This window comes from Girardinichthys multiradiatus, chromosome 13, assembly GCF_021462225.1.
Source record: "Girardinichthys multiradiatus isolate DD_20200921_A chromosome 13, DD_fGirMul_XY1, whole genome shotgun sequence".
Taxonomy (NCBI): domain Eukaryota; kingdom Metazoa; phylum Chordata; class Actinopteri; order Cyprinodontiformes; family Goodeidae; genus Girardinichthys; species Girardinichthys multiradiatus.
In genome coordinates, this window is record NC_061806.1 from 43,537,518 (window position 1) to 43,608,157 (window position 70,640).

Below are 70,640 nucleotides of genomic sequence, written 5' to 3' on the forward strand. Positions count from 1 at the left end.
ATTGCCAAGATAATTTTCTTCCACATCTTTGTGTGAAGATAGGATGTTGTTTTACTGTCAAAACCTGTCCACTGTGTTTTCTCAAGTTTCACAGACGGTGAAGGCTGCATTACCAGAAACAGCCACTTCCACCCTCCAGTCCTTTATTCCTGGCGACTGGATTCTGGTCAGAGAATTTAGGAGAAAACACAGGAAGTCCAGGCGCTGGAATGGCCCATATCAGATCCTACTAGACACCCAGGAAAGCTGCAGGAAAGCTGCAGGAAAGCTCCAGCTCCTCCAGCTTCATCTGGCTTCCAGGACACAAGTCATCTTCCAACTGGATCATCCACGGCCTGAAAGGTGTGAGGACAGCGGACCACCACAAGACAAAGAACTGTAAGCTGATCACTGGCGAGTGATTGAACAGGTGGTTGAAGAACACTGTTCTTACAAGGGCACAATAATCCCTTGGGCAGTGCAACGTTATTTCAGAATCTACTTAAGGCCATCGCATTGCCTGAAAGTTAAAAATCATAAGTTGGACTATGGAAGCCTAACTTCAAGCAGGTTAGAGTTCCTGTTTCTAAACATATTTCTAGAGGAGCTTCCTACGACCGCCCACCTGTACCAGACTGGTAACAGGGCAGCTTGAAGCGCAGAAGCCACTCAGGAGAGGCAGCAGGATTTTTTTTATTATTATTTTTTTTAAAGTTGTTTATAATTTGTTTTCTTTGAGAAAAAACTGTTTGCTTTCAGTACCAGAAGAAAGGACATTCCACTTCAAGGTCACGATGCAGTTAAATGGAAGATTGTCTGTTCTGATGCTAATGATTGGTATTTCAAGTATTTTTATAACTCTTGTGTTCATTTGGGAAAAGGTACAGCAAAGACAATGTAAGGCTAATTTGAGGAATTGTGTTAATAATACTCATCAGCTGATTTGAAGAGAGATCCATCACTTTTCTGACTACTATGATCATACTGATAATGTCTGGTGGCAACTGATGCATCAAACCGTGAGGAAGATAAGAAATGATAGTTGCTATGTTTGTTGTTTGATTCCACATGCTATTAATGATCAACCATTTTTGGTACCAGTTCCTATTGATACTGCTTATACTCTAGCTATTTTCTTTCCAGATAACCGGTTGGTGGAGGTCATTTTTCCTTGGGTGAGGAATTATGCTGTACGGACAAGCAGAAATGTTAGTAAATTTTCTAGTGAGACTAATTTAACGTGTGCGTCTACAGGAACTCTTTATAGATTTCGGGGTAATAGAAATCCAATTAAAGATCCAGATATTTGTATTGCTCAGGAGGAAAGCACACCTTATTTCCTTGGATTATAAGCTTTGGGTGATGCTTTTGTAGAATTTTCTTTTAGTTTTGTGATTATCTTGTAATCAGAAGAAAGGAGTGTAATGGAAAATTCTTTTAAAGTGCTCTGACATTCCCTTCACCTCTCACATTTGAGTCTGTGTTTTATCACCCACAGGTGATTTTCCATCTACCCCTCACCTCTGACCTAGGATGATGTCAGGAAGGGCAGTTAGGTCTGTTCCTAGATAACCTTGTCACCTTTGAACTCAAGAAGGGTTTGGGTCATAAAGCACAGACTCTTGGAAGTTGAGATAACACAGTCATGTTCTGGTATAAATACTGTGTGTAAATGTTGATCGGGGCTCTGTTTCACTGACTAACCTCAGTGTCAGGGTCTTCAAACGCTGAATGCCTTTGAATAAAACTTATAAGACAAAGTCCGGATTTTCTCTTGTTGTGAGTCAACTTCTACCCACTTTGATAAGAAAATTCCACAACACTTTCATAACAACTACAAGTTATTTTTCAGCATTTCATCCATTAATGGTTCTATTCAAATACATGTCATTTCTGACAGTTAAATAATAAAAACATTTTCTATTATTTAGGTCAGTCGGCATGTCATGGGTCCTGTGTTTGGTCAGACCTAAAGGGGACCTGAGGGCTTCCTAAAACTTCAAAACCAAAAATCTGTGAAAGAAGCAAACTGTACTCATTTAAATGATTTAGTCCAGGTTTGATCAGTCAAAGAAATGTGATTTTTTTTAGTATGTTTAATTCTACAGCCTTGAAAGAAATAATAAAAAATGTGTGTTTTCACGAACAGAATGAAAGTATTCTCAGACAACAATCTGTAATCTACAGCTCTTCAAAACAGTGAAATGGACCTTTATGACTGCATCGTTGTTGTATGAAAACTTAGAGGCAAGTTCTCGTTTTTAAATCTTACTCATCATGCAAGTAACAACAGCCGAAATGTCAGCCCTGACCACAACTTTCACATATGTAGAAGGTAGTTTTCTCAGATAAATGTGTGCTGGTAAATTAATGCTTTCAGTCAGAACAGAGCAGCAGGTTTATTATTCTGAGGAATTGACAGCAGATCTCTACGACACATTTTTAAATCAAACTTTGTGCCTTGTTTCGCTGTCTGTCTGCAAAATCTGGATATTAACGTGATGAGAGTAACAAAATGTGCATTTCGGCTTCATTTTTAAGCAACATATTTAAGAATAGAGAGCAGATAAAAAGCTAAACCAGGATAAAGCTCCTGTTGAGGAGCATCTTTGTTTAGCTAACATCTGCCTAAAGCGCCTCAGTTTTCTGCTCAAACAGAAACATTCTGTCTTACCTCCACAGACCGACTGGACAATCAGAGGCTAAAAGATCCAAATGTGTATAAAAAATATTAAAATAACGTGCTGGAGCAACGACGCGGACTGATTTTTTCATAATTCATTCTGCGGCTTCGAAATTTCTCCTTCCGGTTCCGGTGTCGTGCCAAGTCCGCATCCCCGACATCTCGGGAGCGCGCTTTGAGCAGGAAGAGCGGACCCAGTTGTTTCCGCCTCCGTTCTAACCAACCTGGAAGTTGAGAAGTTTTATTGTAGTTAAAGATGAGCTCGTTGGTTAATTGTTCAGTTAGTGGTTTACACCAGAAAATGACGCATTTATTGTTGTTCTTACGTGGCATTAGACGTGAACAAACCGAGAGCGTTGACCTAATAAGAGGATAATCACGTCAGGATAAACTCTATTCATAAAAACATTGACGCTTGATAAACCACATTCTCAACATGTAAACTGATCTGTGATCATTTCTAGATGTCTGCTGATAACAAAAATACACCTTCCTGAGTATCACTGAACACTTGTCTACTTTATTCTTTTAAAACACATTTTTGTTGCTAGAGCCATATGAATGGATCATATGAAACAGATAAGCCCAACATCAGAATCAGCTTTATTGCCAAGTTCGTACATACAAACAAGGAATTTGACTCCGGTACACTTTGCTCTCTGGTTTTTGTTTTTGCATTACAGAATATACATATTTACAATATACAATAAACACATATATAATAAAAAGGTGCATTTGCAACATCTGTATGCTGTTGTTCTGAACTCTATTGAATGTTCATCAGAGAAACAGCCTGGAGGAAGAAACTGTCTCTGTGGCGGCTGGTTTTAGTGAACAGTGCTCTGTAGCGCCACCTGAAGGTAAAACTCTGAACACTTTATGTGCAGGGTGTGTGGGGTCTGCAGAGATTTTAGCAGCTGTTTTCCTGACCCTTGACCTGTATAAGTCCTGGATGGAGGGAAGGTCAGCTCTGATGATTCTCTTTGCAGTCCTGATTATTCGTTGCAGTCTGGACCTGTCCTGTTTGGTGGATGATCCAAACCACACTGAGATGGATGAAGACAGGACAGACTGAATGATGGCAGTGTAGAAGATGACCAGCAGCTCCTGTGGAAGGTTGAACTTCTTGAGTTGCCTGAGGAAAATTTACTTTTCCTTCTCTTAGAAAGTACTCCTGGATCAGTGCTTCTTTGTTCTCTTTGTGTCTCTGCTCTGTTCTCTCAAAACTCCAGTGGGTCGTGGCAGATGGCCGCTCACACTGAGCCTGGTTCTGGTTCTGTTCGAGGTTTCTTTCTGTTAAAGGGAGTTTTTCTCTCCACTGTCTCTAGATACTTATCAATTCAATTCAGTTTATTTATATAGCTTCAATTCACAACACATGTCGTCTCAAGGTTCTTCACAACAGTCAGGTTCATACATTCCTATTAATCGTAACCATTGAACAGTTCAGTCAGATTCAGTTATTTATTCAAATTGGATAAAAAGTTTTTCTATCTAAGGAAACCCAGCAGATTCCATCCAGTCAGTGACTTGCAGCATTCACTCCTCCTGGATGAGCATGTAGAGACAGTGGACAGTCACTGGTGTTGACTTTGCAGCAATCCCTCATACTGAGCATGCATGTAGCGACAGTGGAGAGGAAAAACTCCCTTTTAACAGGAAGAAACCTCCAGCAGAACCAGAACCAGGCTCAGTGTGAGCGGCCATCTGCCACGACCGACTGGAGGTTTGAGAGAACAGAGCAGAGACACAAAGAGAACAAAGAAGCACTGATCCAGGAGTACTTTCTATGGGAAGGAAAAGTAAATGTTAATGGATGTAGCTCCTTTAGTCGTTTTATCTAGAAAGAAAGAACAGATAAACTCTGATCCAGTTTTCAAGGTTAGAGTCTGAAAGAGAGAACATAGAGTTAGTTACAGTAGAAGCTCAGTCAGTAGCCATGTCTAGGAGAGAGAAAGGGTTAAACACTAAAAGACAGGGCCTTGTGGATCATCTGTAGAAGGTGAGCATTAAGTTGTTGCCAGCAGAAGCTTGGAAGATGCCTCTCTCCAGAAAGGTGTCACAGGTAGACACAGAGTCAGGCCAGGTGTAGCTTCTAGGAAGAGAAAAGAGAGAACAAAGTTAAAAGCTGAAATAACAGCAAACAATGCAAAATTGGAGAGTAGTATGAGAATGTAGCGAAGAGAGTGAAAGTGGTCATTATGTCCTCCAGCAGCCTAAGTCTATTTATGGATAAGTAAAGCTGAGTATCATCAGCGTAACAGTGAAAATCTGTCGTATGCTGCCTGATAATTTGACCTATTGGAAGCATTCAGTGCCTTGTGAAAGTATTCGGCCTCCTTGAACTTTTCAACCTCTTGCAACATTTCAGGCTTCAAACATAAAGATATAAAATTCTAATTTTTTGTGAAGAATCAACAACAAGTGGGACACAATCTTGAAGAGGAGTGAAATTTATTCGATGTGTCAAACTTGTTTAACAAATAAAAAACTGAAATGTGGGGCGTGTAATATTATTCGGCCCGTTTACTTTCAGTGCAGCAAACTCACTCCAGAAGTTCAGTGAGGATCTCTGAATGATCCAATGTTGTCCCAAATGACTGATGATGATAAATAGAATCCACCTGTGTGTAATCAAGTCTCCGTATAAATGCACCTGCTCTGTGATAGTCTCAGGGTTCTGTTCAAAGCGCAGAGAGCATCATGAAGACCAAGGAACACACCAGGCAGGTCCAAGATACTGTTGTGGAGAAGTTTAAAGCCGGATTTGGATACAAAAAGATTTCCCAAGCTTTAAACATCCCAAGGAGCACTGTGCAAGCAATCATATTGACATGGAAGTAGTATCAGACCACTGCAAATCTACCAAGACCCGGCCGTTCCTCTAAACTTTCATCTCGAACAAGGAGAAGACTAATCAGAGATGCAGCCAAGAGGCCCATGATCACTCTGGATGAACTGCAGAGATCTACAGCTGAAGTGGGAGAGTCTGTCCATAGGACAACAATCAGTTGTACACTGCACAAATCTGGCCTTTATGGAAGAGTGGCAAGAAGAAAGCTATTTCTCAAAGATATCCATAAAAAGTCTTGTTTAAAGTTTGCCACAAGCCACCTGGGAGACACACCAAACATGTGGAAGAAGGTGCTCTGGTCAGATGAAACCAAAATCAAACTGTTTGTCCACAATGGAAAATGATATGTTTGGTGTAAAAGCAACACAGCTCATCACCCTGAACACACCATCCCCACTGTCAAACATGGTGGTGGCAGCATCATGGTTTGGGCCTGCTTTTCATCAGCAGGGACAGAGAAGATGGTAAAAATTGATGGGAAGATGAATGGGTCCAAATACAGGACCATTCTGGAAGAAAACCTGTTGGAGTCTGCAAGAGACCTGAGACTGGGACGGAGATTTATCTTCCAACAAGACAATGATAAAGCCAAATCTACAATGAAATGGTTCATAAATAAACATATCCAGGTGTTGGAATGGCCAAGTCAAAGTCCAGACCTGAATCCAATCCAGAATCTGTGGAAAGAGCTGAAGACTGATGTTCATGAACGCTCTCAATCCAACCTCACTGAGCTCCAGCTGTTTTTCAAGGAAGAATGGGCAAGAATTTCAGTCTCTCGATGTGAAAACTGGTAGAGACAAACCCCAAGAGACTTGCAGCTGTAATTGCAGCAAAGGGTGGAGCTACAAAGTATTAACGCAAGGGGTCGAATAATATTACACGCCCCACTTTTCAGTTTTTATTTGTTAAAAAAGTTTGACACATCCAATAAATTTCATTCCACTTCATGATTGTGTCGCACTTGTTGTTGATTCTTCACAAAAACTTAGAATTTTATATCTTTATGTTTGAAGCCTGAAATGTGGCAAGAGGTTGAAAAGTTCAAGGGGGCCAAATACTTTCGCAAGGCACTGTAAATATAGTAAAGAGAATTGGCCCAAGTACTGAACCCTGTGGTACTCCACAATTAACCCTGGAGTTTAAAGATGATTTATCATTTACATGAACAAACTGGAATCTGTCAGACAGATAAGATTTAAACCAGCCTAGCGCTGTTCCCCTGATCCCTACAGCATATTCCAGCCTTTCTAAGAGAATATTATGGTCGACTGGATCAAATGCAGCACTGAGATCTAACAGAACCAGAACAGACACAAGTCCATTATCTGAGGCCATAAGAATATCATTAGTGACTTTCAGCAGAGCTGTTTCAGTGCTATGATGAGCTCTGAAACCTGACTGAAACTCTTCAAACAGATCATTGCTGTGTAAATGTTCACACATTTGATTAGCAACTATTTTCTCAAGAATTTTAGATAAGAATGGAAGATTGGATATAGGTCTGTAATTTATTAAATCATCTCGATCAATCGAAGGTTTCTTAAGTAAAAGTTTAATTACAGCTAACTTAAAAGCCTGTGGTTCTGATCCATTTACTAAAGATAGATTAATCATATCTAAAATGGGGCTGGTAATCAGAGGGAACACTTCCTTAAATAATTTGGTTGGGATTGGGTCTAACATACAAGTTGAAGGTTTAGATGAAGCTAATATTTCTGATAACTCAGGAAGCTCCACAGGATCAAAACAGTCCAAACACAGATCAGGTTCTACAGTTATTTCCAATGTTGTCTCACTTGCTGAGGATGAAGTAATCATCTTCAGGAGTATGTCAAAGATTTTATTTTTAATAGAATCTATTTTATTGAAGAAGAATCCCATAAAATCATGGCTGCTAAGAGTTAAGGGAATGGATGGCTCAACAGAGCTATGACTCTGTGTAAGTTTAGCAACTGTACTAAAGAGAAACCTAGGATTATTCTTGTTACTAGCAGTCACATCCAGGAGGAGTCAATGCTGCAAGTCACTGACTAGATGTAATCTGCTGGGTTTCCTTAGATAGAAAAACCTTTTATTGAATTTGAATAAATAAACTGATCTGACTGTTTGATATTTACGATTTATTGGAATGTATGAACCTGACTTGAAATCTATATGATTCAGTTGAATTGACTTAGTCCATTTTAAAGTTACCCACCTTTCACACAATGTAACAGGAAACAACTCTCTCCAATTATTTTGACCTCTGCCTTCTTCCCTCCCTGTTGGTTGGAGTAAGGGGGAGTCAGGTTTAGCCTAAACCGGCTCAGTTATGGTTGAGGTGCAAACACACCCTCCATTTCTGCTACCTGTATGACCCCTTCTCTTTTCCAATGGTTATAATCAGTCTGACAGAGAGAGGTATCCCAATCATTGTGGTTTTTAGTAGAACAATGACCATCAGTGGGCTCTAGATGGATAAACTTTATCAGTTTATAATTTAACTTAGTGCCCCAACACATAGCCCATTCTAAAATGGCCAAACTAACAGTAGTTGAATCTAACCTCCTCAACAACCCACACCATTCAAACCCTTTGTGAAGTCCCCTGAGACGACGTGTTGTGAATTGGCGCTGTATAAATAAAACTGAATTGAATTGAGGAAGTACAGTCTCTGCTGGACCTCCTTCTGAATATTGTCTATGTGTGAGGACCATCTCAGGTTCTGAGAAATGGTGGTCCCTAGAAACCAGAAGTGGTCCACAGCAGAAACAGTGCTGTTGAGGATGAGGGTGGTGTTCTCCTGCAGAAACTGTTGACCATGACTGCAGAAGAACCACAGAGACACAAATGCTGTGATCAGTTCACCCATTTCATTTCTGAGGGCTCCTCTGTACAACTGAAGGCTCACTCCAAGGCAGAGAGACAGACCCTGCTTGCATGAAACGAGCAGCTCAAAATAACAGCATTTATATAAAAATCCCTGAAAGCACGACTGTGTCCACATGTAACAGGAACTGGACCGCTGCAAATGTAAACGTGAAGCAACAAATCCTCAAACAACAAAACGCACTCTGGAAAATGGATTCTGTACTATAAACTCCAGAAAAACAGGGATTTTCCAGAGGAACCCTCCACATAACATTAATTAAAGAGACACAATGCATGACTTCAGTGAGGAAATAAAGGCAGAAAATAAAAAACGAGGATACAGTTTTCAGGTCTATTTTACATGGGTTTTAATATTGTTTTTTACTTTGTTTATTAATTATCTCATTAATTCTTGACCAAATCCCCAGGTTAGGTTTAAAAATCACATCTTCAGTATACAAAACAAACCAGAAGCAGAAGAACCACAAGAGTCAGCAGAAGGCACAACAGAAGCTGATGAAGTGAAGAAATTCCTACCAAGCATCATTAAGAGCATCGATTCATCTGATCATCACACTCATCATCAGAGAAAACCGAAAGCAAGACAGAGAAAGATCCAGAGGAAAGTCATGCAAGAACCAAAAATCCAGAAAAAGCAGAGTCAGTGGTTGCTATGGTGACTCACTCCTTTACTGGGCACCAGGGGTGAGGGGGAGCCCACAGCATCACACATAAGTAGTATCAGAAACAGTACACGAGCCAGGAGAGTCAGAACCTTCTGGGTCCACACATGTACATGTTTCAGTGTCTGTAGGAGAGCTGAAGGCCAAAACAGAACCTTCAGGTCCAGTTTGGAAAGAAAAAAATATAATCCATGTTGGCTGAGCAGTAAGAATAAATGTTTTAGAGTCTTTGCATCAAAAAGCCCGACCATATGCATCGACGGCCTGCAGGGTGATAGCTTAAACTATGTTTGGATCAGGAAACGGAACCACACAGAATTCATCCTATGAAAACTGCTTCCTGGTGTTTATCACCTGCCACTGTTGCCTGGTTACTGTGGTCAAAATGTTCAAGAAATTTGCTAAATCTGGAGGAGAATGAGAGACGAAGAAGAGGAAGAAAACGAGTTTTATGAAGAAACCTTGAATCACACAGAGGGCCAAACAAAATCTGGATCACACGGTCCCATAAGAATAATGTTCTGATGAAGCAGATGACATTGAGCCAAGATGTGATTTCATTTCCTTTAATAGGCCATAAACTGAAAATCTAATTCTGATATATTTAACTCTGTTCACTTACAGGAGCCACACTGTGGGTGTCGTCTTTCCCTCCATGAACTGCTCAGTTTGAGCACCCTGGAGGCAGCATTTCATTTCTTTGTCACACTTTCTTGTAGTGTTCCAGATCAACAGTTCTTCGGGCTTTCTGGAGATCTTTTCTCTGCACTTTGGCTGCTTTTTCTTACATATTCAGTCCAGTTCGTAATCATATTCAGGTCTGGTTTTCTGTAAAGCCACTTAATTCTGACCTATAACTTTTGCCCAGTGTGATATCTGTGCAGGGAGTTCTGTTAGTGTTTGACTTCACAGTAACCACAGTCCTGACTGTGACAGACCCAAAGCTTCAAACAATCAGAACCGTTTGTGATCTCAGCTGAACTAAAGTGACATCTTTCTTCTTCCTCCATTTCTCACGAACACTAACAGAGTTATAAAGTTACAGTTCAGGGATTACAACACACCATCTTAGCCCTCATCACTGGGTCTTCTCCAGCGTTAACGCAACCAGTGCTACAAACTCAGCTGCAGCATCAGCAGAAAGGATTCAGGCGTCCAGAACCGTGGACTATGTCCAAACATCCTCTCAGCAGAGGTTCTACTGTCAGTACTGGAACGAGATGACCGAATTCACTTTGTAGACGTGGTACGAGCGGTTCCAGAACACCCGGGTGAAGTAGTTTGTGTAGGGCGAGTAGTTCATCTTGATCTCCTGACAGAAGCGCCCGGGTTTGGAGAAGGAGTCTATCTGTGATCTGTCGTGAACAACCTAAACGGGTCAGAACATGCAGCTTGTGAGCTTAAATGTGATGGTGTCTGTGTGCACTCTTGCATGACAGGAGCAAACACATCTCAGTGTGTTCCTCTGGGTTTAGTAGGAGACAATGTGGTTGGACTCACATGTCTGTTGGAGATGTCCAGCAGATCTTTGACTCTGCAGCCCTTTTTAAGCTGGACGTCGTTGCAGATCGACTCCTCAACGATCACGTAGTTCGTTTTCTGAGCCATCAGACGTTTGTAGACGTCCTCCGCAGACCTCATGGCGTAAACCTGGTAGGTCTATAAGGAGAGGAGAGTAAAGCTGATGCTGGTGGTTCCAGCTTCAAATGATCAGTGAAGATTTATTTTTGTGTTAGTTGCTTTTTTATTCTGTTTTATTGGCTGCAGCAGGTTTAGAATTTCCTTTTTTAAACCCAATGTTCAAAAGCCTTCAAATAAATAAATCATTTATTGCTGAAAAATCTAACCTTTCAATCCAACATGCAGGTCCATTTTCAAGATAGGAAAGACAAGAGAACATTCCATTCTAACAAGGCAGAAATGTGGTGAACTTCATAAAACAGAAAATGGCTACAACAAAACAGCCGCTTGCAGGACAAGGAACCAAGTTTATCCTCTACTGCAGGCAGGAAGCAGGTGGGAAGAAAGGCGAACATCTCCAAAGCTCTCTGTTAGAGAACGGCAGCAAAGAGTGGCATCATCAAGTTTCCATGACTACCAAAGGATGATATCTACAGACCAACAGAGAAATAAAAGCCTTTTCTGTCCTACCACTGCAAACAAACCTGGAATCTGTTCAACTCTGCTGGGGCTTTAACTGGACCTGTGAGCACTGGTTGGATCAGACACTGATCAAGCTTCTCAGCTACAAACACTCCAGGTGGATCTGCTGTGAAACTAAGGGTGAACATTTGCAAGAGCAACTCATGCCCACTGTTAAGTATGGTGGAGGACCTGTGATGCTGTGGGCCTGTTTCTGTGCCAAAGGCCCCAGGAACCTCGTTAGAAGGTAGTCATGGCTGTCCTGTTGGCAGAAGGGGCTCAATATTCATGGTGACTCAAATAAAAATTATGGTTTGTTAAAGTGGGATCGTTTCCCTCCTGAATAAATGTTCTCCAGGTAAAGTTGGATTTTTCTACATTTTACAGGGTGACATTTGATTCTTTCATTTTAAATTGTTCTTACGCCTCTTTACCAGCAGGACTCTATGTTTGGAGGAGGCTGTAAATTCCCTTTCTGTGTGACTGCTTCGTCCACAACAAATATCCTTATTTCTAGGAAGTCTGTCGGTTTACTACTAACTGGTAACTGGGTCAGAAGACGACAGATTTTGCACGGTGTGTAAAACGTTAATACAAACAGATTAAAGCAAGAAGGAATCTGAGAGACCAGTGAGAAAGGTTCATTTGTTAAATCAAGAATAAAGATTTTTAATCAACATAAAACCGAGTTTTTGGATCTGAATCATTTCTTTAAATAAATCTAAAACCTCACATCTTCGGTCCTCTTCAGCAGGGTGACGTCGGAGTAAATCGGTAAACTGGTGACGACCGAACCAGAACACAGTTTTATTGTTCCCAGCAGCAGAGGGCTGCCGGCGAACACGGCCGCCATCGGAACCTGGGACCTGCGCAGAAACAATGTTACCACACCAGAACTGAGACTAAATCAGTCCTGCTGATTCAGAAGACCAGAGGAGCCACCTGATCCAGCTGATCAGCTCCACCATGTCCGGGTCGTAGAACTCCTGCAGATCCGTCAGCTCCGCTAAGACACGGGGGTAAAACTGCAACAGGGAGACAGATGGGAGACATTTATCAGGTGGTTTTATCTGGAGTTGATCATCGGTGAGAAAAAACATCAGATTACTCAGGAACCAACAGTCCAGGAGAGACCTGCTGGAGATCTCAGGAGATGTTCTCTGGAGCCTCGCTCTGACAGCATCTGGTAGCTTTTTCCACCATTATGGAACATCAAAGGAGAACAATCTGGATTCAGAGCCTCCTGTTCCTATAGGATGCCAGAACCAGAAGATGTTCCTGAGAGGAGCACTGTGGTCCAGAACAGCTATTAGCATGTATGGCATGGTTCTGCAGAACTGGAAGTTCCTTTGTAGACAGCAATGCGGAGCCAGAGGAGGAACAGCAGAGACTACAATGTTTTGGACCATCTGAAGGGGTCCCACTGTAGATGCTGGGACAACTGCTAAATGAACATAGCAGTACCAGAGGTGACATGAACCTGAACCAAGGGTTGGAGGGAAACCAGTCAGATGGTCTTGGGGGATGTTCAACCAGTGCTCCGTTATAACCAGGAAGCTGCCACATGTGGACAGTTCCAATGGTTGAGGGCCTCACTTTTGCAGCAGAATCACAGAACCATCTAATGAAAAGACCTTCTGGTGCTGAGGTGAAATCCATGAAGCTCTGAGGACAATACCTTGAAGAACTGGAACCAGGTTCTGGATTACCCCCCACTTGCATGTCATTGGGGTAAAACCAGGAAATATTAATGTGCATCTAACATGTGTGAATGACGTTTCTCACCTCTCTCCACAAACTGAAGCCAATGATGGTCGGGACAGCTGTGCTCAGAATCAGAGACTGGAGAGAAAAAAAACAACAGCAAAGGTTCTTCAATAACTGGACCGGACCATTTTATTCCCTGAGCGATCTTTGGCTGGTCAGGAACTACACCGTACTGAGTTCTAACGGGTCATGATGACACCAGCACTGTTGGCTGTGGAACCTGTTGCTGACAGAAGGAGACAGAGGAACTAAAGGTGATGTCAGAAGAACCACAGAAGTTGTCAGAAGCCTCCAGAGAGGAATATCTGCTGTTCGTTCAGGCACCAAAACAGGAAGTCGGACTTCAGCAGATAATAGGAAGGCCGAACATCTCAAAGTAAAGCCACTCTGTTTCAATCCTTAGAACAGCCCGGTTCTGTCTGGGATGGGTCTCCCTGGATTAGGGAATATTGGAAATCTCCCACTTAAAGGCGAGGCTAACCCAGTCAGTAACGGTAACCATGCTAATTGGGCTAACCACTAATGAGATGAAGGAAATTGGAAATCTGGGATCAGCCAAAAACAGCTTTACAAAATTGGATGGAAACTGGCTACAGATTCTGTGCATCTTTCACCAGGAGGACCTTTTCTAGTCAACACCAGGTTCTGAATGATATTAGGAAAACATGTTAAATGCAATATTGGCAAATGTTGCCATAATGATATGACTAATTAAAAGGTGCTAATTGGCATTAATACAACATGGTTAAAGTTTTTTAAGAGCTTACCACCTCCTTTATTTTCTAAAATGTGTTATGCTGCATCAAAAGGTTTCACTAAACATATTAACAGCACAGAGAGCCTGAATGCATGTTAATTAAATGCATGTTTATTGTAGTTCAGACAGTTCATTGCAAAATGAACAGTAATACAATAATACTAAATTTGCTATATATTCTGCAGCTCTAGTCAATACTGACCAACACCACTGGATGGATCGACTTCAGTTTGAGCCATCTGAACACAGTCATCCAGAGGTCTGGAGAACACACGCCGAACGCAGTGAACATGCAGACGTATGGCGTCCATAAATACTTCATCCTGCAGGACAGAAACCAGACGGCCGATGTCATTCTGAGGCACCGACCAATCTGAAGGCTTCACCTTCAAACGCACAGGACAGCCATAAACGTACCCATCAAACAGCAGCGTCAGGAAACCAAAGAATAAGGTGTGAAAAACGTGATAGATGACCACAGGCTGCTCTCCGATTCGTCCACCCTCCAGTCTGACGCTGGTGTTCATTGGCTGACCACTGGGAAGGACAGACATCATCACCTTTAAGCTATTAGCCAAACGTTTCTGTAAACTCAACCAAACTCACTTCAGACATAACAGAACATCACAGCAGTCGGTATTTTTAGTTTGTTGTAAAACCAGATTTTAAATCTACCCTCCCAAAAACAAGATTCCCCTCACACATCTCTGATGACATCACATAAGGTACACAGCAATGGATCAGAGCTTCCTCTAAATACAAAATATTTGTATTTTTCTTATATTCTGTCCTTTTAAATTGCAGGTTTTTAATGAAATTCCCTCTGTTGCCCGCGTCCTCACTAGAACTAAGAAAGTGGAGCACATCGGCCCGGTTCTAAAGTCCTTACACTCGCTCCCTGTAGCTCAGAGAATAGACTTTAAAATACTTCTGTTAGTCTATAAATCACTGAATGGCTTAGCACCAAAATACATTACAGACTTGTTGTCAGTGGATCAACCACCCAGACCTCTCAGGTCTTCTGGCTCAAATCTACTCTGCAGAACCAGAACCAAACATGGAGAAGCAGCTTTTAGTTCTTATGCTCCACTAATCTGGAATAAACTGCCAGAAAACTGAAAAAGCGCCGAAACCCTAAGTTGCTTTAAATCAAGATTAAAAACTTATTTGTTTAGAGCGGCCTTTGACTAGGCCATCTAAACATTATTAGTTACATTTTCAGTCCAACTTTCCTTTCATTTTCTTGTCCATCATTCTATTCTCTTTATTTTATTTCATTACCTCTGTTTGATTTTCTGTAGCATCGTAATGTTTTTCCTCATATACAGCGCCTTAATGCCTTGTTGCTGAAAAGCGCTACATAAATAAACTTGACTTGACTTTTCATTGAGGTGTACTTACTTTTTGTCTGTGAGAAACCTGCAGGATCTCAGGGAACTCTGGCAACAGGAAAACACGTGGAAGTGGACCAGAAACTCAGATGTTTCAGAGTTTGTCTGTAAAAGCTGCTGATGTACCAACGTGACGCCAGCTGCTCTGCTGTGTTTCTGGGCCTCACATGATGCTTTTTAAGGAAAACCTGCTGAGGAAATCCACACTTTGTTGCCCAGCTGTGCGCTTACTCTCAGCCTATCTTTGTTAAAGAACATTAAAACATTAACAGAACTGCTTAAAAGTTCTGATCCAGCACTCATTTCTTCTAGCTTTCCTCCCTGTGATCCAGACTTTCCTGTAATGGTACAGGGTTCTCCAGGCTTTCCGTTTGGACTTTGGCTGCTATTTCACTTGCTGTAAATCAGCTTTCTTTGCGGCTCGTTAGAAGCGTCTCACCTGAGTCTCCTGAAGACAGTCTGCACGGTGGACAGCAGGCAGACGGTGAGGACCAGGACGTAGAAGGGAAGAACCGAGGTCTGCGTCAGCCGCAGGAATAAGTCCTGACCGGATGCTCGGAGGCCGTCCTGGCACAGCAGGAAGTTGGTGACAAAGTCTCTGAGGCAGAATAGCAGAAATGATGTTAAATGAGACGCTGCGTTTTTATCATCCAGACTGAGATCCGACAGCAACCTTCTCACTCACGTCGTCATGTTCAGCCCGAGTTTTACTTCCAGGAACTTCAGTGTGAAGTCGCCATTACTAACAGGAAAAAGTTTCTAAAGAAAACAAATATTATTAGAATATATCAGTGACGATGCAGAGCAGCAGCTGCTGTTTACTGAGTTTACCTTGATCAGATAACTGAAGGTGATCCCTGAGGTGAAAACCAGGTGGAAGTGCAGGAGCAGCTTCATCACTCTGGCTACAAGAGGACCCATCTTCATCTTCCTCTGCAGCAGAAACACCAATGTTACTTTCACAACCAATCAGGTTGGACAGAGGTGTGCTGTGAAGGGGGGGGGCTTGGGTGGCTAACCCTACCTGGAAGAACCGCGCGAGCACCGAGCCAATCAGGAGGCTGAGCAGAGGCGAGCTGAGCAGGGAGGAGTTCTGGAACTGGAACAGGTAGGTCAGGAACAGGGAGCTGAGGTACACCTTGTTGATGTCAGTCGTCTGCTCGGTTGAAAGGTGAGACGGGTCAGGTTGACCCGACGCAGTCAGAGCTGCTGTTTATGACACCTTATAGCTAAAAACATTTAATCGGATTCAAAACCAGATCAGAACCATCATCACACTCTAAGCTAAACAATCCTTGGGAAAATCAGAAAACGTATCCAACTTAAACTGATTGTGGACAAAAATCATAACTGGATCAGGAGAAGTCCAACGTTTTGAGATACGTTTACACTGAAAATGATGGTTCTGATGGAAAGGACGGCTGAGCAATAGAGGTCCAAACAGGACTGGGTTTATCACTGCATTCAACACAGTCACATTATTGTCAACTGGGGACAATTTTGTCAACAAAGTGACAAGAATCATCTGATGCTCATCAGGTTAAATGAGACACAACAACTGATCTCAAACGCTGATTTTCTTCAACATGTGACCCTCAGGTACCGTTCATCTGCTGGAGATTGGACCTGACACTCCTTTCATGCGATCCGGTGTTTACCTTGCGATGTGGCACCAGGTCGAACGAGTCGAGCAGGAACAAACAGAGGGCTTGGACGAACAGCACGTAGTGGCCGTGTTCCCAGAGCAGCAGGAAGGTGAAGGTGGTGGCGCTCATGGTTAGGTAGCAGAACATCTGCAGACAAATATGGATCAGCATGGATCCAAAACGGCACACGCTGCTGGATGAGTTAAGGATAAAGATTTGGGGTTTTTTGCCTTTCAGAACCAAAAGGGTCCTGACAACATTTACAGAAGCATCCAGCATGTTCTGGTCTGCAGCTACCAGGTCAGAACCTCAAATGTGTTTTCCATAAAATCTGAAGGAAACATGGCTGCTGAGCAGACCCACCTCAGAGGCAGAGCTGATGTTGTTGCTCAGGAACCCGGTCAGAGCTGCGACCTGACAGGAGAAATAAGGCAAAGCCCAGTTTTCCCTCAGAGGAATTCCCTGGTCCACTTTGGATGTGTCCTGTCTGCAGCAGAAGCACAGAGAACATTAAACGTTTTCCTGGTTTTCCAGGATGGACCCAGAGGGGAGTAACTCCGTGTGACGAGCTCTCCTCACCTGTTAATGACGAACCAGGACACGGCCAACATGCCGGCCACGCAGGTGCCACTCATCACCCAGCTGCACACAAACAGAGCCGTGACGCAGACCGCCTGCAGGCCGAACACCGTCCCGATGTAGAAGTAGATGGGCTCCACAGATTCCTGTTGTTCCAGGAGAAACAATTTTTTCTTTAAACCTTTGTTCTATTTAAACTTTACAAAATCTGTTGAATTTGGTCCAGATTTTATTCATTTATTTGATTTATCACATTTATTGCCTTGCTTTAATATCATTGATTTCTATTTGTGCAGTTTCATTACTATTTTAGATTTCATCATCAAAAAATGTAATATGCCATTTCCTCAGTTCTACATTTCAATAATAATTTACTCTGACTGTAATAATCAGGATGTGATTTATGTAGTTTAGTATTCGCTGGTTTTTAATCCTAGTTCCTTTGCTGTGACCTCATCATTCCGTATTTATCCGTTTGATGGAGATTTTAGGAACGCTGGAAGTAATCTGATCGGAGTGGGCCCTTCCAGGAACAGGAAGCTGCAGTGTCATGTATGCAGACTACCGACCGCAGCAGGAAAATCATTCCTCTCCGTTGTCCTCGGATGCATGCAGCAAATTAATATTCTGAAATGGATCTAGAGTTTATTGTTGTAAATCGACCTTTGTTCTCCTCAGAAAATGTTTGGCTTAAAACAAAAGAGTTGCTCCAGAGAGGTCGACTTCCCACCCCATTCTTATATTTCAACCTGATTGGACATTGACATTTTGAAGACTGTCCAATCAGGAGGCAGATTGTTTCATAGTCGAACCTCTGCTTCAGGAGGAGCAGTGTGGTTTTGGTCCCGGCCGTGGAACACTGGACCAGCTCTATACCCTCTACGGGGTACTCGAGGGTTCATGGGAGTTTGCCCAACCGGTCCACATGTGTTTTGTGGACCTGGAGAAGGCATTCGACTGTGTCCCTCGTGATGCCCTGTGGGGGGTGCTCCAGGAGTATGGAATCGGGGGCCCTTTATTAGGGGCCATCCGGTCTCTGTATGAGCGGAGCAGGAGTTTGGTCCACATTGCCGGCACTAAGTCGGACCTGTTCCCGGTGCATGTTGGACTCCGGCAGGGCTGCCCTTTGTCACCGGTCCTGTTCATAACTTTTATGGACAGGATTTCTAGACGCAGCCAAGGGCCGGAGGGGGTCTGGTTTGGGGACCAGAGGATTTCGTCTCTTCTTTTTGCAGATGACGTGGTCATGCTGGCCCCCTCTAGCCAAGACCTACAGCATGCACTGTGGCGGTTTGCAGCCGAGTGTGAAGCGGCTGGGATGAAGATCAGCTCCTCCAAGTCCGAGGTCATGGTTCTCGACCGGAAAAGGGTGGCTTGTCCTCTTCAGGTTGGAGGGAAGTTCCTGCCTCAAGTGGAGGAGTTTAAGTATCTCGGGGTCTTGTTCACGAGTGAGGGAAGAATGGAGCGGGAGATCGACAGACGGATCGGTGCGGCTGCCGCAGTAATGGGGGCGCCGTGCCGGTCCGTTGTGGTGAAGAGAGAGCTGAGCCGAAAAGCAAAGCTCTCAATTTACTGGTCGGTCTACGTTCCTACCCTCACCTATGGACATGAACTTTGGGTCATGACCGAAAGAACGAGATCCTGGATACAAGCGGCTAAAATGAGCTTCCTCCGTAGGGTGGCCGGGCTCTCCCTTAGAGATAGGGTGAGGAGCTCGGAGTAGAGCCGCTGCTCCTCCACATCGAGAGGAGCCAGTTGAGGTGGCTCGGGCATCTATACCGGATGCCTCCTGGACGCCTTCCTCTGGAGGTGTTCCAGGCACGTCCCACCTGGAGGAGGTCCAGGGGACGGCCCAGGACACGCTGGAGGGACTATGTCTCTCGGCTGGCCTGGGAACGCCTTGGGCTCCCCCTGGAGGAACTGGAGGAGGTGTCTGGAGAGAGGGACGTCTGGGCGTCTCTGCTGAGTCTGCTGCCCCCGCGACCCGGTCCCGGATAAAGCAGAAGATGACGAGTACGAGTACACAGAAAATCAAGGATCACTTATTCAAAGTTCCAAGATAATGATCAGCTGCAAGACTGAAAGAAACATCAGCTATATTATTTTAAAGTGGTACCAATAATTGCACCTTTAGAGATTTTATTAACAACCATCATTTCTTCCCCCTGACTGAATGTTTTGTGGTTACGGGAGGAATATTTCCAGATTGTTGAGAGTGAGATTATGCAACTAGAATAAAAGATAGATTTTTTTCACACGTATTTAGCAATGAACCAATGTTAGGGTTTTTAATACTTTTATATTGTTTATCACTCATGTCTGCTCTAAATGCTTTCTTCCCCCACATGTCATAGACAAAGAGATAAGAGAGAAGGTTGAGTTATGCTATTATCAGCAACATCTAGGGACTGGCACCAATCCTCACTCCTTTCTCTCTGCTTAAAATCAAGACACGTGAACCCTAACCTTTCACACACACACACACACACACCCTGAATGTTGTTTGAACTGTGTGTGAACCAGCATGTTATAAATAAAGAGTGGTGCTAATGCTTTGTAGATTTGCACTGCAAAGTGTGAGCTACCCAAGTACATCTGACTCTGTGTCGTTCCTTACCTCTGAGTTGATTAAATAATACCTAACAGCCAATCAGGGCGTTTTACTGGGTTTATGTGATGCTTTATTCTTGCTCAGTTTGCTCATTTTTAGTTGCAGATGATGATAAGGCAGTTTTCACTAAGAGTGAAGCAAAGACATACAGATGACCTCCTGACCTGACTGTTTGTGATCCTGTAGACGAAGCTGGTGATGAGCTCTGGATACAGAAACAAACGCTCCACTGCGTTGATGGTCTGACCTGAAATGGTCCGGTTGTCCACCATCAGCTCATAAAACCCTGAAAACACCAAACACACCAGGTAAACGCTCCTCCTAACAGATAGTCAGGTGTGCGATACTCAGCTTCACACGGAGCAGAGAGCAAACAGGTACCTCTGTCAAAGGACGGAGCTGCCAGCATCCGCTTGTAGTAGTGATAGTAGAGCCCACTGCCTCCCTGGAAGGAGATTTCCCGCTCAAGCTCCTGGAACACAAGCCACAGGAACCCTTACAGCTCATGCCCTTAGACGGAAAACAAAGAAAAATGGAGTCACCCACCTGTCTGGTTGAAAACCAGAACTTCCTGTCATGGTACCCTGACAGATGCCCGGCGTAAAGCATCCCACAGGCGACAGCTGCCAGAAAACCGAAGAACATCCTCAGCAGATACTGCAGGAAGCTCACTGAGGAACAGAGACACAGCTGTGAACACATCTTCACCACAACACCATGCATGGTCCATCATTCAGTAGATATTTACTCAGGGTTTAAAACAAAATGCCTCACAATTATGACAAAAAATTCTAAAATCAGAACCTGGACCAATATTCCTGCATACATTCAGTCTAACATGGATTTAATTTAATGACCAAAAGAGTTTAGAAGGAACGTCTGATTCAGATTAAATCCTCTACTAAAAATGCTTTTTATTTTCACTTAATGTATAAAATATGTCTGAAGCTTCACCTCCAGCATGACGAACATCAGTGAAATAAAGCCCTTATCATGTATGTTTCTATTAAATCACATTTATTTTGGTCTTGTAATGATTTATATGAACCGTTCCGTTCACAGCCTGGAATAAGTTTTGAAAACCACAGGTTTGAATTAATTGTGAATTTTTTTTCCTTAACTTTGTTAATATTTGTTCACTCTTTATTTCTGTTGCTCCTGAAATGTTCAAGTCCAGCCCTCGTCTCTTTCTGAGATCCAAATGTTCCTTTACTCTGGTGAACTTGTCCTGATCAACAGTTCTTCAGACTTTCAGCGTTCTTCTGTGGACTTTGGTTGGACTGCTGGAAACAAACCCAAGACTGGCTCATCCCTTGAGTTTATGGCTCTTTTTCTGTGAGAAGGCTTCACGGGTTGGAGTTCAGAGGCAGGAAATGAACAGATTCTGGACTGAAACTGTGTCAAAAGCAGCCAGAGTCCAAAGACAAACTCTGAAAGACCTTGAGTAAGCCTGGAGAACCGGGACAACCTGGATCAGGAGTTTGGGACAGGTCTGCACTTCATCAGTTTCTTCACCTGCAGCAGAATTCTGCTTGGATGGCTGGACTCTGTTTGTCTCTTCCTGATCGTCTTCATCACGTCTGGACCTTCTCATCTCCTCCTCCTCCTCGGAGGCTACACCTGCTCAGGTGACAGAGTCAGCACAGAAAACAGGAAATACGCTGAATGTTCTGCAGCTCTCACTAACTTACATCTGCTCTCTCCTTCTGGTTCTCCTTCCAGAACTTCAGGTTTCCTGCATCTGATCTCAGTCATAACGGGATCAAGTCAGTCCAGGAGGTTCCGAGGCAGCATTCCAGCAGGGAGCAAGATAAACCGGGATGAACCGGGATATCCCTGCTTAAAGCGGGATTCCAGACTGCTCAGGAAGCTGGTATCAAACTACCGGAGCGTCAACTAACTGCGGCTCTGCGTCTTTCTTTCGTTAGATCGCAGAGCTGAGACGGAGCTGTTAGCGCCCTCTGCAGGGTAGGAGGAACACTAGCAGGGCTGCTGTTTCTTTTTATTAACAAATCAAGAATATGCACAAACTGAAATGTTTCCAAAACAAATAATCGGATTTTTTTCTTGAAGTTGCACATTTTTCCAGTTTTAGTCCTAAATAAGTTGCATATCTGTCCAAAATACTATATGTCCAGTTAAAAAACAAATGACAAATATTTAAAATCAAGATAAAATCTTGAACAAAATAAACATAACTCAAACTAAAAAGAAAAATGAAACAATTAAATGTGGCTTACTGAATATAAGATCTCTCTCTTCAAAGTTTTTGCTAGTTAATGATTTGTGACAATCAGATTGATTTATTTGGCCTCACAGAAACCTGGCTGCAGCAAGAGGATTATGTTACTATAAATGAGTCAACTCCTACTAATTATTTAAATTTTCACATTCCTCGAAATACTGGGCGAGGAGGAAGAGTAGCAACCATCTTTCAGTCAAATTTATTGATTTGTCCCAGACCAATCAATAGCTATAACTCTTTTGAATATTTAATCCTTAGTTTTCCTCATCCAAATTGTAAAGCACTAAAACCACTTCTGTTTGTTGTTTTGTACCGTCCACCAGGCCTTTACTCTCAATTTTTAGATCAGTTTTCAGACCTTTTATCTGATTTAGTGTTAAATACAGATAAAGTTATTATAGTGGGGGATTTTAACATTCATGTTGACGCTGAAAGTGATAGCCTAAATATAGCCTTTAATGCTATCTTAGACTCAATTGGCTTTGCTCAAAACATTAACAAACCTACCCACCTTTGTCTTCATTCTCTGGACCTTGTGCTGACATATGGCATTGAGTGTAAAGACATAACCGAGAGAGTTTTCCTCGTTTATAATAATTGGCTCATATTGTCATTAGTTCAGTACAGACTTCCAAATTATCCATTTTTTCTTTTATTTTTCATATTATTGAAGTTTGTTATAACTGTCTACCTCAGTTTTCTAACATTTTAGAGGCATCTGTAAAGATGTTGATAAATTGTGACTAATTTAACCACCTCTTTACATCCTAGTTCCTGTACTTTCTCCAAGAATCCATAGTGGAACAATAAGAACAGGCTTCTGTTTTATACTCTATTTGTATTGTATATTTTTAGGAATAAAATGTGTAGTTGGTCTTTAATTTGATGTTCTTTTTAGTTCATGGTAACTTTTGTTCTTTAAAATGTACAAGTAATTTGTTAGCGGTTTGTTTTACACTGTTTGGTTTATATGTAGGCTTATTTTGATATGATTTATTATTTATATTTATTATTACGTATCTCGTTTTTTTATAGGGGTTGTTTTATTTATTTTATTTGGAAATGACTTTTTGTTAGAGTTGCCATATTAAAGATAGGAGAACCAACGGCCGGTTGACAGAGGGACATGACAACAGTTGTAATACAGGTGTTAAGAGCACAGCCAATCAATAAAAAACCTAACGTTTTTTGAAGCTCTTTAATCCAGTATTTGGTATTCTTTTTCATTTAAAATGTATTAAACTTACTTTTATTTATTACTATTATGTTGCGTTTTTATTTATTCTTCTGTGTATTATTTATGGATAGGTGTTGTTTTTATTTTTTACTTTAAATATTATTTATTTGTTTGTTGCTTTTTTAACCATTTTTATTTGTTTCTGTTCGTGTGATAAAATATTTTAGTCGCACCTGAATTATCCGTGAAGTGAAACCAAACTATAAGGCTTTCAACAACCTCTCGCTGCACCAATCATTTTTCACCTTTCTCCTTCCCCCCCCAGCCAATAAGAAGCGGCGGCTGCTCTCAGTGGTGCGTTCAATGTTGTGACGTTCAGCAGCATGCTGATCATGCGTGGACTTCTTCTTTAACGTATTTTTTCCTTTCGTGTTGATTCCGTCACGATGAGCGGTGTTTGCAGGGAAGTCGTTACTCTGCAGCTCGGACATTACTCCAACTTCGTGGGAACCCACTGGTGGAATTTACAGGTGAGGAAACATGGAGCGGCTAACAGGTTTAGCTGTTAGCTCAGGCTGGTTTCCAGCCTGTAGCTGGAGTTTAACTGGTTTCCATTAAGTTTTCAGTGTGTTTCCTATATTCTCCAAACTCATGGACCCTCTTGAGGAACATTGGTTCTGCTGTTAGAAACGTGAGTGCCGTTAAAAAACACCAACAGTGTGGGAGAACAAACTGCTGACGAGGTGAATGGACTTGGAGCTTCATGATCCTGTTCTTGTTCATCTTCCAGCAGCACCTCCATCATCAGTGAAGATCAGGGTTTCCTCACCTGGGGCAGACTCACAGGTCCCAAGTTGCTCGGTTTGGGATCTTGGTCTCTTCCTTCCAGTCTCCACACTCTCCTCTGATCCAGGTCCATTTTGGTCTCGTCCATCCAGAATCCTGCAGCTCTTGTTCAATCATCTTGTTTTCGTGGCTAACTGCATCGACTGTGCAGCCTCTGTGTTTCTGTTCAGGAAGAATTCTGGTGACAAAGACCCAGCTGTTGACTGGTTCTGATCTGATGGACAGGCGTTACCACGGTGATTGTTCATCTGTGATCCGCAGTGGAGCTTCAGCAGTTCGTTCTTCCTTCTTCATGATTTAGATGGCCGTGATGGTTCCGTTCTGGTTTTCCAGCTTCTTAACTTTAGCTTGTAGCACTTTTCTCCTCATGTTGAGCAAAGATGAACTCTGAAGAGAAGAAGCAAGCTGAGGAATCTTCTACCTGCAGCAATGAAACATTCCCGAGGAATCCCAAACCCCCAAAGCTAATCTTCCTGAACATGACGGAGAAGCGAAATGAGGAGAATCAGGAGACAAAGTGTTGAATGTGATGCTGCTCGGATCTGTTGGGAACGGTACAGGTCATAGAGTTCTGCTGGGAGGAAGCCAGATCACTGCTTTTTCTAACTGGGTCAGAGAGTGTTTTTAAAAGGGTTACAAATTTCAGACTCATTAAAAAACGTTTCTGTTTGACCAGAAATGGTCTACATATTTGTGTTATGACTCCAACATGGTTATAAATCTGTATTTATTATTTCTCTGTCTATTTATGTTGTTTGTTTCCCGACTGGTTTTAATGTTTTTAATGAACTTGGGCCGAAATCTGACGTTGGCAGGATGCATCTTTGTCCTATGACCCCGAGTCGCCCTCGGCTGAGATCCAGAGTGATGTGCTGTTCCGGGAAGGACAGACTCTGGGTGGACATGTTACCTACACTCCTCGACTCATCTCCATGGACCTCAAAGGTATGGAGTGCTCCAGTTTTTTCTGTTTAGCCGTTAACTGAAGCCCAGACTGGACCTGTCTGTCTGTCTGTCTACACAGGAAGTCTCCGGACTCTGCCACAGGAGGGAAGTCTGTACGACCCAGGAGCAGGAACCTCTGCTGTCACCTGGTAAACAACAGCACCTCCATGTGGCTGCATTCCAACACTGTTGTCCCATTTCTGAAGTTAAATGTGTCATTGTCAGGGAGGGAAGCATCAACATGCACAAACAAAGCCCCCCAGAGAAGAACTCATTCCTGGAGTATCTGGAGAAGCTAGATGTAAGTGTTGGAAGAGGGTCTGAAAGCAGGATAGATCCGGTTCGTTGGTGCAGGAACATCCTTATGTCTGTGTTTGTCTCCAGAAGGGGGAGATCCTCACTAAAGCAGATTTCTGCTCCTCCTCAAAGCTGCAGCACTCAGGTAAAAACAAACAGATGAATCGTCTTCAATCCCTGCAGTGAAACTCCTCAACCTCTTCCTCCTTTTTTCTTCCACCTGTTCCTCCTCTCCTCATCCTCAGCTCTGTCATATCTCCGTCTTCAGGAGCAGTGAGTGTGGATACCTTTAACAGTCACCTGGCCCGGGTCCAGAACTACAAGCTTGAGGGTAGTGTGAGAGTTTGGTCCGACTTCCTGCGAATCCACCTGCACCCTCGCACCATCTCTGTCATCCACCAGTACAACCATGACGGGTAAACCAGGTTATTAACTGCTTTTACTGGGATTCAGGACAGTTTCAGAACTTCTTTCATATCTATCTATCGTTCTATCTATCGTTCTATCGTTCTATCGTTCTATCTATCGTTCTATCTATTGTTCTATCTATCGTTCTATCGTTCTATCTATCGTTCTATCTATTGTTCTATCGTTCTATCTATTGTTCTATCGTTCTATCGTTCTATCGTTCTATCTATCGTTCTATCGTTCTATCTATCTATCTATCGTACTTTCTATCGTTCTATCGTTCTATCTATCGTTCTGTCGTTCTATCTATCGTTCTATCTATCGTTCTATCTATCGTTCTATCTATCCATCGTTCTATTGTTCTATCTATCGTTCTATCTATTGTTCTATCGTTCTATCTATCTATCTATCTATCGTTCTTTTGTTCTATCTATCTATCGTTCTTTCTATTGTTCTATCTATCGTTCTATCGTTCTATCTATTGTTCTATCGTTCTATCTATCGTTCTATCTATCGTTCTATCTATCGTTCTATCTATCGTTCTATCTATCGTTCTATCTATCGTTCTATCGTTCTATCTATCGTTCTATCGTTCTATCTATCGTTCTATCGTTCTATCTATCTATCGTTCTATCGTTCTATCTATCTATCGTTCTATCGTTCTATCTATCGTTCTATCTATCGTTCTATCTATCGTTCTATCGTTCTATCTATCGTTCTATCGTTCTATCTATCTATCTATCGTTCTATCTATCTATCGTTCTATCTATCTATCGTTCTATCTATCGTTCTATCGTTCTATCTATCGTTCTATCGTTCTATCTATCGTTCTATCTATTGTTCTATCTATTGTTCTATCGTTCTATCTATCTATCTATCGTTCTTTTGTTCTATCTATCTATCGTTCTTTCTATCGTTCTATCTATCGTTCTATCTATCGTTCTATCGTTCTATCTATCTATCTATCGTTCTATCTATCTATCGTTCTATCTATCGTTCTATCGTTCTATCTATCGTTCTATCGTTCTATCTATCGTTCTATCGTTCTATCTATCGTTCTATCGTTCTATCTATCGTTCTTTCTATCGTTCTATCTATCGTTCTATCTATCGTTCTATCGTTCTATCTATCTATCTATCGTTCTATCTATCTATCGTTCTATCTATCGTTCTATCGTTCTATCTATCGTTCTATCGTTCTATCTATCGTTCTATCGTTCTATCTATCGTTCTATCGTTCTATCTATCGTTCTATCGTTCTATCTATCTATCGTTCTATCGTTCTATCTATCGTTCTATCTATCGTTCTATCGTTCTATCTATCGTTCTATCTATCTATCTATCGTTCTATCGTTCTATCTATCTATCTATAGTTCTATCTATCTATCTATCTATCTATCTATCGTTCTATCTATCTATCTATCGTTCTATCGTTCTATCTATCGTTCTATCGTTCTATCTATCGTTCTATCGTTCTATCTATCTATCGTTCTATCTATCGTTCTATCGTTCTATCTATCGTTCTATCATTCTATCTATCGTTCTATCTATCGTTCTTTCTATTGTTCTATTGTTCTATCTATTGTTCTATCGTTCTATCTATCGTTCTATCTATCGTTCTATCTATCGTTCTATCGTTCTATCTATCTATCGTTCTATCTATCGTTCTATCTATCGTTCTATCTATCGTTCTATCTATCGTTCTAATGTTCTATCTATTGTTCTATCGTTCTATCTATCGTTCTATCTATCGTTCTAATGTTCTATCTATTGTTCTATCGTTCTATCTATCGTTCTATCTATCGTTCTATCGTTCTATCTATCTATCGTTCTATCGTTCTATCTATCGTTCTATCTATCTATCTAACGTTCTATCTAACGTTCTATCTATCGTTCTATCTATCGTTCTATCTATCGTTCTATCGTTCTATCTATCGTTCCATCGTTCTTTCTATCGTTCTATCTATCTATCTATCGTTCTATCTATCTATCGTTCTATCTATCGTTCTATCGTTCTATCTATCGTTCTATCGTTCTATCTATCGTTCTATCGTTCTATCTATCGTTCTATCTATCGTTCTATTGTTCTATCTATCGTTCTATCGTTCTATCTATCGTTCTATCTATCGTTCTATCGTTCTATCTATCGTTCTATCTATCGTTCTATCGTTCTATCTATCGTTCTATCTATCGTTCTATCGTTCTATCTATCGTTCTATCTATTGTTCTATCGTTCTATCTATTGTTCTATCGTTCTATCGTTCTATCGTTCTATCTATCGTTCTATCGTTCTATCTATCTATCTATCGTACTTTCTATCGTTCTATCGTTCTATCTATCGTTCTGTCGTTCTATCTATCGTTCTATCTATCGTTCTATCTATCGTTCTATCTATCCATCGTTCTATTGTTCTATCTATCGTTCTATCTATTGTTCTATCGTTCTATCTATCTATCTATCTATCGTTCTTTTGTTCTATCTATCTATCGTTCTTTCTATTGTTCTATCTATCGTTCTATCGTTCTATCTATTGTTCTATCGTTCTATCTATCGTTCTATCTATCGTTCTATCTATCGTTCTATCTATCGTTCTATCTATCGTTCTATCTATCGTTCTATCGTTCTATCTATCGTTCTATCGTTCTATCTATCGTTCTATCGTTCTATCTATCTATCGTTCTATCGTTCTATCTATCTATCGTTCTATCGTTCTATCTATCGTTCTATCTATCGTTCTATCTATCGTTCTATCGTTCTATCTATCGTTCTATCGTTCTATCTATCTATCTATCGTTCTATCTATCTATCGTTCTATCTATCTATCGTTCTATCTATCGTTCTATCGTTCTATCTATCGTTCTATCGTTCTATCTATCGTTCTATCTATTGTTCTATCTATTGTTCTATCGTTCTATCTATCTATCTATCGTTCTTTTGTTCTATCTATCTATCGTTCTTTCTATCGTTCTATCTATCGTTCTATCTATCGTTCTATCGTTCTATCTATCTATCTATCGTTCTATCTATCTATCGTTCTATCTATCGTTCTATCGTTCTATCTATCGTTCTATCGTTCTATCTATCGTTCTATCGTTCTATCTATCGTTCTATCGTTCTATCTATCGTTCTTTCTATCGTTCTATCTATCGTTCTATCTATCGTTCTATCGTTCTATCTATCTATCTATCGTTCTATCTATCTATCGTTCTATCTATCGTTCTATCGTTCTATCTATCGTTCTATCGTTCTATCTATCGTTCTATCGTTCTATCTATCGTTCTATCGTTCTATCTATCGTTCTATCGTTCTATCTATCTATCGTTCTATCGTTCTATCTATCGTTCTATCTATCGTTCTATCGTTCTATCTATCGTTCTATCTATCTATCTATCGTTCTATCGTTCTATCTATCTATCTATAGTTCTATCTATCTATCTATCTATCTATCTATCGTTCTATCTATCTATCTATCGTTCTATCGTTCTATCTATCGTTCTATCGTTCTATCTATCGTTCTATCGTTCTATCTATCTATCGTTCTATCTATCGTTCTATCGTTCTATCTATCGTTCTATCATTCTATCTATCGTTCTATCTATCGTTCTTTCTATTGTTCTATTGTTCTATCTATTGTTCTATCGTTCTATCTATCGTTCTATCTATCGTTCTATCTATCGTTCTATCGTTCTATCTATCTATCGTTCTATCTATCGTTCTATCTATCGTTCTATCTATCGTTCTATCTATCGTTCTAATGTTCTATCTATTGTTCTATCGTTCTATCTATCGTTCTATCTATCGTTCTAATGTTCTATCTATTGTTCTATCGTTCTATCTATCGTTCTATCTATCGTTCTATCGTTCTATCTATCTATCGTTCTATCGTTCTATCTATCGTTCTATCTATCTATCTAACGTTCTATCTAACGTTCTATCTATCGTTCTATCTATCGTTCTATCTATCGTTCTATCGTTCTATCTATCGTTCCATCGTTCTTTCTATCGTTCTATCTATCTATCTATCGTTCTATCTATCTATCGTTCTATCTATCGTTCTATCGTTCTATCTATCGTTCTATCGTTCTATCTATCGTTCTATCGTTCTATCTATCGTTCTATCTATCGTTCTATTGTTCTATCTATCGTTCTATCGTTCTATCTATCGTTCTATCTATCGTTCTATCGTTCTATCTATCGTTCTATCGTTCTATCTATTGTTCTATCGTTCTATCTATCTATCGTTCTATCTATCGTTCTATCTATCGTTCTATCTATCGTTCTAATGTTCTATCTATTGTTCTATCGTTCTATCTATCGTTCTATCTATCTATCGTTCTATCGTTCTATCTATCATTCTATCTATCGTTCTATCTATTGTTCTATTTATCGTTCTATCGTTCTATCTATCTATCTATCATTCTTTCGTTCTATCTATCTATCTATCGTTCTTTCTATCGTTCTATCTATCGTTCTATCTATCGTTCTATCTATCGTTCTATCTATCGTTCTATCTATCTATCGTTCTATCTATCGTTCTATCTATCTATCGTTCTATCTATCGTTCTATCGTTCTATCTATCGTTCTATCGTTCTATCTATCTATCATTCTATCTATCGTTCTATCTATCGTTCTATCTATCATTCTATCGTTCTTTCTATCGTTCTTTCTATCGTTCTATCTATCGTTCTATCGTTCTATCTATCGTTCTATCTATCGTTCTATCGTTCTATTTATCGTTCTATCGTTCTATCTATCGTTCTATCTATCGTTCTATCGTTCTATCGTTCTATCTATCGTTCTATCGTTCTATCTATCGTTCTATCTATCTATCTATCGTTCTATCTATCGTTCTATCTATCGTTCTATCTATCGTTCTATCATTCTATCTATCGTTCTATCGTTCTATCTATCGTTCTATCTATCTATCGTTCTATCTATCGTTCTATCTATTGTTCTATCTATCGTTCTATATCTATCTATCGTTCTATCTATCTATCGTTCTTTCGTTCTATCTATCTATCGTTCTTTCTATTGTTCTATCTATCGTTCTATTGTTCTATCTATTGTTCTATCGTTCTATCTATCGTTCTATCTATCGTTCTATCGTTCTATCTATCGTTCTATCGTTCTATCTATTGTTCTATCGTTCTATCTATCTATCGTTCTATCTATCGTTCTATCTATCGTTCTATCTATCGTTCTATCTATCGTTCTAATGTTCTATCTATTGTTCTATCGTTCTATCTATCGTTCTATCTATCTATCGTTCTATCGTTCTATCTATCATTCTATCTATCGTTCTATCTATTGTTCTATTTATCGTTCTATCGTTCTATCTATCTATCTATCATTCTTTCGTTCTATCTATCTATCTATCGTTCTATCTATCGTTCTATCTATCGTTCTATCTATCGTTCTATCTATCGTTCTATCTATCGTTCTATCTATCTATCGTTCTATCTATCGTTCTATCTATCTATCGTTCTATCTATCTATCGTTCTATCTATCGTTCTATCTATCGTTCTATCGTTCTATCTATCTATCATTCTATCTATCGTTCTATCTATCGTTCTATCTATCATTCTATCGTTCTTTCTATCGTTCTATCTATCGTTCTATCGTTCTATCTATCGTTCTATCTATCGTTCTATCGTTCTATTTATCGTTCTATCGTTCTATCTATCGTTCTATCTATCGTTCTATCGTTCTATCGTTCTATCTATCGTTCTATCGTTCTATCTATCGTTCTATCTATCTATCTATCGTTCTATCTATCGTTCTATCTATCGTTCTATCTATCGTTCTATCATTCTATCTATCGTTCTATCGTTCTATCTATCGTTCTATCTATCTATCGTTCTATCTATCGTTCTATCTATTGTTCTATCTATCGTTCTATATCTATCTATCGTTCTATCTATCTATCGTTCTATCTATCGTTCTATCGTTCTATCTATCTATCGTTCTATCTATCGTTCTATCGTTCTATCTATCGTTCTATCGTTCTATCTATCGTTCTATCGTTCTATCTATTGTTCTATCTATCGTTCTATCTATCGTTCTATCTATCTATCGTTCTATCTATCGTTCTATCTATCGTTCTATCTATCGTTCTATCTATCGTTCTATCTATCGTTCTATCGTTCTATCTATCGTTCTATCTATCGTTCTATCTATCGTTCTATCTATTGTTCTATCTATCTATCGTTCTATCATTCTATCGTTCTATCTATCTATCGTTCTATCATTCTATCGTTCTATCTATCTATCGTTCTATCTATTTTTCTATCTATCGTTCTATCTATCGTTCTATCTATTTTTCTATCTATTGTTCTATCTATCGTTCTATCTATCGTTCTATCGTTCTATCCATCTATCTATCGTTCTTTCGTTCTATCTATCTATCTAACGTTCTATCTAACGTTCTATCTATCGTTCTATCTATCGTTCTATCTATCGTTCTATCGTTCTATCTATCGTTCTATCGTTCTATCTATCGTTCTATCGTTCTATCTATCGTTCTATCATTCTATCGTTCTATCTATCTATCGTTCTATCTATTTTTCTATCTATCGTTCTATCTATCGTTCTATCTATTTTTCTATCTATCGTTCTATCTATCGTTCTATCGTTCTATCCATCTATCTATCGTTCTTTCGTTCTATCTATCTATCTAACGTTCTATCTATCGTTCTATCTATCGTTCTATCATTCTATCTATCTACCAGGAGGAGCTGGAGATTATTGGTTAGGGAAGGAATGTCTGGGTTTCCCTGTTTGACCTGTTACCTACAGGTCCTTCTCAAAATATTAGCATATTGTGATAAAGTTCATTATTTTCCATAATGTAATGATGAAAATTTAACATTCATATATTTTAGATTCATTGCACACTAACTGAAATATTTCAGGTCTTTTATTGTCTTAATATGGATGATTTTGGCATACAGCTCATGAAAACCCAAAATTCCTATCTCACAAAATTAGCATATTTCATCCGACCAATAAAAGAAAAGTGTTTTTAATACAAAAAAGGTCAACCTTCAAATAATCATGTACAGTTATGCACTCAATACTTGGTCGGGAATCCTTTTGCAGAAATGACTGCTTCAATGCGGCGTGGCATGGAGGCAATCAGCCTGTGGCACTGCTGAGGTCTTATGGAGGCCCAGGATGCTTCGATAGCGGCCTTTAGCTCATCCAGAGTGTTGGGTCTTGAGTCTCTCAACGTTCTCTTCACAATATCCCACAGATTCTCTATGGGGTTCAGGTCAGGAGAGTTGGCAGGCCAATTGAGCACAGTGATACCATGGTCAGTAAACCATTTACCAGTGGTTTTGGCACTGTGAGCAGGTGCCAGGTCGTGCTGAAAAATGAAATCTTCATCTCCATAAAGCTTTTCAGCAGATGGAAGCATGAAGTGCTCCAAAATCTCCTGATAGCTAGCTGCATTGACCCTGCCCTTGATAAAACACAGTGGACCAACACCAGCAGCTGACACGGCACCCCAGACCATCACTGACTGTGGGTACTTGACACTGGACTTCTGGCATTTTGGCATTTCCTTCTCCCCAGTCTTCCTCCAGACTCTGGCACCTTGATTTCCGAATGACATGCAGAATTTGCTTTCATCCGAAAAAAGTACTTTGGACCACTGAGCAACAGTCCAGTGCTGCTTCTCTGTAGCCCAGGTCAGACGCTTCTGCCGCTGTTTCTGGTTCAAAAGTGGCTTGACCTGGGGAATGCGGCACCTGTAGCCCATTTCCTGCACACGCCTGTGCATGGTGGCTCTGGATGTTTCTACTCCAGACTCAGTCCACTGCTTCCGCAGGTCCCCCAAGGTCTGGAATCGGCCCTTCTCCACAATCTTCCTCAGGGTCCGGTCACCTCTTCTCGTTGTGCAGCGTTTTCTGCCACACTTTTTCCTTCCCACAGACTTCCCACTGAGGTGTCTTGATACAGCACTCTGGGAACAGCCTATTCGTTCAGAAATGTCTTTCTGTGTCTTACCCTCTTGCTTGAGGGTGTCAATAGTGGCCTTCTGGACAGCAGTCAGGTCGGCAGTCTTACCCATGATTGGGGTTTTGAGTGATGAACCAGGCTGGGAGTTTTAAAGGCCTCAGGAATCTTTTGCAGGTGTTTAGAGTTAACTCGTTGATTCAGATGATTAGGTTCATAGCTCGTTTAGAGACCCTTTTAATGATATGCTAATTTTGTGAGATAGGAATTTTGGGTTTTCATGAGCTGTATGACAAAATCATCCATATTAAGACAATAAAAGACCTGAAATATTTCAGTTAGTGTGCAATGAATCTAAAATATATGAATGTTAAATGTTCATCATGACATTATGGAAAATAATGAACTTTATCACAATATGCTAATTTTTTGAGAAGGACCTGTAGGTAACCTGGTCTTAAATAGGCAGAAGAACATCCTACTTGCTTTAAGGAGTTTTTTTACTTTTGTTTTGCATCAGGTAAGGATTTCAGCTGACCTCAGTCCCAACATCATCAGTTTATATCTAAGTTTTATTCCTGAATAACAGAAAGAAAGGAGTGTAAACGGTGCTTTGTGTTTGTGCAGAGAGGCTCATCGTCTGGAGACGTTCGGTCAGGGAGAGTCTCTCCTGCAGGGGGCGCTGCTGGAGGAGTTGGAGGACAAACTGCACTTTTTTGTGGAGGAATGTGATTATCTTCAGGTACCTCTTCCTCTCCCTTTCCTCCTCCTCTTCTCTGTTGAGCCTTTCAAAGACCTTATGTCTCTGTCTCAGGGTTTCCAGGTTCTGTGTGATCTGGCTGACGGTTTTGTAGGCCTTGGGTCAAAGGTCACAGAGCTGCTGCAGGACTCTTACGGAGGGAGGGGGATCCTCACCTGGGGCATGACTCCTGTTGGCCACAGGGATTCAGTGAGTGATTCCAACTGGTTTATCTGCAGGTTTAAGATGTTTTGTAAACAGGATTTTTCTCTGATTCAGACTCCATTCAGAGACCTGTGCCGCCTGCTGAACTGCTCTCTGGGGATGGTCCGCATGGCTGCTCACAGCTCACTGTTCTGCCCGCTGACGCTGCGGGGGGGACTGGGCAGGAGGCCCACCTCCCCTCCACATTTTCCACTCCTCACCTATGATGTGAGTAACCTGAGGGGGGTTTAAACTTTTCTCCTTTCAGAGTCAGAAGTGTCACAAATGTTTGATTGATCTAAAAAAAGTGGTTTGTGGATCAGAGAGCCCATCAGGACAATGTGGGCTTTAATGTTGGGATTCTGGGTCATTTAGATTGAAAGAGACTCGTTACATTCGTATTTCTCCAACAGAGACTTTAATTTCTGTTTAACTTCCCAGCTAAGTGATGGTGTGCCACAAGGATCGGCCTTCGGGCCCCTTCCTGGATTTTTCTGTTCACGCCTGTAGTGGACTTCATGAATGAATGAACGAGTGAATGATTACCAAAAAATTCTGTGAGAAATAATGTAATAGGCTGTGGACTCTGCTCCCCCCTTGGATCCTGTTATTGCTGGTTTAGATCCAGTCTTCCTCCAGCTGGTTTAAACTTTCCCTCTGTCTGTCTCTGTGCATCCGGGAATATTTCTGTCTCATCTTTATTAAACAAGTCTATTTTGCCTTTCTGCAGCCCTCACTCTGGTACCACTCCAGCTCCGTCCTGGCTCTGGCCCTGGACGCCCTCACAGTGTCGTACAGGCTGAGGAACAACAGCGTCCCCATGTGGCAGGTGGCAGACTTGTTGGCCGTGTCAGGCAGGAAGGTAGGCTCCTCCTCATCCTCACGTTGGCTGACGCCTGTGATGTGTTTTGATAATCTGTGATTGCGTGTCCCAGGTTGTGGCTGCTTACGGCGCCATCCCGTTTCCCATGATGTCTGGTGGCTCTCTGCCCGACGCCCTGAGCGCCTGCGCTGATGCGTTGCCATGGAAGCCTCTGTCAGCTTGCCCCGAAGCAGGCGAGGGTCAATGTTACGGGCAGTTGACCACGCTCAAAGGCTTTGAAGGCCAGAAACTCATCAGGTCAGGATTTAGTCTCAGAAAAACATTTTTGTAATTCAGACTGGAAATGGGGCAGATAAACGGTGACTTCAGAGAGGATCTGGCCGTCTTCATCCTTCAGTGTTGGTATTCAAAGCTCATGCGGTTATAACAGAAACATCTAGTATCTCACAGTAACAGCAGTATTCAAACTGGTCTCTGGTAAAGCTGCTTGGCAGCAAGTCCAGCCTGGACTAATGCACGCTGTTACCATGGTAACAGCAGAGGGGAACCGGACTGTTGAGAGATGTTTGATTGGGTCTGTATTGTGCCTCTGGGGTTCCCGAGGCTGTCCTGTGATCTGTCTTCACGTTAGGTGTACAGGACTCAAGGTTCCCACACACTCTGGAAAAGTCTAGAGTTTAAGGATTTTCCAGGTCTGGATAAAAACAGAAAAATATACTATAGCAACATGTTTGTATTTCCACACTTCATTCCAAATCCAACTGTCTAAAGGTTTGGTCCATGATGACTCAACTGTCCTCTGAAAAGTAAGTGTCATGAAAATATGTAGAACCCTGCAGTTTGAGGTCCTGAACACTGAGAACATTGAGAAAATCCCTCAAACCTGGCCAAAATGCCTCCACAGCATGATGCTACCACCTCCATGCATGTGTCAGACATACTATTTACAGTCTGGAAGTCCTTTGGATCATTTCTTTCAATCTCCAAGCAATATTCCAATCAGTTTTCCCTGATGTGAGCCTTCCTGCAGACCACTTTCTGTCATAAAGCCCAGATCAGTGAAGAACTGCACTTCTCATTCTGGTTCCCATCCCACACAGAAACCGTGAAGCTCAGCCACTGTGGTCACTGAGTTGTTGGTCACCTTCTGCCTTGATCAGGCAGTGTTGATGTCCTGGTTGTCTGAAACTTACGAAGGGAACTGTGGTGCAGGAGACTTTTTTTTTAGAGGTTTGGAACATTCCTGTCTGAGTTCTGCAGGGATCTCTTTGACCAGGTTTATGTTCTGGTGTCAGCAGGGATACATACTGAGTTATGTACCTTCAGTTTACCTGACCACAGGTAAAGAATAGAAGACAGGGGAAACACCTGAACTAGTGTAGCAGAATCATATGCCAGTTGACATATGAATTCCTTAGTCATCATCAGTGTTTTTAATAACTTTATATTCTTTTTAGAAACTCTTTGATCTCACTGGAAGTGTTGTTTTGCAACTATTAATAAAATTTATATTGCCGATTTCTGGCGGCTTCATGTAGTTAATTCTGCTGAGAATCTTCCAGCTGTTGATAAATGTCATTAATAACACACCAGAGACTAAAACCAACTCTACTCTGAAGAATCTGATCCAGCTTAACACAGCTAGTCTGTCTGCTGGGATTAAAGGAAAACTTTGCAGAATAAATGGTTTATCTCCATCAGCTGTCTGTCTCCGGGGATCAAACCACCGACTCCTCTGCACAGCCTCCACAGCAGTGAAGATGTCCTGGCTGCTTACATCTCATCGTTTTACCCCTCAGCTCCTCTGTGAGTGTCCATATTGCCCTCCACTGATTTCTTATTGGAATGAACCGTAGTCTTCATCAGTCTTCATTCTTTCGTAGGGCTCTGCAGCTCGTCTCCTCTCCCAGTAAGCTGACCCCGCCCTTCCCTCAGATCTTCAGCCAGTCGCTGGACGCTCAGGGCTTCCTGAGGAGCGAAGCGCCCCCTCCTGGTGGTGAGTGTTCTTGACTCGTACTCATCACTTTTAACTTTGTCTCAGTGTTTTAGAATCGACTCTTCTCTGCAGCTCTGGGTCCAGTCATCTCCTCTGTTCCTGTCATGACGTCCTTGCAGTCTGGGCCTGCTCTCGATCCCTGGCTCTCTGAGCTGCACCGGGCCACCAGCGCCTTCGACATCCGCCGCGTGGCCCCCAGCTTCCTCTCCCAGGGGCCTGAGATGGCTGAGTACCAGGAGGCCCTAGAGGAGCTGCGGCTGTTAGCCCGCTGTTACCGTGACGACAGCAGCGGCGTGATGAGATCTTCCTCTGAGGAGGAGGATGATGACTGAGGGTCTGTGCTCTGATTAGTGAAGGAGCAGCAGGATGGAGGTGAGGAACACCAGGAAGAATGAAGCTGATCTATGGCTTGACTCGGCGTGGTCCAGAACGCCAGCAAGACAGAGGTCCTTCCTGTCAGCCCTAAGTCATCCATGTTCTAGAGCATTTCTGCTGAAGCAGCACGTCAGGTCTTTACTTAACAAGACCTGAGCTTCACATGACCAGGACCGAGAACTGTAGGAGTGCCCAGAACTATTGCGGGTCTTTTTCACCTTTGACCTCAGAATGAAAGCTCCATTTTTGTCGAATCAACCTTTTTAAAGCTGTAAATTTAACTTTGTCACCTCTGGTGAAATAAATAATCTGTCCAAAAAGATCCAGCAAAAAAGTTCAGAGAAGAATCCGGATTGGTTAAAAACTGAAGACGTGATGAAAATACATTTCCAGATTAAAACCAAAGAAATGTGTAAATCTGCATTTTAAGGTTCCATCATTGTTCCGACTCAAATCCTGTCTTCATAACTCAGACTGATTGGACAGTGACAGTCCTACCCATCCAATCAGAGGAAGGGGAGCTCCTGACGCCAGAGATTTGCATGTTGAATCAGGGTCAGCGTCTCTGCATATCAGCTGCAGACCCAGCAGTGCGAGCAGTCGCCGCCCACTTCAACCATGTGACTGATATAAACAGTGTGTGTGTGGATGTAAGGATAAAAATGTCTTCATTTGTTGAATAAACTCAGTAAATCAGCTGAACCTAATGAATTTCAGTCTGTACTTTAATCAGCAGGTGATCTTTAAAATTAAAATGTTGCAAACCTAACACTGTAGCCAAATAAGGCCCAAATCTGATTTATTTGTTTGGGGTCAAGTGACCAGGTCAGATTTGTTGTGTGAATCCTCAGGTCTGTTCCATGTCTTGATTTTATTCAAGTCAGATTTGAGCCACTTCCAAATGCTCCTGAATCTGACTCATGGCTTGTTCCAGTTGGAACAATCAAGGCGGTTTCAATGTGACTTTGGTGTCAATTTCCATTGACTTTTGTCACAACTTTACCCCAGCAGGAAGTGATAGCAGTTAGCGAGCTGGACGACAGCTGCAACAGTACTGCTCAGTGGAGGGAAGGTGAGATGTTAGCCCTCATTAATGGATTGAGTGGCATGTCCATTCAAGGCTAACTGGTTTGGATCATCCCCACATCCAAACAGACCTCTGTTTCACTGTCTTTTTATCCGTGCGTTTCCTCCTCAGCAGTTTCTGACACATTAAACGGTTTCTGCTGGACAGACACTACACAAAAGCAATGACACCTGGTTCTTCCATGTTTCCTGGACCAAGGTGTGCTGTTTGTGACATTGTTCTTTTACACATTTGGAACAGTTTGGAACCGCAAGCAGTTCACACTGGAGTCAGACAGGCAACATTTTAGTGAGCATCAGGACCTGCAGTGTGAACTTTGTCTAGCAGCTCAGGACAAACACCATGAGCTCCTTTGATTAGATGCAACTAGTATTGGTTCTAAAATACCATGAAGCTCTGTGAATTCAGTGAAATACATGATGTGATCTGATTTCTGCTGTTATGATGCGGCTGCTTCATTCTGATTGGTTTCCAGCTCCTCCTGTCTTGTGAACAGGTACACACACAGAAACAGAACACCTGGGTTAAATTACTGGTCAGCCTGGGCTCAGTCTTTACTGTCAGGGTTAGTTAAACCAGATAGCAGGTCAGCTGTCTAATGAGAAACTGTGATCAATATCGAAGCAAGTATTATTTTAAACTCCTAATTTGAGGATTTTCTCACCTGGATTTGAAGTTCTCCAACTCACAGATCCATCTTTCACTTTCACAAGTCTTTACTTTAAATCAACAATGTTTGCTGGTGGGCTGCATGGTTGATAGAACTGTTGTCTGGCAGCCAGAATGTCATGGGTTCAAATCCCATCCTGGGGTCTTTCTGTGTGGAGTTTGCATCTGTGGGTTCTCTCTGGGTACTCCACCTTCCTCCCACAGTCCAAAAACGACGATTATGTTAACTGGTGTCTTTAGATTGCCCTCAGGTATCAGTGTGTATGTGCATGGTTGTTTGTCCTGTGTGTCTATGTGTTGTCCTGTGATGAACTGGAGACCTGTCCAGGTAGGACCTTGATTCTCGCCCGTAGACTGCTGGAGACAGACACCAGCTCCCCATGACCAGGCATGGATAAGTGGGGATTGATGGTGGCTGAACGCTCAGATCGGTGCATATTTTGTGCAGTGACATAACCAGAATAAAAACAGTGCTAAAACCAGGAAGAAACAGAAACTCAAACTAATAACATATAAAGATATTAAAGAGTAAAGCAAGCAGAACAGTTATGTCAATATGTATCTTTGTCAATAAGGTAAGTTTATTTATATAGCGCTTTTCAGCAATGAGACACTCAAAGCGCTGTACATACAATTACAAAGAAAATAATCAGATACAGACACAGAAAAACAAATGATAAAATCAAACAACAGAGGTAATTAAGTAAAATAAATAGAATAGAATGATGGATAAGAAAATGAAAGGAAAATTGGACTCAAGGTCCTGCTGAGACATTAGTCCTTTAATCCTGGAGATGTTCTTTAGATGATAGAAGGTCGACCTTGTTACTGTCTTTATGTTCCTCTGAAGGTTCAGGTCTGAGTCCATCACTACATCCAGGTTTCCAGCCTGACTGGTGGTTTCTAGCTGTATTAACTGAAGCTGTGTGATAACTTTTAAACGCTCTTCCTTTGGTCCAAAGATGATTACTTCAGTTTTGTTTTGGTTCAGCTCAAGAAAAAAGCGCTTGAATGGGTTCATGGTCACCTGGTGACATCGTAACGTATAGCTGTGTGTCGTCTGCATAGTTATGATAACTTACGTTGTTGTTTATTAAAATCTGAGTTAGGGGGAGCATGGAGATATTGAATAGGAGGGGCACTAAGATGGACCCTTGGGGAACGCCACATGTGATTTTTGTGTCTCTGATGTAAAGTTACCTACTGACACAAAAAAGTCCCTGTCCTTCAAGTAGGATTTAAAAGAGTTGAGTGCTGTACCAGAAAGGCCGACCCAGTTTTCCAGGTACTCTAATAAAATGGAGTGATCAACAGTGTTGAATGCTGCACTAAGGTCCAATAATACCAGCACTGTGGTTCTTCCACAGTCTGCATTTATACGGATGTCATTGAACACCTTGACAAGAGCAGTCTCTGTACTGTGGTGAACAGGAAGCCTGACTGGAAGACATTGAAGCGGTTGGTCGTTGTTAGGAAGTTGTTTAACTGCTGAAACGCAGCTTTTTCAATAATCTTACTGATGAAGAGGAGGTTTGATATAGGCCTGTAGTTCTGTAGTAGCAGCTTGTCCAAGTTGCTCTTTTTCAATAGAGGTTTGATAATTGCTGTTTTCAGGGCCTGGAGGAAAACACCTGACAAAAGGGACGTGTTTATTATTTGAGTTAAATCAGATGTTATTACAGGCAAAGCTTTCTGGAGGAAAGCTGTGGGTAAAAGATCGAGACAGCAGGAAGAAGAACTTAGTTGCTGTACGATTTCTTCTAAGATTTTGTAGTTTATTTGGTGAAATTGGGACATTTTGTCAAAATCAGTTCTAGTTGGAGACAACATTGGTACTGGAGTTGATGTGGATGTTCTGACTGCCTCTCTGATCTTTTGGGTTTTTTCAGTGAAGAAGTTAACAAATTCATTGCAGGTCCTGGTAGAGTGGAGTTCAGATGCTACAGTTACAGGAGGGTTTGTTAACCTGTCGACCGTGGCAAATAATGCACCAGCATTGTTAATGTTTTTACTGATGATTTCAGAAAAGAAAGATTCTCTTGCATTTTTCAGTTGTAGGTTATATCTGTATAGTCTCTCTTTATAGATAATATAGTGAACCTGGAGTCCAGTCTTTCTCCACCTGCGTTCAGCTTTTCAACACTCATTTTATTTCACTTCTAACTGGTGGAGCACTTCTCCATGGAGACATTTTCTTCCCAGAAACGACTTTCACTTTAATTGGAGCAATTGAATCAATGATGTCCGAGATTTTAGAATGAAAGTTATCTACCAGCTCATCTACAGTGTTACAGGGCAAAGTGGAGGTAGAAAAGTAAATCTGGTTAAAGGTTTCAGCAGCACCGTCCTTAAAGATGTGTTTTCTTATCATGTCTCTTTGGCAAACTGAGTCATTGCAGATGATGCTTTCAAAAATAACAGAAAAGTGGTCAGATAGAGCAACATCAGTTACAGACACCTTGGAAATGTTTAGACCCTTAGTGATGATCAAGTCCAAAATATGTCCCTGTTTGTGCGTTTGCTGTTTAACATGTTGAGTCAAACCAACATTTCTAAGAGTGTCACATACAGGGGTTGGACAATGAAATTGAAACACCTTGTTTTAATTCAATTCAATTCAGTTTATTTATATAGCGCCAATTCACAACACATGTTGTCTCAAGGTTCTTCACAACAGTCAAGTTCATACATTCCAATTAATCCTAACTTTCAAACAGTCAGATTCAGTTATTTATTCAAATTGGATAAAAAGTTTTTCTATCTAAGGAAACCCAGCAGATTGCATCCAGTCAGTGACTTGCAGCATTCACTCCTCCTGGATGAGCATGTAGAGACAGTGGACAGTCACTGGTGTTGACTTTGCAGCAATCCCTCATACTGAGCATGCATGTAGCGACAGTGGAGAGGAAAAACTCCCTTTTAACAGGAAGAAACCTCCAGCAGAACCAGAACCAGGCTCAGTGTGAGCGGCCATCTGCCACGACCGACTGGAGGTTTGAGAGAACAGAGCAGAGACACAAAGAGAACAAAGAAGCACTGATCCAGGAGTACTTTCTATGGGAAGGAAAAGTAAATGTTAATGGATGTAGCTCCTTTAGTGGTTTCATCTAGAAAGAAAGAACAGATAAACTCTGATCCAGTTTTCAAGGTTAGAGTCTGAAAGAGAGCACATAGAGTTAGTTACAGTAGAAGCTCAGTCAGTAGCCATGTCTAGGAGAGAGAAAGGGTTAAACACTAAAAGACAAGGCCATGTGGATCATCTGTAGAAGGTGAGCATTAAGTTGTTGCCAGCAGAAGCTCGGATGATTCCCCTCTCCAGAAAGGTGTCACAGGTAGACACAGAGCCAGGCCAGGTGTAGCTTCTAGGAAGAGAAAAGAGAGAACAAAGTTAAATAATGCAAAATTGGAGAGTAGTGTGAGAATGTAGCGAAGAGGGTGAAAGTGGTCATTATGTCCTCCAGCAGCCTAAGCCTATAGCAGCATAACTACACAGATAGTTTCAGTTCAGATTATTTAGTTAAACGGCGCTTATTTACAACAATGTCGTCTCAAGGAACCTCACAAAGGGTCCCACTGATGGTCATTGTTCTACTAAAAACCACAAGGATTGGGATACCTCTCTCTGTCAGACTGATTATAACCATTGGAAAAGAGAAGGGGTCATACAGGTAGCAGAAATGGAGGGTGTGTTTGCACCTCAACCATAACTGAGCCGGTTTAGGCTAAACCGACTCCCCTTTACTCCATCCAACAGGGAGGGAAGAAGACGGAGGTAAAAAATAAGGAAGATAGCTCAGGATAAACTAAGCCACTCTAACTATAAGCTTTATCAAAAAGGAAAGTTTTAAGCCTAGCCTTAAAAGTAGACAGGGTGTCTGCCTCACGGACTAAAACTGGGAGCTGGTTCCACAGGAGAGGAGCCTGATAACTAAAGGATCTGCCTCCCATTCTACTTCTAGAGACTCTAGGAACCACCAGTAAACCTGCAGTCTGAGAACAAAGTGCTCTGTTAGGAACATATGGACCAATCAGATCTCTGATGTATGATGGAGCTAGATCATTAAGGGCTTTATATGTGAGGAGGAGATTTTTAAATTCTATTCTGGATTTAACAGGGAGCCAATGAAGGGAAGCTAAAATAGGATAAATATGATCTCTCTTTTTAATTTTCATCAGAACTCTTGCTGCAGCATTTTGAATCAGCTGAAGGCTTTTAACTGCATTTTGTGGACATCCTGATAGTAAAGAATTACAATAGTCCAGCCTTGAAGTAACAAATGCATGGACTAGTTTTTCAGCATCACTCCTGGACAGGATATTTCTAATTTTGGTAATGTTCTGGAGATGAAAGAAGGAAATCCTAGAAACCTGTTTAATATGGGATTTAAATGACATGTCCTAGTCAAAGTTAACACCAAGGTTTTTTACTTTATTATCGGAGGTCAATTTAATGCCATCCAGGTTAAGTGATTGACTAAGCAGTTTCTCTTTTAAAGACTCCGGTCCAAACACGACAACTTCTGTCTTGTCTGAATTTAGAAGCAAAAAATTTAAAGTCATCCAAGTTTTTATATCTTCAAGACATGCTTGTAGTCTATCTAACTGGTTGGGCTCATCAGGATTTATGGATAAGTAAAGCTGAGTATCATCAGTGTAACAGTGAAAATTTATCCTATGCTGCCTGATAATTTGACCTATTGGAAGCATATATATAGTAAAGAGAATTGGCCCAAGTACTGAACCCTGTGGTACTCCACAATTAACCCTGGAGTTTAAAGATGATTTATCATTTACATGAACAAACTGGAATCTGTCAGACAGATAAGATTTAAACCAGCCTAGCGCTGTTCCCCTGATCCCTACAGCATATTCCAGCCTTTCTAAGAGAATATTATGGTCGACTGGATCAAATGCAGCACTGAGATCCAACAGAACCAGAACAGACACAAGTCCATTATCTGAGGCCATAAGAATATCATTAGTGACTTTCAGCAGAGCTGTTTCAGTGCTATGATGAGCTCTGAAACCTGACTGAAACTCTTCAAACAGGTCATTGTTGTATAAATGTTCACACATTTGATTAGCAACTATTTTCTCAAGAATTTTAGATAAAAATGGAAGATTGGATATAGGTCTATAATTTATTAAATCATCTCAATCAAGCGAAGGTTTCTTAAGTAAAGGTTTAATTACAGCTAACTTAAAAGCCTGTGGTTCTGATCCATTTACTAAAGATAGATTAATCATATCTAAAATGGGGCTGGTAATCAGAGGGAACACTTCCTTAAATAATTTGGTTGGGATTGGGTCTAACATACAAGTTGAAGGTTTAGATGAAGCTAATATTTCTGATAACTCAGGAAGCTCCACAGGATCAAAACAGTCCAAACACAGATCAGGTTCTGCAGTTATTTCCAATGTTGTCTCACTTGCTGAGGATGAAGTAATCATCTTCAGGAGTATGTCAAAGATTTTCTTTTTAATAGAATTAATTTTATTTAAGAAGAATCCCATAAAGTCATGGCTGCTAAGAGCTAAGGGAATGGATGGCTCAACAGAGCTATGACTCTGTGTAAGTTTAGCAACTGTACTAAAGAGAAACCTAGGATTATTCTTGTTCTCTTCTATTAATGATGAGAAATAAGCTGTTCTAGCTTGGCGAAGTGTCTTTTTATACAACAGTAGGCTATTTTTCCAGATTAAGTAGGAATCTTCTAGGTGTGTAGAGCGCCATTTTCTCTCCAATTTTCTAACATTGTGCTTTAAAGTACGCAGCTCTGAATTAAACCAAGGAGCTAGCCTCCTATTAATGATTACCTTCTTTTTCAAGGGGGCTACATTGTCTAATGCATCACACAATGATGAAGAAACACTATGAACAAGAGAATCAATTTGTGAAGGGGCAGAAACAAAATTATTGCCCTCCATTGTGTTTTTCTGTGATAATGAGGAAATTAAAAGTGGAACAGATTCTTTAAAGGTTGTTACAGCATCATCTGATAATGATCTACTATAATGAAATTTTCTTTCAGGTGTGGAGTACTCGGTTAAATTAAACTCAAAGGTTATTAAGAAATGGTCAGACAGGACAGGGTTATGAGAGAATATTGTTATGTCTTTACACTCAATGCCATATGTCAGCACAAGGTCCAGAGAATGAAGAAAGAGGTGGGTAGGTTTGTTAATGTTTTGAGCAAAGCCAATTGAGTCTAAGATAGCATTAAACGCTATATTTAGGCTATCCCTTTCAGCATCTACATGAATGTTAAAATCCCCCACTATAATAACTTTATCTGTATTTAACACTAACTCAGATAAAAGGTCTGAAAACTGATCTAAAAATTGAGAGTAAGGGCCTGGTGGACAGTACAAAACAACAAACAGAAGAGGTTTTAGTGCTTTGCAATTTGGATGAGGAAAACTAAGGATTAAATATTCAAAAGAGTTGTAGCTGTTGATTGGTCTGGGACTAGTCAATAAATCAGACTGAAATAACCACAATAATTTATTAGTATGGTGTAGGGCCTCCTTTTGCGGCCAATACAGCGTCAATTTGTCTTGGGAATGACATATACAAGTCCTGCACAGTGGTCAGAGGGATTTTTAAGCCATTCTTCTTGCAGGATAGTGGCCAGGTCACTACGTGATACTGGTGGAGGAAAACGTTTCCTGACTCGCTCCTCCAAAACACCCCAAAGTGGCTCAATAATATTTAGATCTGGTGACTGTGCAGGCCATGGGAGATGTTCAACTTCACTTTCATGTTCATCAAACCAATCTTTCACCAGTCTTGCTGTGTGTATTGGTGCATTGTCATCCTGATACACGGCACCACCTTCAGGATACAATGTTTGAACTATTGGATGCACATGGTCCTCAAGAATGGTTCGGTAGTCCTTGGCAGTGACGCGCCCATCTAGCACAAGTATTGGACCAAGGGAATGCCATGATATGGCAGCCCAAACCATCACTGATCCACCCCCATGCTTCACTCTGGGCATGCAACAGTCTGGGTGGTACGCTTCTTTGGGGCTTCTCCACACCGTAACTCTCCCGGATGTGGGGAAAACAGTAAAGGTGGACTCATCAGAGAACAATACATGTTTCACATTGTCCACAGCCCAAGATTTGCGCTCCTTGCACCATTGAAACCGACGTTTGGCATTGGCATGAGTGACCAAAGGTTTGGCTATAGCAGCCCGGCCGTGTATATTGACCCTGTGGAACTCCTGATGGACAGTTCTGGTGGAAACAGGAGAGTTGAGGTGCACATTTAATTCTGCCGTGATTTGGGCAGTAATGGTTTTATGTTTTTTAGATACAATCCGGGTTAGCACCTGAACATCCCTTTCAGACAGCTTCCTCTTGCGTCCACAGTTAATCCTGTTGGATGTGGTTCTTCCTTCTTGGTGGTATGCTGACATTAACCTGGATACCGTGGCTCTTGATACATCACAAAGACTTGCTGTCTTGGTCACAGATGCGCCAGCAAGACGTGCACCAACAATTTGTCCTCTTTTGAACTCTGGTATGTCACCCATAATGTTGTGTGCATTTCAATATTTTGAGCAAAACTGTGCTCTTACCCTGCTAATTGAACCTTCACACTCTGCTCTTACTGGTGCAATGTGCAATCAATGAAGACTGGCTACCAGGCTGGTCCAGTTTAGCCATGAAACCTCCCACACTAAAATGACAGCTGTTTCAGTTTCATTGTCCAACCCCTGTAGATCTATTGTCCTTCTGTCTTCAGTATTGTCCATGTGAATGTTGAAGTCTCCCACAATAATTAAACAGTCATAATCAACACATATCACAGATAAAAACTCATTAAAATCATTGATAAAGTTTGTTTTGGACTTAGGAGGCCTGTAAATATTCAAGAACATGGTTCGGACCGGGCTCTTTACCTGGAGAGCCAAATATTCAAAAGAGTCAAATTTGTCCAGAAATACTTTTTTACACTCTAATAAATCTTTAAACAAAGTGGCCCCTCCACCTTTTCTTTGCTGTCTGCTCTCACAAAGACAATAGTAGTTTGGAGGCGTCGCCTCTATCAGAATGGGAGCTTCATTAAATTCATGTAACCATGTTTCTGTTAAAAACAGAACATCAAGATCGTGGTCAGTAATGAAGTCATTGATTAAAAATGATTTTCCTGACAGAGATCTAATGTTCAGTAAAGTCAGTTTATATGACTTAGTTGCTGATATTAATTCTGATCAGTTTAAATATGCAGCGGAGAGGTTTAAATTGAACACCCCGCTGCCCCGGGAGGATGAGGGCGGTGGGCGGAGCTCCTGACGGCTGAATCCTCCACGTTCTGGTCGAACTTTTAAAGCGGACTCTTTCCCTACAACTTCTCATTCTGACGGGTTCGGTCTTTTCTGGTGGAACTCTGCTGAATGTGGAACTTCTGGGAAGTTTGTGGTTCCTCCGGAGGGACCCTGGAGATGCTCCGCTCAGTAACGGTCCGATGTTAGCCGGCCGGGGCTGCTAGCGTCTAGGTAACAGGTGTCTGTGCGGTCCCCGGTTCTGATGGAGAGTAGAACCTTCTCCAGGTACTCCTGGATCGACTTCGCGTTCTCGGTGGTGGGACTTGGTACCTTCCTGTTGGACTGGGGCTCCGACCTGTGGCTGGCCAAAGTGTTTTACTGCCAGGGGGACTTCTTCTGGTTCGGGGTGTTGGTCGGCCTCATGGTCCTGTCTTCTATCGTGGTCCAGATGTTCAGCTGGTTCTGGTTCCAGTACGACAGGGAGCTTCCGGGATTCAGCGGGCAGGCTGCCGGGGCAGGGAGTGTGTTCTGCGGGGACCGAGTGAAGCTGTTCGGGTTGTTACATGTTCTCCAACTGGGCTTCCTCTGCAGGTACCGCACCGAGTCCCGGTCTTGGTTTTGTATCCCCGAACCTGTTTAATCGCATTCTGTTAGTTCCTAATTTTCTTTTCAGACATGTAACGTGTGTCAGCCCTGGATTCAGACCCATCTTCCCATCAGTTCTGACTAGTTTCCCCACAGCATGATGCTGCCTTCACCATGTTTCACAAAAGGGATGATGTGTTCAGGGTGGTGTGCAGTGTTATTATTATTCATATTATTATGGCCTCTAGTGGACTGGCAACCTATTCAGGGGTACCCCGCCTCTCACCCAATGACCCCAGGAAATAGTTCCCCCTGCGACCCAGCAGGGATAAGTGGGTATAGAAGATGGATGGATTCTGATGGCACATCCCTATCAAAATGGCTTTAGGAACACATACCTATTCAGTCCAGAGCTTCTTAAGCTTCGTTTCATCTTTTCATATCTATTCATAACCTGCTTTTCAGGAGCAACACATTCCAGAAACAGTTGTTGTCAATGCAGGTGTTCCTAATTGAAATCAGGTTATGACATTCCGACAGTAAGTTGAATTAAATCACAATGTTTTTATTTAAAACAATATCCTGCTGTTAAAATTAGCCAGTTAATTGTTGCAATGTTATCGTTATTAATACCATCAGAAATAATAGAGAAAGCACCAAACATCTGTGAAGCATCCAGCTGGAGAACTCTGTAGGCACCCGGGTAGATTGTAGATTATTCAGTTGATTCCTGCTCTTCCTTTATCTGCTTGTATCCAATCTATTAGTGTTTACATATTTTGGTTTTTGCTTAGGAAAGCTAATGGCTATTAAGAAATAAATTAAAATGAATCTTTTTACTATTAATATTTATGAACAGAAAACATTTTAGGGCTTTTTGTCAAAACACTGCTTTAATTAGTCAAAAGGTCAATAAAAAAAAGCTAATTAAAAAACAAATTTACCTGCCTTTTGTTTTACCTTAGTGAAACAAACAAAAACAGCTTGTAATCCTATTAAATATTTTTAACCCAAAATATTAGGCATTTTAAAAAAGTGCCAAGTCGTTGGAAATAAATCTAAAATTGCCGAAATAATAAACCTTCCTTTATAAAAGTTTACATGTATGCAAACCTCTTCGTCAGCACTAACTTCATAAAACCACCTAAATAGCAGTGCTTTGTTCCACATTTAAATTTTCTGGAAGTGTGTAAAGGCTGGTTGTTATGTATGTCGAGCAGCCATGGAGGCAGACATCCAGAAGGCATTCCCAAGTTTATTTATGGGACAACGTGATCAAAAACACCATCCACATCTCCATCCTACAACTTTAATGACTCAAACAATATTCCACTTATTGCACTGAGCAAAGTACACTCTTTGGATGATCTAAAAAATAATATAACATAATAACAAACAAATATTTATAAGATTACTCATTTACAACTCAGCCCACATTTTAAATAATAACCAAATCTCTGACATCTCATGACAAGAGGTTTAATCTGGAGGAATTTATGAAGAACATTTCAGTTTTAAACCATAACGTTTTTAAGTCTTGGTTGTCATGGTAACCAGTCCATGTTTGGATTCCCATTTCTTCTCCCAGTACCTAAAGCTGTTGTGTTATTGAGGACTCCAAGCACTCCCAGGTGTCACTCTGTCCCGTTTTTACCTGCAAACCCAACTAAAGGTGCCCAGGATGCCCAGGTGTCCCATTTCTGGTCTCTAAATTGTCCAACATTCTCTGTTGGCTACAGGTCAGGACTGCAGGCAGACCAGTCCAGCAATGGTACCCTCCTCTTCCTCAGCCAGGCCTTTATAGTGTGGTTTCTATTGCCTTGCATGTCTCTGGAGAAGATGTGGTCCTGGCGGCAGCAGATGTTGCTCTAATGTCTCTGCTGGAGTTTTCTAAGTCAATGCTGCATCATTTTATCACATTTTAGAGCCGCACATAAGTTCTCCAAAGTATTCCCTTCTCCGTGTGGTTCTGTCATCTCTTGACGAATGATGGTTCTTGATGTGGACGATTTGAGGTATCAGAGATCACAGTGGTCCATCTTACAAATCTCATCCAATCTTTCTGTGAAGAACTTTGATCTGGAGGTTCTTGTAGCATACTTGATCCTCAAAGACTTAGACTGTCATGGATTCAGATGATCAACCAAGTCAGGATTATCATCAGCTGTAGAAATGTTTCTAAATGAATGGATGAAGATGAGATGAAGCCACATCAAATCTCTCAGCTTCATGCTGGCTGTTATGAGAAAAGTCCAAACCAATGCGAGCAACGCTGAGAGATTTAGTTCATTTCTTGCCTTGGTTCACGTAGGTTTAAGTCAGTGGTGTTTGGGTTTCCACAACACAAGGCCTGTCAGCACAACGATTTCATAGAAATGATGCAGGATGGTTTCTCGGCATGTCAGCAGAGCCTGACGCCCAGCTGGCCTCAGGAGCTTTTCACTTTGTCCATTTTCTCACAGGAAAACTGGGAACATTTTCAGGTGTGGTAACTAGTTAATCAGGTCACTCAGTAGGGATGTAAAGGTGAACCATGCAGAAATAATCAGGCAGTTGATTCCATCATCATGCCTCATTTCTCCTCTTGTCCTCGCAGACACATCTCAGCGATACGCCAGGGCTTCAGGGTGTGGTGGAGGAAGGAGGAGGGCTCTGGGTACGCCGTCTACCTCACACACGATCTGAGCATGCTCCGTCTGATTGAGACGTTCTGTGAGAGCACGCCTCAGCTCATCCTGATGATCTATGTCATGCTCCGCACCAACAAGGCCAGGACAGTCCAGTGTGAGTCACATTTTTCCCTGAAACTCTTTCCTGCACAAGCGGACAACAGAACCCAACAGATTCCACAAAGATGAAACCAGAATGAAGAAGCTGTGAGTGAAAGAACCAACTCCAGCTCTTTGAAAGCAGGAGCTTCTCAATGTGCTGCTCTGTAGCAAACATGTGTGTGTTAACACGATGCCTAGATGGAGAGACATCAGCTGTGACCTTAGAAAAGCAACTGATGCTGCCCATCAACCCGAAAAGGGTTATAAGGTCATCTCCAAACCAATCGGAGGTCCATCATTCAGCAGAGAGAAAGATTATTCCCAAACGGAAAACATCTTAGACAGCTGCCAATCTTCCCAGTAGTGGACGCCAACGTCAGAGCGTGAAGCTCAGAGAAATGACTAAACACCCAGGAGCTCCATCTCAGACTTTACAGACCTAAGTTAGCAAGTTAGAGGTTAAAGGTCATGACACTGAACCAGTATGACTGTTTGGAAGGGTTAAAGGAGGAAGCCTCTTCTCTCTAAAAACAAGATGCTAGCAGGACTTGGGTTGCAAAGCTGCATTTGAATGAAGCACGAGACTTCTGGGACCAAAGTAGAGATGTTTGACCATAATGGACAGAACCATGGCTGGAGGAAACCAAACACAGCAGATCAACACAAACAGCTCATACTATCTGTAAAAGCACGGTGGCGGTGGGCTCATGGTTTGGGCTTGTTTTAACCACTTTGCTGCTTTTCCATTTTGGTTTCACCTGTGAGCTTAGACTGAAATAATTTCAAAACCTGATCATTATTTTTTCTGCTAGAACAGAAAGAGGGTGTACTTTCTTTTACCATGACTTCCTTCTCATTTGTGTTTCTGCAGTTGTTAGTGTTGCTGCTTCCACCACTTCCATCGCCTGGATGGTGGTGGACTACCATCGCTCCCTGCGCTCCTTCCTCCCAGACAAAGCCAAGCAGCATTGGGGTTCCTCCCTGATCTACTTCCTGTGGAACCTGATGCTGATTGGGCCCCGTGTGGCGGCCCTTGCCCTTTTCTCCTCCGTTCTGCCTAGCTTCATTGCTCTTCACTTCCTGCTGCTGTGGCTGGTGTTCATGCTGTGGGCATGGCAGCAGAGGACCAACTTCATGGACAGCGCTGGCGGGGAGTGGCTGTACCGCGCCACTGTGGGTCTCATCTGGTACTTCAGCTGGTTTAATGTGGCTGATGGCCGGACGCTCGGCCGCAGCGTCATCTACCACTCCTTCATCACTGCAGATGTAGTTGTCCTGCTCGCCACCTGGTGGAGCTACAGAGACCTGGTGCAAACTGAGGCATACGCCCTCATTCTGCTCATCGGGCTTCCTTGCACCTACCTGCTGGGTCTCTTTTTAAAAGCCCTCTACTACTGCTGCTTCCACCCCAAACTGTTCAGGCTCCTGGACAGGGAGCCTAGGCTATCAGCCGATCTGCCGGACTCTGATGTGGCCCTCCGAGACTTTTCCGTCCAAGACGGAGCGCTTGCCTCCCAGCTGCTCAACCAGCGCATGGCCCACCTGGCTGCTCATTTTTACACCAACATTAGAACCATCAGAGCTTCTGATGGAGCAAAGGGAGCCGAGGTGTCACATTTCTGAGAAAGGGATGTTCCAGCTTCCTGTTTATGTTTATTCTGCATCACAGGTCAACACAAGAAGCTTCCTCAATATTCGTTAGTGCAAAAGAAACTAAAAAACCTTCAGGATGCAGAGATGAGTTACAGGCATCATTTAAAACTCCCAAAACTGATTCAGATCCTTCCTCTGATTTATATTATCCCAATAATTTCAGCCCAAAACATCATTTTTTTCCAAATATTCCCACAGATCATAAAGATCCAACATCTGTTCCAAATCTTTTCCCATTTTCTCCTTCACTGGTCTTCATGCACTTTTTATTTATAGAAATGAAGAAATGTAGCTTCATATTCATGAGGAATCGGTCTCCTTTTATTATTCAGTTTTATTGCAGTTATAGGAATCAGACTGCAACATGTTCTGCAAAACTGTTACATTCACACAATCACTCTGAGGAAAATAAAGGTCCTTCTGTTGAACACTAGGTGGCGCTGTCTGCCATTCAGACACAGATAGAAACACCCTGATCTGGGAATTATTCTACTTGGCTTAAAAACATTCTTCATCTGGTCAGTTACAATAAATCAGGTTTTCTGTCCACAGACAAAGAACGTTCTGTTTCTGTGCCGCTGTTCCCAGATCTGAACTAGGACTGGGTCACCCATCAGGCTGTGCTCTGATTGCTTTTCCCGCTCCAGTCATCTGTTTCCAGGAGACATCCAGGATATTTCAGGTTTTCCCAGGAACATTCCTGCTGTTTGGAGGATATTTTGGAGAGTGAGCTGCCTGCAGAGACCAGAACCGGAACAGCTGGTGGAAATCATGGCCAGCACAGCAGCCTGAAGCATCCCGACAGCTACCTCAGGAAGGATCTCAGGGTAATCTGGACCCATGTACGGCCTGCAGCAGCGCCTTTTTCTAGCAGAATGACTGACTGCAGCTCGCAGACAGAACGGGAACTGGTTCTTTAAGCTTGTCAGTATTGTTCCTCCTCACCTGACCCGTTACAGTAGCAGGTTCTCATTGTTCTGTCCAAAGGGGAAGTTAGCAGCTGCCTTCCTTCCCTCTGTGTGACCTAACCTGCTTCAGCTTCATGCCTTTGGTTGCCATAGAAACGGGTACGGTGGCCGGGGGGTGCAAAACACTTTTACAAGTACCGAAACAAATTTACATTTCAGAAAATCAACCGGAAAGGGAATGTACCAACGCCGAGGCTGACCCGGAAGTCAGCCTCAGGGCTGCATCCTTCGAAGGTCGTATTTGTAGGCCGATTACGTCACAGCGCGTCAACGAAGGCTGTCCCAATTCATGAATCATTCCGAGCAAATGCTGCCGACAAATGTGTCCTTATTTTGCCCGATTTGAAGGATGCGTTGTGAGTATCCTTCGCGGCCCATCATTTCCCATCATTCATTGCGGGTCGAAGCGGATTGGTCAAGCAGGGGAAGCCATGGCGGACCATAGCAACAAAAGCTGTGAGTAAATTGTGGAAAATTACACTTTCTGTGACACAAATTAACTTCTACAATGTTTTTTAGTGCGGGAATATAACTATGTAGACGTGAAATATCTGCTTGATTTATCTAGACATCGCTTAATTTCAAATGTGCTCCGACGTGTTCGGAGTTTTCCGTTCCCGGCGTAGTAACCGGCTCGCCTCGCCAGTCCTACCGGCGGTGAGGTGAGCTAGCCCCGGTAGAGATCTGACCGGACTATCGGCACTAAGCTCCCGCTGGCAGTCATCACAGTGAACGTTTAACACAAGTGATTTCTAACAGTTTATGTTATTATTTTAATTGTTACTGAAAATCGATTTAATATTTCAGGTGATATTAAGGTTAACCAGAATAAATGGACAGTTTTATGTAATCCAACTGTATCGCTGGAGAGTGTGATTGAGAATAAATAAGCTTTACAATATTACATTTTAATGAAGAAATGTGCTATATGTTTTAAAAGTCAGTCAGTCAGTCATGTTTTAAAAGTTTATTTATAATTCAGTTAGCATTATAATTTCTGATTCCAAATAAACCCGACGAGGAATAAACCTCCAAATGTAAATGAATCTCAGTAAAGAAGTTAAAAGTTTGAAAGAGCTTGTTTTAGACATTTGCATAGAAATATTTTCTTCAAATTAAGACAAATGTAAAATTAAAAAATACTTTTTTTTTACACTGATATTAAGTAAGATGTTTTTTTTTGTTGGTATTTTCATATTTGTTTTAGGTACAAAGCAGCAGACGGGTCCGTTTATTAAGGTCAGGGCTGAGAACCACCACCTTTTTACTGGAGCTAAAAACTCAGCCACCGTGGCTTGGAGGTACAATAACTACATTCTTTACAGTCAGTTTCTGTCCAGTTTCAATAACTCCTATCTTTCTAACTTTCATAAATATTCATACAGTGATTAACATACTTCTTCTGGTTCAGGACAATTCTGGAGAAGATGGACCAACAGGGGAAGGTCACCCCTTTGCAGGACAAAACAATGTGGGACAATTTGAAAAAAAAAAATGAATTTAGATTATGTTTAGAAGTTCTCATGTCACACACAAATAAAAAAATATTTCTAAAAGTCTTGTTGGTTTCTCTGTTTAGTCAACTCTTTTTTTATTCCATCTAACTTTAGGATTGTAAGTATCCAGGGTCAGGAGAGGGAGTGAAAAGCCCACTGCTGCTACTTGGACCTGGTTTGTCTTTATGGATGAGATGTTGGGACAGAGGTCTTCCACAACACCTCCTGTCCTGATTGCCTCCATCCCTGAGGACACTCCAGGGCCAAGCAGAGCGGTGGACAACCAGATGGAGAAGGAAGACAGTGAGCCAGCAGGAAGGGGTCAGAAAAGAAAGAGGGACAGAGATGATGGAGATGATCAGGGAGGACATGAGGCTACAGAGAATGGACAGACTGTTTTCCAAAGAATGGCACCAAAATAAGATGCTATAAAAGAAATAAATAAATGTGTTTTGTTCAGATTGTTTCTTAAAGTTTTAAGGTCTTCTAATAAATTTCAAAATTGTTTTTGTCACTAATGTTATTTCCATTTGATCTAACAATACATCAACTTCATTTAAAGTTATAAACAGAATTTATTATGAAAAATACAAACAGCATTTTAAACAGAATGGGGGAAGAAAACATTCAAACAGATCAGGATTATAAGTCAAAATGCATAAAATAAAACTATGTACAAGTATTTATAATGGAGACAGCAGGATCAACCTGAGTGACCAGTTCCTGGAAAAACCTCTTGAACAGAACAAAAAGGCAGATGTCTTTCTGAACAGAAAGTCTCTGACGATGTGGCTAAATCTTTCACAAGGTCAGAGACATGGATGGATGCTGCAACTGAGACCTTTGGTTAGTCTTTCTGGATGGTGAGCGAAGCATCACACAGGTGGTCTGTAGATGTTTATGATGTCTCTCTCCGCTGTCCACGTCATCGTCCATCAAGTGGGTTTAAAGGGCTGGCTGAATTGACGGCTGCCACATCACTAAGAGGTAATAGGAAAAATGCAGAATTAGAAGATGGTGCTCACAAAATATTACAATTAGTTATACCCCTCAAACATTAATCACATCTATAATATTATACTTGGCTGCATACAGTAGTCATGTTCTGGTGGTACCTCCTCCAGGGCAGACACCTCAGCTGAAAGCTGGTCCCGCCAGAGAGCACCGCTGACTGTCTCAGTCCTGACCTCAACCTCATCCTCTTCTACAGCCTCCTCTGGGTCATCCTCTGGGGCCATGACATCCCCAGCACCAAGGCAGATGTTGTGGAGGATGGTGCATGCTGTTATGACCTGAAAACTATTTAAAAGAGGGTGCATATATGTGTATATATTATGTATAATGTATATATAAAATGGATCTAGGTCAAAACTTACGTGAGGTACAAAGGTGTCGTGCACCTCCAGCGCTTGCAGGAAGATGGCCCTGAATCTGGTTTTCATCATTCCAAAAACACGCTCTATTATAGAGCTGTTAAAGCGCTGGGCTCCCACACCTTGTCTTGTCCTCTTCTAGGGAGTGATGAGGGGGAGAGGATATTGGAGGCATGGGTATCCTCCATCACCAAGGATAAAATGCCCTGGAGGAGGATAAACTGTACAGTGGGCTGTGGCGGAGCACCCTAGAGTCATGCACTGACCCAGGCCAGCCCACCTACGTGTCAATAAAATGGCTCTCAGAAACTGCCAGCAGGATTATGGAAGGGAAGAGTTTCCTGTTCCTGTAGCACTGACCATCAGGGCTGCTTGGACACCTGAAGTGGATATGGCAGCCGTCAATTGCACCCACAGCTTTAAGAAAAACTCTGTGACGTCCAGCCCTGCAAACTCACGGGACACTGCCTTAAGTCCTCAGGGGTCTTTAGAAGGTAGATGACCTGGTGACGAATAGCCACCATCTCCTCTGTAACTCTGTGGACGATGCGATGGACAGTAGAGCGAGGCATCCCAAACACTCTGCAGACCACTCTGTAGGATGTGCCACTTGCCATCATGAAAAGAAAAACCAAGGTCTCAATAGTAGCACCCATCCATGTTGCCTATCCTGGTGCAAAAGATTAAGCCAGAGACTCCCTGCTCAGCTGAAAATCAGGCCTGGTGTCCTCCTGGTTGAAGAAGCGTTTCAGGACTGGGACACTCAGGTTGATCCTGCAGTAAAGAGGTCTGGTCTAGAAAAGGGAAGAATGGAGATGGAAAAACACATTATTTTTAAGGCATGCTTCTGGATATTATAAGTGATCAAAGCAAGAAGATACTAATACACCAAAAACACTGCATTATTATATAATTATCTAAGAACAGCCAGAGGGGATCAAATACTTTATAATTCCCATCTATCTTAAAATTGAAAGTTGTTGTTTATAATATATATATATATATATAGATATAAAATATGTCAACATACATTAGCCATAAAGTTGCTATCTCTTTGTTTATTGGCTAGTTAAATCAAACATCTTTTTTACCTGAACATGATTGTCTCTGTATTGTACCTGGAATCAGAAATTATAATGCTAACTGAATTATAAATAAACTTTTAAAACATATAGCACATTTCTTCATTAAAAATTTATATTGTAAAGCTTATTTATTCTCAATCACACTCTCCAGCGATACAGTTGGATTACATAAAACTGTCCATTTATTCTGGTTAACCTTAATATCACCTGAAATATTAAATCGATTTTCAGTAACAATTAAAATAATAACATAAACTGTTAGAAATCACTTGTGTTAAACGTTCACTGTGATGACTGCCAGCGGGAGCTTAGTGCCGATAGTCCGGTCAGATCTCTACCGGGGCTAGCTCACCTCACCGCCGGTAGGACTGGCGAGGCGAGCCGGTTACTACGCCGGGAACGGAAAACTCCGAACACGTCGGAGCACATTTGAAATTAAGCGATATCTTGATAAATCAAGCAGATATTTCACGTCTACATAGTTATATTCCCGCACTAAAAACATTGTAGAAGTTAATTTGTGTCACAGAAAGTGTAATTTTCCACAATTTACTCACAGCTTTTGTTGCTATGGTCCGCCATGGCTTCCCCTGCTTGACCAATCCGCTTCGACTCGCAATGAATGATGGGAAATGATGAGCCGCGAAGGATACTCACGATCCATCCTTCAAATCGGGCAAAATAAGGACACATTTGTCGGCAGCATTTGCTCGGAATGATTCATGAATTGGGACAGCCTTCGTTGACGCGCTGTGACGTAATCGGCCTACAAATACGACCTTCGAAGGATGCAGCCCTGAGGCTGACTTCCGGGTCAGCCTCGGCGTTGGTACATTCCCTTTCCGGTTGATTTTCTGAAATGTAAATTTGTTTTCTGAAATGTAAATTTGTTTTCTGAAATGTAAATTTGTTTCGGTACTTGTAAAAGTGTTTTGCACCCCACGGCCACCGTAAACGGGTGATGATGACACCAACGACAAACTGAATGATTTTACACCGGAGGAGCCAACGAATAAAGGCTCGTTTTGTGTTTAATTGTTGAATCCTGTCTGTATTTTTCATGTTGATGGAAGGATTTTGCTGCTTCTGAATGAATGTTGGAACCTCTGCTGGTACACCACAGGTCTTTCTTCTGGAGCTCTGCTAAGCTCCATGGTGGATCAGTGTGTTAGCAGGCTGTGCTGAGCTTTGCACGCTCTGTTCACCCTGACAGACCTTGGTGAGGCTGGTCTGGTGCAGCTCCTCCTCCTGCTGCACCTTAACCTCCTTCAGTCTGGTTTCAGTAGATCTCTTCAGCTGTAGCACAGCAGAGGAGCAGTTTCCCTTTAAGAGGCTTAGTGGGTGGAGATTTTGACTTTTTGTGAACTTCGGCTCTTGCTTTCGATTTCGTGTGTATTTAGTCAGCTGTCACTTGTAGTAATGTAGCTCCTCAGAAACTTCAAGGATGCATGTGTTTAAGTACTCTACATTGGACTGTTTCTTCACCTCAGCAGGTCTGCCCCTGTTTCTGTTGGATATTGTTCTGGACGTCTTGGCTGCAGTGAACTTTTACCAGGAGGAGGCCTACCTGTGCCTCACCGTGCTGCTGGTGCTTCTCATTGGCTCCTCTGTGCTCACCCAGCTCTACAGCTGGTTCTGGTACAGCTACGATGAATTTGACACGAGTACCAAGGTGGAGGGCTTCCTGAAGCCCAGCCTTGGGATGCTACATATGTTCCAGCTGGGGATCTATGTCAGGTGTGTCCAAAGTTCCTCCAACTCTAATTTCAGCTGTTCTTTCAACAGGACTTTGGTTTCATTAATTTCTCCAATCAGAGGTTGAATCTGGGTTTATCTTTGGTGCCAGTTTATGCAAAATGTTTCCTTTTACAGGAAACAGCAGCTGGAGTCCTGCTCCGGTAAAAACGTAGGAGATGAAGAACAGATGAGGAGAAGCTAGTGAAAAACCGGCCTGAGAATATCTAGAAACATCTACAGGGATTTTCACACACAAAATACCTTTTAGTTTATTCTATTTATTCCTTCATGGAACAGCATAGAACTTATTAAAAATGACCAATTATTATCTGTTTCATTATATAAAAATAAAACAAAAATACAGAAACATCAAAATGATTCCGACAGATTTATTTAAGTAAGAAGTTTATTTCTGATGGAAACGAGACCAGCGTCCCTCAAAACCAAAACGTTACAGGATGATCATTCCTCCGTTTTTAGTTAGGTTTTATGATGATCCTCAATAATTGCAAAAAGCAATTGAGCTCTTCTTCCAACAGCCAAGCAGTTTCTTCAGGTTTCTTCTGGGGTTCTGGTGTTCGAGGCTGGAAGGCCTCCTTACCATCGCCCTAATCTTTAGCACCCTGCACCGATTCTCGATGAGATTCTAGTCAGGACTTGGACTGGGTCGCTTCAGCCCGTTAATATTAGTTCCAGTCAGAAGAAACATGTTGGTGACTTACTTTAGACCTAAACCTGTCAGGGGTGTGAATACTTTATGGCTTGACTGTGGGTAATTCACAGGCTCTTATTTAGCTTCATTCCTCCTTATCTCAGTTTGTTCAGACCTTTTCTGGGTGGTGGCTTCTGATGTTATCACCCAGGGTTAATCACATGTTATTGTAACATGTGCTCACACACACACACACACACACACACACACACACACACACAGCCTATCAGGCGTTTTCTGTCAGCAGCTGTTGCATCATGTGGGAAATCTCTGCAGCCTGTTAGAGGAAACATCAGGGATGATAAGTCATGTCTCGGGGTCTAGCGTTCAGAAGCTGTTTGTGAATGAATGCCTCCTCAGAAGAGTGTCATTAATAGGGTCTTACTGGTTTTATTCCAGACATGCAGCTGTCTTGGAGACTTCCTTTAACAGCCGCTGCTCAGACACCAGCGATGCAGGAGACCTGGCCGTTTACCTGAACCACGACCTGAGCCTGCTGCGGATCATGGAGACCTTCTCGGAGAGTGCTCCTCAGATCATCCTGATGCTCACAGTCATCCTGCAGGAGGGAAAGCTGGATCCCGTCACAGGTTCACATTTCTTCTAATTTTCACCATCAGCAGTAGAAATCGGTCTCAGGCCTGTAAATCGACCGCTGTGATTCTAAGATAAAGCTTGTAATTGTATTCATTGAAGCTCAGAGTTCAACTCTTGCTCTGAAGAGTAGAGGTCAGCTTTGTTTTGTAATCATAATCAAAACCTGTTAGAGGAAAAATAAGGAATACCTTTAACTGACTGGTTGCTGAAGCTCGGAGCAGAGCTCATGCTCCTGCACACTGAGAGAAGTCAGCTGACGTTTCAGATGATCCGTACGGTTCTGGTCGCCTCCCTTTTAGGTTTTCTGTGAAGGTCCTACTGGAAGGAGATGCTGGGTCAGACCCAGAACTTGCTGGAAGGTCATCTGGCTGTAGGGTCCCCCAGAGTGAGCTGGAAAGTGTCACTGGGGAGAAGGATGTCTGGGTTTCCCTCCTGGATCTGCTGCCCAGCTCTGAATAAATATGGAAAAGACGTATAATTCCAAACTTTCTCTCTGTCCCACTATTTAGATGTTCCAGCAGTCTGTCCATCCGTCCCTGAACATTCATATGGATCTGTTGTATTTCTGCTCTACCTGTGGGATAAAAAGGACTGAGAACGTTGACATTTTAAGCCTGAAAGGATCTAAAGTTTGGTCATGAGAAATGAACCCTTTGCTTCGCTGCATGCTACATGAGGTTGGTCTGTTGGTGCAGCTTTAGGGTGTGATGATCTCTGAACGTTCTCCTGTCGTCTCTCTTCCTCCTCAGTGCTGAAGACTATCGCCTCACTGTCGGCCGTCGCCTTCTGCGTGACCACGTACCATCGCTGCCTGCGCTCCTTCCTGCCAGAGAAGGAGAAGCAGCCAATCATGTCATCGATCATCTTCTTCTTCTGGAACCTGCTCCTCCTGTCGTCTCGCGTCGTCGCCCTTGCCCTCTTTGCGTCTGTGGAGCCCTGCTTCATCTTCACCCACTTCTTCTGCTCCTGGTTGCTGCTGTTCTTCTTCGCCTGGCGCTCCAAGACAACATTCATGGACAGTGCTGGGGGAGAGTGGCTGTACCGGGCCACCGTGGGCCTCATCTGGTACTTTAACTGGTTCAACGTGGTGGATGGGAAGACCAGGAAGTGGACAATAGTGTACCACACCTACATCCTGGTGGATATCTCCGTCCTCTGTGGAGTGTGGTACTGGAAGATGAGTTCGGATTTTCTTCCTCACATTGAAATGTCATGTTTGCAGGCGGCCATCATTAGCGGCGCTGTGGTCTCAGTTTATGTGGTCGGGTTGGTTTGTAAGATCATTTATTATCGGTTCTTCCATCCAAAGTTGTACAAAGAAGAGCTGATAGGAGACACGATGAATGAGCAGCAGAGAGATGAAGTGGACTCTGGTCTCAGAGGAGCTGTTGCGTTTCGTGGAATGAACCAGATGCCCAGTGAGCCAGGCCCACGAGCTCATTGCAACAAGAGGATGAAGAAGCTGGCTGAGAACTTTTACTCGAAATCAGCTGATGGTGCTGAAGCCTGAATCCTGCTGCACCAGGACCTGAAGGAACCAGACTTTATTTACCTTGCTCCTCCTGAATCCAAGCTGCTCCTCGGGTCCAGATGAAATACTTGCCTCCTCTCTGCTCCTTTAAATCCAATTGAAAGAATGTAAAAATGTTAAATGCTGCCTCTTTAACTCTGGTCTATCAGGTTCTGGCTGGAAGCAGCCTTCATTTTCCTCAGGATCTGGGCCTACTTCAGAGCGCTGTGTAGGTCTTCTCCAGAACATCCCACAGAGTCTCAGTGGGATAAAACCCTGGAGCGAGCAGGATGTCTGGTGCTTCCTGAACATCTCTGATCCTGCTGCTCAGGGTTCTGATGCTGCATTCATTTCAGACTTCCAGGTTCTCTCTCACCGAAGTAGTTTAGAAATATTTATTTGAACCACAATTCCTGCATCAAGACACCTACCTCCAGTATTCCAGGCTTTATGTGTTTGACCCGATTGGTTCCGACATGCCACAGCTGTTTAAAAGATCGACTCTTTTCCAAAGAAGAGCGCAGGGTTCCCAGCAGCATTCCTGGCAGAATTTCCAGGCAGTCTTAGAAACATGGAAAACATAAATACTTTTTTGGTCATTTTTCCAGGTGTGGATAATTTTGAAGCTGTAATGTTAAATGGTTTCATTTCCAGTGTTTCTTCCTGTTCCAGTTGAATGAAAATAAATTTCTCTTGAAACTTTGTTTATATCCAAGATGGACATGAAGCTCCTGAGATATCCTGAAGTTTAGCTTCGTCTGTCACCTCCAGCCTCTGCTGTAATGTTCACACGGACACTCATCCAGACTTACAGCAACCAGTCATTTCAAGTATTATTATTATTAATAGATTAATATGAAGGAGGCAGAAGTAGAGATGCAGGTGTTTCCTGGCGATTGCTGATTCCCAGTTTTCTTTGAGCTGTGAGGTACTTTGGACTTATTTAACGATCATTTTAATTTACGTATTTCATTTTTCTAAGGTCTATTGGTGCCTTCTTTGTATTCGGAAGGTAAATATTCCAAGTCCAAGGTGGATGTTAGGGCTGCATGATATCAGGAAAGTATTTAACTTCAATACAATTCCTGAAAATAGCGATAAGAATTCAACCAATTTTCTTACCACTTCATAATGTTCCCACCAAGCTCCATGAGATTCAGCATCACAGCCACTAAACAGATACCTTCAGTGTGAGCCCTGAGAGCAGAATGCATGAAACTTGAAATACGTTTTCCCAAACGTTGCATCCCAGCAGCTCTTTGCTATGGTGCCGCTCAGTATATTGGGCTCTATGAAAAATACAGCGTTGAGCAAAGTCAGACTGAAAAGTTGGAGGTTGCTGAGGAGTTCAGTGTCTCTTATGTCTGCTGGGAACATCCAAAATGGTGAAAGTTGTCGAAATAATCTAATTGTGACAGTCTGAATCTCATTAGACCAGCAGCAAGCAGTCCTGAACAAACACCGCTTATAAACATGTTCCTTTAGTGTCGGAGTTCATAAAATGGAGAGAAATGCGTTGTCTTAACTGAAAGCACCACAACAATCTTCAAATCCCACCAGTCCTCTCTGGTTTAAAACTACTCCCAGATCCCAAAAGAATCCACCACCTAAAAATAAAAAAGGAAAACTGCTGCAGGCTCTTCCTTAGAGGAGGTAGTTTTAGAACCTTCTGTTCAGAACCTTTAACCAATGTTCTAGTAAACTCCAGACGCTCCATCAACGCCCAGGCTGTTTGTTCATGTCTATAAGACAAGATTAGCTTTGGTTAGATTTTCCAGGATTTAAGCTTCCGATCACGGATCAGAGCTGATCGAGGAAAAATAGGCCGGTTCTGATCTCTGGGCGATTGATTGGTGAATATCTTCTGCACTGAAGGGTTACTTAAGGTGGACCTGGTGTTGCTCTCTGTGTTTTCTGGTCAAAAACAATTACTGTTATTATTATTATGCAAGAATTTGGAAAATTAAGGACACTCCTGCTGAGATTGAAGATCTTATGTTCACCCCTGGAATATAAAACTAGTTCAAAAACATTGACTGGTGACATTTTTACCTCAACATCTAAACACATTCCAGATCAACATTTGAGTTTGGAAAAATGTGGAATATTGAGGTGAAAACAGTGGAAAAACCCTGAGAGCTTCTTAATCCAGGAGGTGACGTTTGATTATCTCTTGGGAACATCTCTGCTTGTTCTAAAGAACTCAGAGCTGCTCTGGTTTAGACTGTTGTCAGGTCAATCCACCTTCAGTCAGGTCCAAAGGTTCCCAGTGCCTTAAAGTCCCGGCTGCAGAGCCGTCCTTCCCGTTCAAACTAGTTTGAGTTCCTGGTTCTCCATTTATTTTGGGCTTTTTCTTATTCTACATATTTTTTTATGTAGAACATTTTTATAGAAGCTCCTGTAAGAATCAAATCATTTCTGGAGTTTTGGTTTGTTTCTGTTCGGCCCACCTTTACAACCTCAGCAGCTGAGGTCCAGGATGAAACCGACTGACTGCTGATGAAGAAGGCTCCAGCATGGCCGTGGCCTTCACTTACAAGTTCTGCAAATTACAGAATAAAAACCTCAGAACCTGGTCATGTCAGCTGTGCTGATGTCTGACACCAGGACACAGAACCCGCTTTTAACAAAGAACCAGCAGAGGAGAAAGACGTAGGTACCAGAAAACCAACAAATGAAAAAAGTAGCTTCTATCCACTCATCATGGAGATGAACATCAGATTTATTTTAGGCTTCTAATTGTGTGAATGCTGAAGGCATTCACAGTATAGAGATCCTGTTTCTCTTTATTATTATGTATATCTAACACTTTTTTTGGCACCTATCTCCTCCTTCATACTTTGTGCTATTTCAGCCATTCAACTTTTAAAATGTTCAGCTCATTTAGGACATTACGGCTATGACTTTTGGTATTAATACTTTTTATACTTTTTAAAATATTCAGTTTTTGTGCCGATTTGTGGCCCATTGAAGTGAATGAAAAATCATAACAATTCCGCAAAATTCAGCTAAAACCTTGTGCTTTTTCACAGCTTACAACTTCTGCATACTTTCAGCTAGAAAAACCATTCAACTTTTAAAATGTTCACAAGACATTAAGCTATCTTCAAATGATTCAGCTTTTTGATATCTATTACGGTTCTTCTACAATTGCGATTCAAATTGTAGGCAAGATTTTTGACGTTTTTCATTTTATAATGTAATCCTATGGTGGAATTCGTCAGTTGGTAGAGTGTACACTCTAGGTTTTTGAATAACCTGAGAAAGAACAAACAAACTCTCCTCACTTGCTCAATTTTTACTCTACTGGCACAAAATAGGTATCAACATGTAGCATGCTCTTTTGCGATTCAGAAAATGTCACCCTCATTAATGTAGGACTAACAGATTTCATGCAAGACGCCCGGGAGCAACGCAAAGTCAACACAGCCTGAATGGAAAACCTATAGGAATTTCAGAAAAAATCAGAGCAAAAAATCCTTAAACTCACATGTTTTTGAATCGCCGCCGCTCCTAAACCGTTCAAGTTAGAGACATGAGCTTTGCACCAATTAATCTTCAGACCTTGCTGGCACTCACAGTGAAGGAATTATTTTGATACATTTTATCATTTTGTCATAAAAAAGGTTTGTTTAGGAGTACCAAAACTGTCCTTCCCAAAATCGCATGAAATTTCAAAATTATCCACTTTTCTACACTGTCACATCTCCTACACTGATTTATGTAGACACATGAAAATATCCAGGATTGTTCACCCGTCCCTGCTGATACCTACGGTCCAAAATTATTTGGATCGTTTTCTCGTGAAGTAGGTTTGTTTGAGAGAGAAAAATTCACCTTCACTCTGGTTAAAAATGGTCAAAATTATCCACTTTTTCACAGGGTCACACCTCCCAGTCAGATTTTTGTAGAAAATTGAGAAGCTCCATGATTGTTCACCAGGGCCTGCTGATTAATACAGTGCATGAATCACATTGATAGCGCTTATAGTTTCCGAGGTATTAGACGTTGTTCGAAAGCATGTTCGGGCATTTTTGTGTTTTTCTCCATTTTTCCCTTTTTTTCACCTAGTGTTGTGCCTTTATTATTATAATTTCAACAAAAATGTGTTAATATTCTTGTTCCCTTGTCCGTTCTGAGAAAAACGGTCCAAGAATAACGTCGATAGCCCTTACGGTTTCCGAGTTATGGGCAGTAGTTCGGGAGCATGTGCCACCATGTTATAAAGCCAGGCCATGATGAGACACAAAGTGTGGTGCTGCATGAGTGAGAAACAGCAGTTGTTGGGCACTCATTAGTTACCATAGCAACAGAACACAGCTGCCAGTGAACTTAAGTAACCTCTGACAGAGAGTGGCTCTGAGGCTGAGCTCAGGGCAGAAGCTTACATGAGTGATCACAATAAGTCAGTCATAGCTGACAACCACAATAGATTTTCAAAATAAGACCTACACATACTCTACAAAATAAAAGCCTTTTTTTACACTGAACATCAACCTTCCATATTTACTAATGATTTTTTCTAAAGCTGATAATAGCATAAACAATGATTTCAGCCGAGCAAGCAGGTTGTATATGACTAACGGAAATAACCCAGACTTGAAAGCACAACCATGCTAGATTTTCAAAATAAGACAAAAATGCTCTACAAAATAAAAGCCTTTACATTTTAAAATATAGAAAATTGCAGCATTAGGCTTCAGACCAATGTTGGAGCTCATCCAGTGTAGGAAATAGGACCAGATCAGCCCTTTGAAATAAGGATTACTGAAATTTTCAAAATAAAAGCCTCAATCTTGAATAGTTACTAATGATTATTAAAGCTGATAATAGCATACATAATGATTTTACAATAGCAAGCAGGTTCTATGTAACTAATGAAAGTAACCCAGACCTGAAAGAACACCCATGCTGGATTTTCAAAATAAGACAAAACATGCTCTACAAAATAAAAGCCTTTATGTTTTAAACTATATATCATTGCACGACTGGGCATTACACTACTGTTGGAGTTCACCCAGTGTTGGAAATGGGACTATGCAAGTCCTTTGAAATAAGTCTTACTGAAACTTTCAAAATAAAAGCCTCAGTGTTCCATAGTTTGTATTGATTTTTTTAAGCTGATGATAGCATACACAACGATTTTAGAATAGCAAGCAGGTTCTTTATATCTAGTGGAAGTACGCCAGACCTAAAAGGACAACTATACTGTACTTTCAAAACAACACCTAGACATACCCTACAAAATAAACGTCTTCATATTTCACACAGCGATAATTGCAGCATTGGTCTTAACACTATTGCTGGGACTCTGTGATGGAAATGAATCTACTTTATCCTTTCAAAATAAACTCACTGATATTTCCAACATAAAAGTCTCAACATTCCTTAGTTGGGGCCTGCCATAGCAATGAAGAGAGAACAGTGAGTGGCCTGACTCCCATGCCATTGCCTGGTGGCACCTATTACTACACATCTCTAAACTGGACTCTTTATTTATAGGCGACTGCCAAAGCAATGCAGTGAATAATTTTAAACGGCAACTTCATAGACTTTTGAATATATGCTGTAGTAAGCATTAGCATTTTAGCTCATTTTAGCTTATACATTGCTTTTTGCATGGTAGGTAGTTTAAATTAATATCAGCCTTCATGCTAGTGATAGCCAATATGCCAATGTTATCATTTTAGCTTCTCTTTCTCCTCTCTTGTCTCTTAGCTGAAGAACACTTGTGTTTTTTAGGCAATTTCTTGTTTGTTTTTGTGTTTCTTCAGAGTATTTGTTGTTAGATAATTTTTTTCTGAAATTTCTGCAATTTTTTATGTTATTTACCACTGACTTCAACTTCTTAGGCTATATTTTTGCTTCAGTCTATGCTTTTTCAGCTCATCTATGGCAGCTCTTTCCTGCTTTTTTAAAGTTTTTGTCAGTTCTTGCATTTCAACGACTCTTTCAACAAGTAGTTTTGAGGTAACTTTACTTTGTTAAGCTGTTTTATAGCTAATAGTCTTCCTGCTCAAAGAGATCAGAGGACAGTTTGTCTTTGCTGTTTCTATTTCTACTAATTTATCAGATTTCAGCAGATTTTCTGCAGTCAATTTCAGCTTGTTTCTGCCAGCTTTCAGCTAAACAAATTCAGCTTACAGCATTCACACTGCATTTTCGCAGGAAATGCTAATTTTTCTAGTGATTTATTTGAACTTTTATTCCATATCTATCACTATGTCTAGAAACAAGAGCAGGGGCCACACATTTACTTTTATTGTGGCTTTTCACTGATCCAGACCGGTCCGAATATTAAGTCAGTGTTTTTAGTAGAAATTATATCTCTACGTATTAAATATGGAGCGGGGCAATACTCAAGCTGAGTGATGAAGAAGCACACTCAGCGCCCTCATCATATCACTGCATATCAAACATGTAGCACTAAAAAGCTGCTCAGGTTCATCCTGCTATACAGAACCATGCACAAGTATTCACACCCCTTCAATTGTTTTTTACATTTTGTCCTATTCCAACCATAGAATCAACTCAAAGGAAATCCAAAAATCTAGTGCAACCAATTACCTCTCAGAACTCCAGCTGTGTGTAATTTCATCTGCGTCTAACTGCAGATGTTCTGGTTCTGGCCTCAGAGGTTCTGTAGAAAACATCAGAGAACAACCAGCATCATGAAGACCAAAGAACCCAGCCGACAAATCAGGGATAATGTTGTGGAGACGTTAAACAGTATCCCAAGGTGGCAGCAGTTGGTGGGAAGATGGATAAATGGACAATCCCGGAAGAAGCCCAGTTAAAGGCTGCAGAAGACCTGAGACTGGGGTGAAGGTTCACCTCCCCACGAGACAACCACCCTGAACATTCAGCAATGGGACAAAATGTAAGTGTTCCAGGTGTGAATACTTTTCCATGGCTTTGTAGGTATATTCTAAATGCTGCAGGCAGAGTCACAGTGTTAAAGCTGCTTACTTAAATGATTTATGACTCATGAACTGACAGAAACCTCAGTTCATTGGGATTAAGTTCAGACGGAGCAGAACAGATGGTAAATGGACCTACTTTTCACTGAATGGACTGAATGTCTAAGATAAATAGGAATGGAAGCTCCGCCTCCTGTCTCTGAAAGAAACAGATCAATGAAAACACACACACACACACACACACACACACACGGGGTGGAACATTGTGACACAGCGTGGAGGTCAGAGCAGCTGACTGATGTTGAATCTGGTCAGGATCATGATGTTTTGACCTGTAGCTTCTCATGATGTTTCTCAGGAGTCTTTCTGGGTTTCATGCTGGACTTTGAGCTGCCTGAGAACTCCACAACACTGCTATCTGCACACTATGAACACAGATGGATCTGAACTGGACCTGTTTATTGTGTAAAGTGCCCTCAGATGACGTTTGTTGTGAATTTGTCATATAAGAATCAACTGAACTGAATTACAACATCAAGGTCAAAAAATAAAACTTATTTTAAAATGGATCTTTAGGCTCTGTGTTTGCAGACTTCTGTCACAGGAACACATTTTGTTCTTCACTTCGTTGGATCCATGAGAAATCTCCAGAAGAACACGGTTTGACCGAAAAAAACAGCTTAAAATAGGTAAACTGTGCCACCTGCTGACATAGATCTGCAAAGCGCCCTTGTCATTGTGTAACATGATATCTGCCATTAAATCATGCAGATTGTATTACATAGATACATCACACATAAAGTAAAACATTTCAAGCCTTTATTTCTCATCATTTTGAAGACTGTAGCTTACAGAGAATTAAAACCCAAAATTTTGTGTCTCAGAAAATTAGAATATTGTGAATAAGTTAACTACTGGAAACTCCAAACTCCAGCAAGGTTTCCTGACATCTAAATAATCTCTCAGTCTGGGTCCACTGGGTCCTACACAATCCTGGAGAAGACGGGCTGATTTGACAGTTGTACTGCAGAGGGTCAGTGATGCCCTCCACAAGGAGGGTAAGATGCAAAAAATTATGGCTAAAGAAATTGGGTGTTCCCTTCTGCTGTATCCAATCATATCAACAGAAAATTAAGTGGAAGATAAAACTGTAATGGAAAAAAGTGCTCAGTTGACAGAATTAACCTCAGCTTTGGGAGGATTGTGTAGAAAAACCCATTCAAGAAGTTGGGGGAGATTCA

General features: G+C 41.6%; 4 protein-coding genes and 1 long non-coding RNA gene across 10 annotated transcripts in view; 3 read left to right on the forward strand and 2 right to left on the reverse strand.

Moving 5' to 3' along the window:
* The window catches only part of ints8 (integrator complex subunit 8), a 24,618-nt gene extending 21,801 nt beyond the window's left edge, over positions 1-2,817 (reverse strand). Inside the window, exon 1 of one of the 2 annotated variants that reach the window (XM_047384366.1) lies at positions 2,654-2,817. The gene's annotated coding sequence lies outside the window, so the exon portion shown is untranslated. The remainder of the gene's footprint in view (positions 1-2,653) is intronic. The other variant, XM_047384365.1, reaches the window with a different exon arrangement.
* A 5,903-nt stretch (positions 2,818-8,720) lies between these two features.
* LOC124879136 (probable C-mannosyltransferase DPY19L4) lies at positions 8,721-21,869 on the reverse strand. 3 transcript variants are annotated; one of them, XM_047383481.1, is made up of 19 exons: positions 21,637-21,869; positions 21,461-21,565; positions 20,492-20,616; positions 20,327-20,417; positions 20,110-20,231; positions 17,335-17,480; positions 17,119-17,242; positions 16,768-16,902; positions 16,134-16,265; positions 15,941-16,042; positions 15,795-15,868; positions 15,549-15,707; positions 14,136-14,255; positions 13,921-14,041; positions 12,980-13,036; positions 12,137-12,219; positions 11,928-12,060; positions 10,553-10,711; positions 8,721-10,421 (listed from the first exon to the last, which is right to left on the reverse strand). In XM_047383481.1, the coding sequence occupies exons 1-19, from the start codon at positions 21,698-21,700 to the stop codon at positions 10,257-10,259; spliced, it is 2,217 nt and encodes a 738-aa protein (XP_047239437.1). In that variant the 5' UTR covers positions 21,701-21,869; the 3' UTR covers positions 8,721-10,256. The 3 variants fall into 3 exon arrangements, with proteins under 3 accessions (XP_047239437.1, XP_047239438.1, XP_047239439.1); XM_047383482.1 differs by lacking the exon at positions 21,461-21,565 and having other exon boundaries at positions 21,637-21,868; XM_047383483.1 differs by lacking the exons at positions 21,461-21,565; positions 21,637-21,869 and adding an exon at positions 21,067-21,446.
* Positions 21,870-23,709: 1,840 nt separating this feature from the next.
* msto1 (misato mitochondrial distribution and morphology regulator 1) lies at positions 23,710-38,662 on the forward strand. Of its 2 annotated transcripts, none has more exons than XM_047383485.1 (14): positions 23,710-23,897; positions 25,029-25,158; positions 25,238-25,307; positions 25,384-25,459; positions 25,543-25,600; positions 25,724-25,871; positions 34,451-34,565; positions 34,638-34,772; positions 34,842-34,994; positions 35,497-35,628; positions 35,702-35,886; positions 37,291-37,395; positions 37,473-37,585; positions 37,658-38,662. In XM_047383485.1, the coding sequence occupies exons 1-14, from the start codon at positions 23,814-23,816 to the stop codon at positions 37,915-37,917; spliced, it is 1,764 nt and encodes a 587-aa protein (XP_047239441.1). In that variant the 5' UTR covers positions 23,710-23,813; the 3' UTR covers positions 37,918-38,662. The 2 variants fall into 2 exon arrangements, with proteins under 2 accessions (XP_047239441.1, XP_047239442.1); XM_047383486.1 differs by lacking the exon at positions 23,710-23,897 and adding an exon at positions 24,501-24,823.
* A 9,332-nt stretch (positions 38,663-47,994) lies between these two features.
* On the forward strand, positions 47,995-63,182 carry LOC124879755 (XK-related protein 8-like). Of its 2 annotated transcripts, XM_047384481.1 has the most exons (5): positions 47,995-48,583; positions 51,174-51,361; positions 52,220-53,828; positions 59,417-59,660; positions 59,796-60,035. In XM_047384481.1, the coding sequence occupies exons 1-3, from the start codon at positions 48,255-48,257 to the stop codon at positions 52,969-52,971; spliced, it is 1,269 nt and encodes a 422-aa protein (XP_047240437.1). In that variant the 5' UTR covers positions 47,995-48,254; the 3' UTR covers positions 52,972-53,828; positions 59,417-59,660; positions 59,796-60,035. The 2 variants fall into 2 exon arrangements, with proteins under 2 accessions (XP_047240437.1, XP_047240438.1); XM_047384482.1 differs by lacking the exons at positions 47,995-48,583; positions 51,174-51,361; positions 52,220-53,828; positions 59,796-60,035 and adding exons at positions 60,772-60,962; positions 61,719-63,182 and having other exon boundaries at positions 58,791-59,660.
* LOC124879756 lies at positions 54,370-55,443 on the forward strand. The gene is made up of 3 exons (XR_007041111.1): positions 54,370-54,425; positions 55,177-55,270; positions 55,381-55,443. It is a non-coding gene; the product is annotated as an uncharacterized LOC124879756 (long non-coding RNA).
* Positions 63,183-70,640: the final 7,458 nt, after the last annotated feature.

Coding starts and splice junctions, on each gene's coding strand:
- LOC124879136 (XM_047383481.1), bottom strand. CDS start 21,700: ATGACTGAGATCAGATGCAGGAAACCTGAAGTTCTGGAAGGAGAACCA. Junction 12,220..12,979: donor GCTTCAGTTTGTGGAGAGAG/GTGAGAAACGTC, acceptor TCCCTGTTGCAG/TTTTACCCCCGTGTCTTAGC. Junction 10,712..11,927: donor TGCTGAAGAGGACCGAAGAT/GTGAGGTTTTAG, acceptor CTCTCCTTATAG/ACCTACCAGGTTTACGCCAT.
- msto1 (XM_047383485.1), top strand. CDS start 23,814: ATGAGCGGTGTTTGCAGGGAAGTCGTTACTCTGCAGCTCGGACATTAC. Junction 25,159..25,237: donor CATCTCCATGGACCTCAAAG/GTATGGAGTGCT, acceptor CTGTCTACACAG/GAAGTCTCCGGACTCTGCCA. Junction 34,566..34,637: donor AGGAATGTGATTATCTTCAG/GTACCTCTTCCT, acceptor TCTCTGTCTCAG/GGTTTCCAGGTTCTGTGTGA.
- LOC124879755 (XM_047384481.1), top strand. CDS start 48,255: ATGGAGAGTAGAACCTTCTCCAGGTACTCCTGGATCGACTTCGCGTTC. Junction 48,584..51,173: donor CAACTGGGCTTCCTCTGCAG/GTACCGCACCGA, acceptor TTGTCCTCGCAG/ACACATCTCAGCGATACGCC. Junction 51,362..52,219: donor CAAGGCCAGGACAGTCCAGT/GTGAGTCACATT, acceptor GTGTTTCTGCAG/TTGTTAGTGTTGCTGCTTCC.